The sequence below is a fragment of the Malus domestica genome, chromosome 11 (assembly GCF_042453785.1).
Source record: "Malus domestica chromosome 11, GDT2T_hap1".
NCBI lineage: Eukaryota > Viridiplantae > Streptophyta > Magnoliopsida > Rosales > Rosaceae > Malus > Malus domestica.
The window spans coordinates 23,658,603-23,721,863 of NC_091671.1; the positions used below are offsets into that span (position 1 = coordinate 23,658,603).

Consider the following 63,261-nt stretch of genomic DNA (forward strand, 5'->3'; position numbering starts at 1 on the left):
CCCCCACACTTAGCTTTTGCTAGTCCTCGAGCAAAATAAAACAAACAAAACATAACCTAACCTTCCAACATTTGCTACAGGGATTTCCAACGATACATAACATGCCAAAGATCATTATTCCCACAGATTTTAGTCATCCCTACTCTTGAGCATATACTTAATCATAGTTACCATTCACTAGCTCACATTTAATCGTTTAAAACAACATTATGGACGTAGTAACATGCCTTAGAGAATCCACTCAATTCCTTACTGGATACACTCTTATTTTCACACAGATTTTCTAACTACTCTCCCTATACTAAGTATATGTGAGAAGATTGATGTAAACATGGAAACGAACACTCACACATGTTATAAAAGAAGCAATTTTCTGGAATGATTAAGCATTTATAGATATGATCTCATGAATGGAACGCTACTACTTAGATGCGAGAACCAGGGACACCATATGCTCAAACCAATCCCAAACTCCACATATTGAAATACATAACACTCAAGATAGAAGTTAAGGGTTGTAACGGGGCTTGGGGAATGGTTAACAAAGAAAGGATAGGGAAAACAAACGTTCTTCAAGCATTAGTAAGCAAAGTAGTAAATTTGAGACTTAGAATTCACTTAGATTGCAGAAATTAACTTTAAAACACAAAGGGAAGATTTAAACAACTTCTTAGGGCCGAATTCATTGTTTTGGACCCTTTCTTCAACAAACAATATTTTGGAACTCTTTTTTTCTTTTTCTTTTTTGTTTTTTTTACTCGTGCCTATGGCACACAAACTCACATGATAAACACTTCCCCCACACTTATTTTCTGCCCACATTAATCAAAAGGAATTCAATTTGAATCATGCTTACTATACTTTAAGAACGAGGGTATGGATAGTCCTAATCTAGGCTAGGTGAGGATGATGTGGGTTAACAAAGAAAAGGCTAAACAAGGTTCAATGGGGTTAAATTTAAACACATAATGAAATAGGATACACGACAATTTGGCTTTGGTGGTGGTCACTACACAACTTCATCTTGAATATGTGTTATGCAAATCAATAGCATGCTTTGAATGAAATGGGCATGAGTTCTAGCATTTGGAACTACATGATAAAACGCCTTCTAAGTAGTGACCAATCAAAGAATAATGAGATCATGCAACGACTTTAGAAGACAACAAATGCACAGATTATTAACTCTCCAAAGAACGTTAAAAGCTCAAGTCTCTCAGGGTTGTAGCGTTAGTTTGAGTTTCTTCCTTCAAGCATGTTACAAAAACTAATTTTTCTTTTGACTACATGTGAATTCATGAACTATAATTACAACTAAGCATAAACCAAAGAGCATGTCAAACTTTCATCCATGTTTGTAACTTTCTTTAACGGTCATGCAATTAAAAACCAAATCCTCATCATTGTGTTGGAAGGTACTCTAAGACACAAACACACAAAAACAACTTTAAAACAACTCTTTTTGGGTTTTTTTTTTCAAAACTTTTTTAAATTTTTTCTTGAATTTTCGGATTTTCTGGTAAAGCCACATAAAAACACATGAAAACATTCTAAAAACACTTAAAAACAATGAAAAACAACCTTTGAAATGTTAGGTGGTAAAATCCTATGAATTTGACACAAAAACACTTTGTTTACCCCCCCCACACTTAAACCAAACATTGTCCTCAATGTTTCAAACATAGACTCACACAAAAACAAGCAAATAACAAAACTAGCAAATAAGACAAATATGGCAAAGTAAAAGCAAAAAAAAAAAAAAAAAAAAAAGAGTAGGGTTTAGGAACGCAAATCTGGTTGTGATGCCGGAGCTTCCTAGGTCATCTTTATTCGCATGGGTTGCCTCCCACGAAGCGCTTGCTTTAACGTCTTGCAGCTGGACGATGCTTCTCTTTACGCTCCCCTAGGTCCCATAGCATAAAATTGATCCTTGAATGGAAGGTGATACTTGAAATGATCCACCAAAGGTTTCAATTCTAAAGTGGGTGCCTGAATCATTAACAACATGTAAGTATAAAACGTAATGGAAATTGGAGAAGATAACTTACTTGCTTTGTCCGACAGGAACACCACTTCTTGGAAAGATTCAGGGATATTGGATTCGACTAGATTGAATGTGATGGTTGGGACTTGCCCCGTGTCATAAAATTCAACGTCTTTTGGCTTCGTTGTCTCAAATACGTCCTTTTTGATGAATTCTTGATATTCTCTAGCCACTACTGTCTCTTGAATCATTCTTCTTGGTGTACAAAGTCCCTTGAACAATTCAACACAATCTGGAACTTGCTTTGTTGCACCAAGAATTGGAATATCACTTTGCACCTTTGGAAGAGCTTCCACAATGTCTTTTTCACTCTCTTTGATATTTGGAATCAAAAACCTACAAGGAAAAATGACATTTGGTGGAATAATGTTAGAATGAAGTGGATTTAGAACTTCCTCACCTGAGTTGGATGACATAGGGATTTGAGGAGCTTGCAGCAAGAATTCTTCTAAACTGCCCAGGTCGTCCTCCTCCTCTTCTGCTTGCAGCAGCAATTCATCCATGTTCGGGCTGTGTTTGGATAGTTCTGGGACAGCTTCATCCTTCATGTCACCTTCCAAAGTGATAGCATCATGGATTTCAAAATCTTCCTTCGAATTTTCAACAGTTGAGCTGGATAGTTCACTTTGCTCTTGAATTTGTACCATGAATTCCATAATCTCTCCCATTTGACTCATCAATTTATCCACTTTCTTGTCTTGATTTTGTTGGTCATGCGTCAAAGAGGTTAGTACTTGAAGAATTTGATCACTATCCATGGACATACTTGAATTTGATTGGAATTGTTGTGGGGTATGCGGTGGTGGCTGCATAGGCGTTAAATAAAACTCCTCAGATTGCTGCCAATATCCATCATGTTGAACTTGTTGAGCTTCCCACCACATAGAGTTTGAATGATCACTCCAATCTTTTTGTGAACATTGATTGGCTTGATATCCTTGCCTATAATATGCACCAAATATAGGGACATTTTGCATTGTGGTCCTTTCGGCATACTGCGACATTTGAGAAGTAAGATTTTCCAATTGAGCTTGAATGCTAGCAAAATCCATGTCTTACTTCTCTAGTACCTAAAATCAAAGAAAGAAAACTAAATCAAATATCAAAAGTAAAATAAACAAAACAAAACAAAAACAGAAACTAAAAACAAAAGACAAGAAAAGAAACAAAGTCAGTAACTAAAACAAAAGACACGAAAAAGAAATAAAAAGAAACAATGGGGGATTAGCAAAGTTGCTAATCCCCGGCAACGGCGCCAAAAATTTGATGCGAAATATATAAGCACACAAATTTAACCCTCTTTTTGACAATTGTAGTATAGATGTAAGTAGGGATCGTTCTAAACCGGGGATTAGGAGGGATTGCTAAATCACTTGAAAACTAATTTTAAAACATAAAAACAAAGTAAAAAATGTAAACAAAAGATTTTAAAACAAGAAAGTAAAAGGGGGATTTGAGTTTGGTGAAGTTGAAAGTAAAAACGAATAAACTAAAAACTTAAATAGATTTTAAACAAATTTGGGTTGAATGGATAATGGAAGGCTAGCTAAGGGGTTCTTCTCCACACATGTCTTGCTTGCATACAAAATGATTTCCAATTGCATTTCAATAACTTATTAATTCTCAACGCCCCAAATTAACCGTGAATTGCACTAATTAACCCTCAGTTTTTCCACAAGTTATTGGGTTGGATGATTGCATACGACAACCCAAAACATTCCCTACAAGTTCCCTACATGAATTGCATAATAGAGATACAAGCAAGAATCATTAAGTTCTATGAAAAACATAAGCATTGACGAGGCACTCGTTACTATGATTTGCATGAAACTTATGCCAATGATTTACTTAACACAATCGTGACTAGCGACTTTTACTACTCATGAATATAAGTTCATAACGATTAGGTGAAATTCCCTTATACTCTAGCATCATATTTATGCATGCAAACTAAGTATGCATCCCTAATCAACATACATAAACATGTTATCAATCAAATAGATAAGTAAATCGAATTCATAACTTATGAAACGCAATTAAAAGTAATCAAATCATATTGCAAGCATTAACATGGTTTCGAATCCCCCCCTAGCCAAGGGGGGTTTAGTTCCTCATTATTACAAAACAAAGATAAACAAATTTAAATATTGAAAAACAAAGGAAAGAAAGCACCTAAACGTTCCAACGATCCATGTTGGATAGCAAGTGCGTCTAAGGACTTTTCTCCTTCTCTTTGCCGCAACAACAAGGTTGGAATGATGTTGAAGGGTTGGTTATTTGGAGGAATGGATGGGAAGGGGTTTAGATATGTAGGAGAGGCAAGGAAAGGCTTGGAGAATGGTTAATTTCTGGATGATTTGAATGAGGTTGATGCCATGGTATTTATAGGAAGAGGATGGACTTGTTTAACACAAAATGTTGGTGGAATTGAGTAGGTGAGCATGGCAAAGAGTGGGAATTGTTGGTGGGTTAGGTATTGAGTCATCCACTCACATGTCATGGTTAGCTAAGCATTGCATCATCCACTCACATGTCATGGTGAGCTAAGCATTGCATCATCCACTCACATGTCATGGTGAGTTAAGAATTGCATCATTACTCAAATTTCTGGTGGAGGTGGAAGTAAAAGCCACGGCATTGATGTGTTTTGAGTGAAGTTTTGGCCAATCCTTCTAGAAATTTATCCCTTCTTGCAACTTGTATTTGTTTCACCAGATTTTTAGCATGTTCTTAGCCTCTTTTGTCTTCAAATTCGTCCATCCATCTTGCTCATATCATATGTAATCCATTCCAAGCTCAAAACTGCTCCAAAATGCACCAAAATGCACTTTCTTGCTACCTTAGCCCTTTGGACCTACAAACACACGAAAATGGCTTAAAGTACTAAAATAACTAAGAACTAATAACGTAAATGCAAGAAAACTAGTTAACTAAGTCGCATAAATATGCGTCTATCAAATTCCCCCACACTTAGCTTTTGCTAGTCCTCGAGCAAAATAAAACAAACAAAACATAACCTAACCTTCCAACATTTGCTACAGGGATTTCCAACGATACATAACATGCCAAAGATCATTATTCCCACAGATTTTAGTCATCCCTACTCTTGAGCATATACTTAATCATAGTTACCATTCACTAGCTCACATTTAATCGTTTAAAACAACATTATGGACGTAGTAACATGCCTTAGAGAATCCACTCAATTCCTTACTGGATACACTCTTATTTTCACACAGATTTTCTAACTACTCTCCCTATACTAAGTATATGTGAGAAGATTGATGTAAACATGGAAACGAACACTCACACATGTTATAAAAGAAGCAATTTTCTGGAATGATTAAGCATTTATAGATATGATCTCATGAATGGAACGCTACTACTTAGATGCGAGAACCAGGGACACCATATGCTCAAACCAATCCCAAACTCCACATATTGAAATACATAACACTCAAGATAGAAGTTAAGGGTTGTAACGGGGCTTGGGGAATGGTTAACAAAGAAAGGATAGGGAAAACAAACGTTCTTCAAGCATTAGTAAGCAAAGTAGTAAATTTGAGACTTAGAATTCACTTAGATTGCAGAAATTAACTTTAAAACACAAAGGGAAGATTTAAACAACTTCTTAGGGCCGAATTCATTGTTTTGGACCCTTTCTTCAACAAACAATATTTTGGAACTCTTTTTTTCTTTTTCTTTTTTGTTTTTTTTACTCGTGCCTATGGCACACAAACTCACATGATAAACACTTCCCCCACACTTATTTTCTGCCCACATTAATCAAAAGGAATTCAATTTGAATCATGCTTACTATACTTTAAGAACGAGGGTATGGATAGTCCTAATCTAGGCTAGGTGAGGATGATGTGGGTTAACAAAGAAAAGGCTAAACAAGGTTCAATGGGGTTAAATTTAAACACATAATGAAATAGGATACACGACAATTTGGCTTTGGTGGTGGTCACTACACAACTTCATCTTGAATATGTGTTATGCAAATCAATAGCATGCTTTGAATGAAATGGGCATGAGTTCTAGCATTTGGAACTACATGATAAAACGCCTTCTAAGTAGTGACCAATCAAAGAATAATGAGATCATGCAACGACTTTAGAAGACAACAAATGCACAGATTATTAACTCTCCAAAGAACGTTAAAAGCTCAAGTCTCTCAGGGTTGTAGCGTTAGTTTGAGTTTCTTCCTTCAAGCATGTTACAAAAACTAATTTTTCTTTTGACTACATGTGAATTCATGAACTATAATTACAACTAAGCATAAACCAAAGAGCATGTCAAACTTTCATCCATGTTTGTAACTTTCTTTAACGGTCATGCAATTAAAAACCAAATCCTCATCATTGTGTTGGAAGGTACTCTAAGACACAAACACACAAAAACAACTTTAAAACAACTCTTTTTGGGTTTTTTTTTTCAAAACTTTTTTAAATTTTTTCTTGAATTTTCGGATTTTCTGGTAAAGCCACATAAAAACACATGAAAACATTCTAAAAACACTTAAAAACAATGAAAAACAACCTTTGAAATGTTAGGTGGTAAAATCCTATGAATTTGACACAAAAACACTTTGTTTACCCCCCCCACACTTAAACCAAACATTGTCCTCAATGTTTCAAACATAGACTCACACAAAAACAAGCAAATAACAAAACTAGCAAATAAGACAAATATGGCAAAGTAAAAGCAAAAAAAAAAAAAAAAAAAAAAGAGTAGGGTTTAGGAACGCAAATCTGGTTGTGATGCCGGAGCTTCCTAGGTCATCTTTATTCGCATGGGTTGCCTCCCACGAAGCGCTTGCTTTAACGTCTTGCAGCTGGACGATGCTTCTCTTTACGCTCCCCTAGGTCCCATAGCATAAAATTGATCCTTGAATGGAAGGTGATACTTGAAATGATCCACCAAAGGTTTCAATTCTAAAGTGGGTGCCTGAATCATTAACAACATGTAAGTATAAAACGTAATGGAAATTGGAGAAGATAACTTACTTGCTTTGTCCGACAGGAACACCACTTCTTGGAAAGATTCAGGGATATTGGATTCGACTAGATTGAATGTGATGGTTGGGACTTGCCCCGTGTCATAAAATTCAACGTCTTTTGGCTTCGTTGTCTCAAATACGTCCTTTTTGATGAATTCTTGATATTCTCTAGCCACTACTGTCTCTTGAATCATTCTTCTTGGTGTACAAAGTCCCTTGAACAATTCAACACAATCTGGAACTTGCTTTGTTGCACCAAGAATTGGAATATCACTTTGCACCTTTGGAAGAGCTTCCACAATGTCTTTTTCACTCTCTTTGATATTTGGAATCAAAAACCTACAAGGAAAAATGACATTTGGTGGAATAATGTTAGAATGAAGTGGATTTAGAACTTCCTCACCTGAGTTGGATGACATAGGGATTTGAGGAGCTTGCAGCAAGAATTCTTCTAAACTGCCCAGGTCGTCCTCCTCCTCTTCTGCTTGCAGCAGCAATTCATCCATGTTCGGGCTGTGTTTGGATAGTTCTGGGACAGCTTCATCCTTCATGTCACCTTCCAAAGTGATAGCATCATGGATTTCAAAATCTTCCTTCGAATTTTCAACAGTTGAGCTGGATAGTTCACTTTGCTCTTGAATTTGTACCATGAATTCCATAATCTCTCCCATTTGACTCATCAATTTATCCACTTTCTTGTCTTGATTTTGTTGGTCATGCGTCAAAGAGGTTAGTACTTGAAGAATTTGATCACTATCCATGGACATACTTGAATTTGATTGGAATTGTTGTGGGGTATGCGGTGGTGGCTGCATAGGCGTTAAATAAAACTCCTCAGATTGCTGCCAATATCCATCATGTTGAACTTGTTGAGCTTCCCACCACATAGAGTTTGAATGATCACTCCAATCTTTTTGTGAACATTGATTGGCTTGATATCCTTGCCTATAATATGCACCAAATATAGGGACATTTTGCATTGTGGTCCTTTCGGCATACTGCGACATTTGAGAAGTAAGATTTTCCAATTGAGCTTGAATGCTAGCAAAATCCATGTCTTACTTCTCTAGTACCTAAAATCAAAGAAAGAAAACTAAATCAAATATCAAAAGTAAAATAAACAAAACAAAACAAAAACAGAAACTAAAAACAAAAGACAAGAAAAGAAACAAAGTCAGTAACTAAAACAAAAGACACGAAAAAGAAATAAAAAGAAACAATGGGGGATTAGCAAAGTTGCTAATCCCCGGCAACGGCGCCAAAAATTTGATGCGAAATATATAAGCACACAAATTTAACCCTCTTTTTGACAATTGTAGTATAGATGTAAGTAGGGATCGTTCTAAACCGGGGATTAGGAGGGATTGCTAAATCACTTGAAAACTAATTTTAAAACATAAAAACAAAGTAAAAAATGTAAACAAAAGATTTTAAAACAAGAAAGTAAAAGGGGGATTTGAGTTTGGTGAAGTTGAAAGTAAAAACGAATAAACTAAAAACTTAAATAGATTTTAAACAAATTTGGGTTGAATGGATAATGGAAGGCTAGCTAAGGGGTTCTTCTCCACACATGTCTTGCTTGCATACAAAATGATTTCCAATTGCATTTCAATAACTTATTAATTCTCAACGCCCCAAATTAACCGTGAATTGCACTAATTAACCCTCAGTTTTTCCACAAGTTATTGGGTTGGATGATTGCATACGACAACCCAAAACATTCCCTACAAGTTCCCTACATGAATTGCATAATAGAGATACAAGCAAGAATCATTAAGTTCTATGAAAAACATAAGCATTGACGAGGCACTCGTTACTATGATTTGCATGAAACTTATGCCAAGGATTTACTTAACACAATCGTGACTAGCGACTTTTACTACTCATGAATATAAGTTCATAACGATTAGGTGAAATTCCCTTATACTCTAGCATCATATTTATGCATGCAAACTAAGTATGCATCCCTAATCAACATACATAAACATGTTATCAATCAAATAGATAAGTAAATCGAATTCATAACTTATGAAACGCAATTAAAAGTAATCAAATCATATTGCAAGCATTAACATGGTTTCGAATCCCCCCCTAGCCAAGGGGGGTTTAGTTCCTCATTATTACAAAACAAAGATAAACAAATTTAAACATTGAAAAACAAAGGAAAGAAAGCACCTAAACGTTCCAACGATCCATGTTGGATAGCAAGTGCGTCTAAGGACTTTTCTCCTTCTCTTTGCCGCAACAACAAGGTTGGAATGATGTTGAAGGGTTGGTTATTTGGAGGAATGGATGGGAAGGGGTTTAGATATGTAGGAGAGGCAAGGAAAGGCTTGGAGAATGGTTAATTTCTGGATGATTTGAATGAGGTTGATGCCATGGTATTTATAGGAAGAGGATGGACTTGTTTAACACAAAATGTTGGTGGAATTGAGTAGGTGAGCATGGCAAAGAGTGGGAATTGTTGGTGGGTTAGGTATTGAGTCATCCACTCACATGTCATGGTTAGCTAAGCATTGCATCATCCACTCACATGTCATGGTGAGCTAAGCATTGCATCATCCACTCACATGTCATGGTGAGTTAAGCATTGCATCATTACTCAAATTTCTGGTGGAGGTGGAAGTAAAAGCCACGGCATTGATGTGTTTTGAGTGAAGTTTTGGCCAATCCTTCTAGAAATTTATCCCTTCTTGCAACTTGTATTTGTTTCACCAGATTTTTAGCATGTTCTTAGCCTCTTTTGTCTTCAAATTCGTCCATCCATCTTGCTCATATCATATGTAATCCATTCCAAGCTCAAAACTGCTCCAAAATGCACCAAAATGCACTTTCTTGCTACCTTAGCCCTTTGGACCTACAAACACACGAAAATGGCTTAAAGTACTAAAATAACTAAGAACTAATAACGTAAATGCAAGAAAACTAGTTAACTAAGTCACATAAATATGCGTCTATCAACAACCCGTACTCTCCTTCATGCCACCAACCAGGTGATCAAAAGTACGTCCAGTACTCCAAATTGTACATGAGCATTACTCATGTCATTCATACATAAACATTCATGAGCATCACTCATAACAATCATACATAAACATTCATGTCAACATTCATGAGCATCACTCATGTCAACATTTATGAGCATCACTCATGTCAACATCCATGAACATCACTCATGTCAATTAACATAAACATTCATGAACATCACTCATGTCAATTAGCTTCAAAAGCTTCATTTACAGAGCTCTAGCTTTAAAAAGCTTCATTTATAGAGCTCTAACTTCAAAAAGCTTGAATTACAGAGCTCTAGCTTCAAAAACTTCATTTACAGAGTTCTAGCTTCAAAAAACTTCATTTACAGAGCTCTAGCTTCAAAAAAGCTTCAATTACAGAGCTCTAGCTTCAAAACTTCACTTGCAAAGCTTCATCTACAAAGCTTCAGTGCAGGGTATACAAATACCGCCTCCGAACAACTACCATTTTGGCCCATACATGGATTCAATTTGAAGTCTCCAGCCAACAAACTCTATTGACCGAAGACTTGGGGGACTACATTATACACCATATATTGGGCCTCAACTGGGCCTCATGAAAAATACTTGGAGGACTTAACCCATTATTTATGTACTGAGGAGCGAGCCCTTATTCTATAAAAGGGACTCCCTCACTTTCATTAGAGATGACCCATTATTCATGTACTGAGGAACGAGCACTTATTTTATAAAAGGGACACCCTCACCTTCATTAGAGAGCATCGCCGCCTGCTGAGCAACCGCCTCGCCGCGAGCCTTAACTTTAACCCATCACTTATGTATTGAGGAGCGAGCCCTTATTCTATAAAAGGGACTCATTCACCACCATTAGAGAGCATCGCCGCCTACTGAGCAACCGCCTCGCGGCGAGCATCAACTCTAACCCATCACTTATGTATTGAGGAGCGAGCCCTTATTCTATAAAAGGGACTCCCTCACCATCATTAGAGAGCATCAACTCTAGCCCATCATTCATGTATTGAGGAGCGAGCCCTTATTCTATAAAAGGGACTTCCTTAACTTCAACGCCACGAGTCGAGCTAACCAAGGCAACATAAACCACGAGCCGAGTAGCCTCGTAGCATGTCCTACTTCTAGTTGAGCATCATTTCAGATTGAGCACTGTCTCATATCGAGCATTAGTTCAAGACAGCATCTAGTTACTTCGGCCCACACATGGATTGAATTTCAAGTCTTCAGCCAAAAGACTCTCTTGACTGAAGACTTAGGGGACTACTGTTTATACCATATTTAGGGCCTCGTATTTAGATTTCGTACAAATACTCGAGGGACTTAAATGTAATTATGTGATAAAGGAAGGGGCAAATATGTAATAAGTGAGGAGTTTTTATTCTATAAAAGGGACTCCCTTACCTTCAACGCCACAAGCCTAGCCAACTAAGGCAACATAACCCACGAGCCGAGCAGCCGAGCAGCATGTGCTACTTCTAGTTGAGCATCATTTCAGATTGAGCACCGCCTCATATCGAGCATTAGTTCAAGACAACATCTAGTTACTTCAGTCCACACATGGACTGAATTTCAAGTCTCCAGCCAAAAGTCTCTCTTAACTGAAGACTTAGGGGACTACTGTTTATATCATATTTAGGGCATCATATTTAAATCTCGTACAAATACTCGAGGGATTTAAATGTAATTATGTGATAAAGGAAGGGGAAAATATGTAATAAGTGAGGATTCCTTATTCTATAAAGGGACCCATCACCCTCATAATTAAAGGAGGCCAATTCCTAAGGCTCCTCACCCCCTCAAGCCCTCACTCTCAGAGCTCTCTCTCTCCCTCAGATAAATACATAACCAATGTGGATGTAGCCCAAACCTTGGGGTGAACCATGATACATCTTGTGTTATTTACATTTCATGCAGCTTCACGGTCGGATTTACGTTGTTCCAAGACCTCCGGTTTTGTGCATCAATAGATATGTATATTTAAGCCAATCCAATGGTCACCAATTTTTAATATTTAATTTAATATATATATATATATATAATTATTATTGTTAATGTACAAAACCTGAGGGGTCTTGGAATAACGTAAATCCGACCGTAAATCTGCAAGAAAGTAAAAAACACATGATGTATCATGTTTCACCCCAATGTTTGGGCTACGTCCACACTGATGTTGATTGTATTTCTCTTCTCTGTATGAATGTATGGATTACAAGTGTGAGGGGAGTCCCCCAGAAAAAGAGAGTTTGAGAGAGCTCTCTGATGAAAGTGATGGGATTGTGAGGGTCAGAGAGCTTTCTTTGGGGATCTGAGGCTTGAGGATTGTGAGGGTGATGAGTCCCTTTTATAGACTAAGGGCTCCTCCCCTTTTACATAGATTATGGGCTCAATGTCTGGAAGCCCAAGTAACGAGACCCAATATAATATGGTACTAATAGTAGTCCCCCAAGTCTTCAGTCAAGAGAGTCTTTTGGCTGGAGACTTGAAATTCAGTCCATGTGTGGGCCGAAGTAACTAGATGTCGTCTAGAACTGATACTCGATATGAGGTGGTGCCCAATATAAAATGATGCTCAACTAGAAATAACATATGTTGCGAGGTTACTCGGCTTATGGCTTATGTTGCCTTGGTTGGCTCGGCTTGTGGCGTTAAAGGTGAAGGAAGGTCCCTTTTATAGAATAAGGGCTCCCTCCTCAATACATAAATGATGAGCTAGAGTTGATGCTCGCGGCGAGGCGGTTGCTCAGCAGGCGGCGATGCTCTCTAATGATTGTGAGGGAGTCCCTTTTATAGAATAAGGGATCGATTCTCAATACATAAGTGATGGGTTAAGAGTCTCTATCTAATAAAGGTAAGGGAGTCCCTTTTATAGAATAAGGGTTCGCTCCTCAATACATGAATGAAGGGTTATGAGTCTCTCTTTAATGAAGGTGAGAGAGTCCATTTTATAGAATAAATGTTCGCTCCTCAATAGATGAATGATGGGTGCTCTATATATGGTACACTGTAAATAATGGGCTAAGTCCCCCAAGTATTTTTCATAAGGCCCAGTTGCGGAAGCCCAATATATAGTACATAGTGTAGTCCCCCAAGTCTTCAGTCAATAGAGTATGTTGGCTGGAGACTTCAAATTGAATCCATGTATGGGCCGAAGTGGAGGTTGTTCGGAGGCGGTCTTTGTATACTATGCACTGAAGCTTTGTAGGTGAAACTTTGAAGTCAGAACTTTGTAAATGAAGCTTTAGAAGCTGGAGCTCTCGAAGCTGGAGCTCTGTAAATGAAGCTTTCGAAGCTGATTGACATGAGTGATGTTCATGAATATTTATGTTGATTGACATGAGTGATGCTCATAGATGTTGACATGAGTAAAGCTCATGAATGTTGGCATGAGTGATGCTCATGAATGTTGACATGAATGATGCTCATGAATGTTTATGTATGATTGACATGAGTGATGCTTATGAATGTTTATGTATGATTGACATGAGTGATGCTCATATATAATTTTGAAGTACTAGACGTACTTTTGATCATCTAGTTGGTGATAATAGCAGCAGGATGCCGAATAATTTTGTAGTACTGGACGTACTTTTGATCACCTGGTTGGTGATAAAAGCGGCATGCTGCTGAATAATTTTGGAGTACTGGACATATTTTTGATCACCTGGTTGGTAATAATAGCGGCAAGCTGCCGAATAATTTTGGAGTAGTGGAGGTACTTTTTTTTTTTTTGCCTTCTTTACACATCAGTATAACTATACAATAATTGTTCCAGTTTGCAGAATACAACTTAATAAAATATTCATCAATGACAGTGGGTATGGGTGTGCCATGCTTTCCATTTCCTCGGCTTTTCTCCATCTCTAGACATCTTTTCCTTTTTCATTATTTTCCTCCCTTTATTCCTTGCTTTTGTGGTGTGGGTGTTCATTCCTTACTTTTATTTTCTGCTTTTTCTCGGTTTTTTTTCTGCTTTACTTTTGCTTTTGTTTCCCATTCCATTTTCTGCATGTTCTCCTGTAAAAAGTGACCCATTTGTACTCTCAGAAAGTAGGCATCTTTTTATCTTATTCATGAGTGCTTCTCGTGTAGTGTAAGTGAATACCGCCTGTATCTTGAATCCATGGGTGAGACAATCCATCCATTTAACTGGATAGGAGTTTGGTTGTAATTTGAAGCACCTAAGAGAGGAAGGATAAGCTTTGAAATGTTTCTTAAATCAAGCTCCGACGAAGCACCTCCCTGAGCAACTCCTGAGGTATCTGAGCCCAGCAGATCTGATTCAATGGCTCCCATCAAACACATTGACAAAACCACCATTCGATGCGTTTTTATTTCGCAAACCAGCTTCCAACTCACCTCAAGTTGGTTTTGAACATCACCACCATTTGAAGTGTTACTACTACTAGCTTCCTATCCCATCACAAACTCGTCCGAGCCACCTCCATAAACCCATCTCCCATCCTCAGAAATGATCACGGAGTTAAGTGAAACATCATTATGCCCCTGCAAAATACCTTTCGAACAGTGTGTACTCTTCTTCCTTAGGATCAGTTTTAGCATCTGGTTTGGCATTAGGAGCAAACTGAGCAAGACGAGCCTTCTTCTTTGCATCCTCATCACCCACCACAGTAGGGCCAGAAAGCCCAAACCTCTATGCTCTAGCCGTCCTCTTCAAGTCCTCTGATTTTTTAGATGTTTCGGATCCGTGTGATGTAGTAACAGTACCAAACCTCTCAGCGCGAGAGTTGCGCTTCTCTTTTTCTGTGACCTGCACGGATATCCTAAACGGCGCATCTTATTCTCAATGGCAGTAGCTGGAGCAGCCGCGTCACCAGTGGTAGAGTCAGTTTTGGGATCCTTACACAAGTGCTGTACTCTAGTGTCGCAGGTGGTGAAGCAGCGGCGGAAGCAATCGAAAACTATGTCCATGTTGGGGAGGTGGCGGGCTTCAACGATTGTGAGGTCGAGGTCACCGTGCAGGTAGGTCACCCGCTTAACCGTATTTTTGGCCATTTCCGGAAGTCAGTGTACAAACCCGTAATTTCATATACCAGATTTGATGGGTTTGCGGTGGGTGTGAATAGTGACAAAAGCTGGGTTTATGGGGGTTTGGCGTTGCTTATAGGCAGAGAAGGTGGGAGTTCTTTGCCAATTGGGAATTAGGGACCGGGTTGGGGTGTTTGGGATTTTTGATTTGTTTGCGTTTTTTAGAGATGGGTTTTGCAGTGAATCTGCAAGTGATTGGTTCTTGGGTTTCTGCAGATTCACGGTGGAGAGTGTGGTGAGGTCTCATGGTGGTGAGATGAAAAAATGAAAAAGAACCGACATAGCTTTTCGTGTCGATTCCCACAGACGGCGGCAAATGTTAATGCACAAAACCGGAGAGGTCTTGGAACAACGTAAATCCGACTGTGAATTTGCAAGAAAGTAAAGAACACAAGATGTATCGTGGTTCACCCCAATGTTTGGGCTACGTCCACACTAATGTTGATTGTATTTCTCTTCTCTGTATGAATGTATGGATTACAAGTGTGAGGGGAGTCTCCCTAGAGAAAGAGAGAGTTTGAAAGAGCTCTCTGATGAAAGTGAGGGGATTGTGAGGGTCAGAGAGCTTTCTTTGGGGATCTGAGGCTTGAGGATTGTGAGGGTGAGGAGTCCCTTTTATAGACTAAAGGCTCCTCCCATTTTACATAGATCATGGGCTTAATATCTGGAAGCCCAAGTAACGAGGCCCAATATAATATGGTACTAACAATTATAGTTTTTGTTAAATTAATATATATAATTATTATAGTATTTTTTTAGGGTTATAAAATTATAAAATTAATATTTTGCTTATCGTGTATCGTGTTACCCACGTGAATACCTGAACCAACCCGTTATCTTAATAGGTGCTTATCGAGTTATCCGATAACGATCTGATTCGTTATCGTGTCGATCCGAATACTTGTTAATTTCGTATCGTGTTGTGTTGGATTATCGGGTTGTGTCAGGAATTGTCAGGCCTAATCGGTGCTCTCTACCTAAACCATTTATTATTATTTAATTTCTAATTAAATCTAACCCAACCAAAAAAAAAGAAATTAAAAAAAAAAAGAGATTCAGAGCCACTTAATAATATGGTATTATTCTACACTTATAAGTGAGAAATTTTAAATTTTATATTATCGTTGTCAAAAATAAATTTAAACCACGTTATTACTAATTTGTTGTGCACACTCTCAGCCCTAGAGATAATAGCGTTAGTTTAAAAAACAAAAAAAAAATTTATGGCTGTTGCTCCTACTTGGTTGCTTTCCTTGTCATTCTCCTCCCTGTTTTTACATCTTAGCCGCGGGGCACACAGAGAGCGCAGTAACTATGGCTGTTGCTCCTCTTTCTTTCTAAACTCCAACCATCTCTCTCTCTCTCTCTCTCTCTCTCTCTCTCTAAATCTTAAACCCTAGAAAAGCCTCTCTCTCTCAATCTCTCTATTTCTGTGCAGAGTTGCCAACACTAGAGAGAGAGAAAGGGCTTTTGGTTTCAGATCGCGTTGATATCTCAGCTCAGCTCGCTCGCCGATCTACGCCGTCTCGCCCGAGTTCGCTCAATGGGCGGCTCGGACTATTGAAATGCTGGCTGCTGCTCTCCGCGATTTCGATGTTAATCGCCCAAAATGTCCGCTTCTTTAGCTGCTTTTGAGCGCCCCCTTCGACCTGCTGCTTCTAACACGGTACTCTTTCCTCCTCCCCTCTCCTTTTCTTGCTTAAATTAGTAGAGTCGATTTATTTATTTTATTTTTGAATATTTGTTTAAATTCGTTTTAGCTGCCTTTCGTGGGAAGCCGCCAAACTGATGTTGTGAAATGCGATTTTTCAATTTATTTTTTTTTAGATTTTGGTTTTCGTTAAATCACGGGTGGTGGAATGTTCGTCGCAAGTGTTGTGAAATTCGATTGCATTAGATTGATTTTGTTTCCATGTTCTGTTCTGATTGCTGGAGCAAAGTGTACAAGAAAGGAAATTAAAAGGCAAGTAAATTCGACGCAATGGTTCCCATACTTGTTGGTGTGGCAATGCACTTGTCGAAATTAATGAAGTTGCGCTTAGCCCGAGTTTAATCGCCTATTTTATTTTTGACTGCTGTTGATTTGGATTTAGAATGTTTCTTTTCTGTTATGGAACAACCGAACAAGAATTTCATTAAGATGATACCAATCGTGTACAAAACAGGATGTACAAGTTTGGAATGAAACTGCAGTGCAATTTCCCTTCATCCGAACAAACCCAAACGTGCCCAAGTTTTGAGGGAATTGATGGAAACTTCGATATTTTAATGTGAAATCAATGTCTTTATATTTGAATGTGTTCTTAACTTTCAGATTCTCGAAATTGCAGTCTGTCAGTTATCAATGTAACCTGATCATGTTTTGGTGTTCCTTGGCATCCCTTGTGCTTAATTTTGCAAAGTAGTTTCACATTGTGCTTGGTGGGTGGGAAATATTTTCATGCCTTCTAACATATCAGATGATCCAGCAGGTGTTCAAGAGTGGCCCACTTTTCATATCTTCTAAAGGTTGGTATACATCTCTTGTTCTCCTGTTCCGTTTCCACCCAATGATAGTTTTGGTCGCATCGCATTTCCAATTTATTCGTTATAACGCTCATTTGACTTCGACGTGATTCATTAATCTTAGAAGGAAAAAAATTGTAAATCTGAAATTTGATAATTGGCCTTTATAATGTTATCTTAACTTGGAAAATAATTCTTTACTAGACTTATCAGCATATCAATTCGTTGAATCCATTAATTGCTCTGATCATTGCCCAAGTGTTTATTTGTTAGACCAATGGATGTGGTACTAGGAACTAAGTTCCTTGGAAATTTCATAAGATTTAGACTTAAAAGATGATTAATGGGGGAGATAACAGAAGAAAAAAAAAAAACACATCCGAATGAAAGAGAGAAACAGAGATAACACTCCGAAAAGAAACACCCAAGGCATATAATTCTTAAACAAACCATTTAATTTCCAGAGATATTGATATCCTATTTATTTATCTGATTTGTACATTGATAAGTTTCTTTAACCTTATCCTATATCCGTGCAGCGTCTGACGTAATTCAAATAAACCATATCATAGGTGTTAAGAGTAATTTTTCTGAAAACTCTGTGCTTGTTGATTTTTACTTTTTCAAGAGAAATAACTATTTTTGCTTGGTCTAATTATGAACAGCTATTAATATATTTTAACAGCGTAACCATTTTTCCTGTTAGGCATTGGATTTGAACCAGTTTAGTATATTCCTTTTATTTATTATGAAATTTGTGTTAAATTGTTGTGCTATTTCTTTCTTTACCCATCTTTGCTCGGTTTGCTGCACTCCTCTTTTATTAATTATGTATGATGGTTACTTTCAATCAGCATTTCCATGTCTTTGCGGAAGAAGTCACCTTATCGTTTGGTTAGAGATTACTTCTCATATGGTCTCAGGCATTGTTGCTGTAGTGTTTGTCTGTGTTTCGGCTAAGATTTGTGAAATCAAGTTACTATTTGTAAACTTTGTTTGGAAGAAATCCTATAAGAAAAAAGTGTTGATGTGCTGACTGTTGGTTTTTTGCTTTCTCAAGTGCAGAAATGTTGTTTCTTAAATGCTTTCTTCTGGCGGGAAATTCTGATGCCATCTCCAGAGTCTTCAGAATGTAATGCACTCTATCGACCGTGCAACCTGAATGTAATGTTACGCCTGGTTCAAAATCTTGTTCGAAGAAGCTCACCTACAACCCCTGCACTCTCACCCTCACCCCCCTATCTCGATTTTTCAGTGCATTTGTTGCTCCAGAACACTTGCTTGCAACGTTATTTCTCTGGGGGGTCAAAGGCGTCGGCGTCACGCCCTAGTCTCTCCATATGGAGGCGCAAGAAAGAGATGGGGAAGGAAGGTCTCATGGTGGCTAAGGAGCTCAAGAGGCTCCGCTCTCAGCCTCTCCGCCTTGACCACTTCATTCGCTCCCATGTCTCCCGCTTGCTCAAGTCCGATCTCCTCGCTGTTCTCGCCGAGTTCCAGAGACAAGACCAGGTCTTTCTCTCTATCAAGGTTTGTTTTCTTTACTTCTTCTCTCTTAAATTTTTGTCCGAATTTTTGTTGTCATTATCATTATATTATGGTAGGTCTGGGAGAGGTCGCACTTGGTGCGATGGCAAGTGCCTTCGCCCATGAGCGGTAGGTCTCGGGTTCGAGACTTGGGAGCAGCCTCTCCATAAATGGGGGTAAGGCTAGCCGACATTCACCTCTCCCAGACCCTGCGTAAAGCGGGAGCCTTGTGCACTGGGTACGACCTTTTTTTTATCATTATATTATGGTTCTGCATGTTGGGGTTTTAAAAAAAAAAGTTGCTTTGTTTGATTTTCTAGAAAATTCAAGATGGAAATGTTAAATTTATGAATGTAGAATGATGAATTGTTTGGGCTCTTATTTGTTGGAGCCTTGGAGGCCAATGCATATTGAGAAACAATTCACAGTTACCTAACCATCATGGAGGTATGAATTCTCTTTTGGCATAGGATAGCCTGGCTAATGTGCACCGCTACACGTACAAATTCTTAGTTTTCCATCTTCAGGAGCAGAATTTTGTGATTTCTTTCACTGTGATTCATCTGCAGTATTGCTAATCTGCTACTATCTAAAGTAGTGCTTGGTTCAGTTGAATAAAAATTGAAATGGAATATACCTTGTCGAGAACACTTTTATTGGTTAATTAGAAATTTACAAGTTTGCACTATCTTCTAAGTGTAAAAAGGTCGTACCCAGTGCACAAGGCTCCCGCTTTACGCAGGGTCTGGGAGAGGTGAATGTCGGCTAGCCTAATTATTTATTCTGGTCAATTACAACATTGTGGTAGGGTGTGACTGTAACTAATCAAGTCTTAGCTAGACCATGAGATGATACTGGAAAGGCTAAATGATATCAGTAAAGAAACAGAAAACTTCCTCTGTAAGTGTTCAATTGTATTGACTGAATGATAACTTTACAGTGTGTAGATATATATAGCCTTTGGCTATTTACATAGATACCCCTGACTACTTTTATAGCTGTCCTAACTAATCTCAACAGATACTACAACTAATTACATTCAGTTATTTAATAGTAATAGATTGTTAACAGTAACAGAATTGGATGACTTGTCATTCTCCCTAATACACCCCCTCAAGCTAGAAGGGGAATCCGAAATGAGTCCAATTGGAAGCTTGGAACACAGATAGGTGAATCTGTTTTTAGACAGGGACTTGGTATGAAGATCAGCCAATTGGTCTTCACTGCAAATAAACCGTACTTGAAGGAGTTTTGCCAGAACCAATTCTCTAATATAGTGCTAATCAATTCTCTAATATATAGTGGTACTTGGGTTCGCACAATCCTCTTCAGATGCTTCTTTATTTGTTCTCAATGGTCCTCAGTTGGTGATTGTTCTTGTCTATGTTAATGATATTCTTGTCACTGGACCCCATCCTCAACTTTGCCAACACTTTATCAAGCAACTCGGTGCCCAATTTCCAGTGAAAGACCTTGGTCCTTTACACTATTTCTTGGGTTTAGAGGTACACAGATCTTCACAAGGCATATTTCTCCACCAAACAAAGTACTTATTGGATCTTCTTAAGAAAACCAACGTGGAGGGTGCAAAACCTTGTTGCACTCCTCTTGGATCTAAGAAACTAGATCATAGTGGGCCTCTCTTGTCCAATCCTACTGAATATCGTTCCATTGTTGGTGGTTTACAATATCTAACTTAGACTAGACCGGATCTTGCCTTTGCTGTGAACCAAATCTGCCAATTTGTGCATGATCCCCGAAAGCAACATCTTCAGGTAGCAAAAAGGGTTCTCAGATTTCTCAAAGGTTCTTTTTCCCATGGTTTGTGGTTCACTAAAGGTCCTGTCCATCTTTCAGCATACTTTGATGCTGATTGGGCTGGCTGCACATTTGACAGGTGATCAACTGGCTATTCTGTCTTCTTGGGTTCTAATCTTATTAGCTGGAGTGCCAAGAAACAAAGCACTGTTGCACGGTCATCTACAGAGGCTGAATATCGCTCCTTAGCTCACACAGCTGCTGAAATCACTTGGGTTTGCAAAATTCTCAAAGATTTACACTATCCTCTATCTACATTGCCTACTCTTTGGTATATCCCAAAAAAATACAACTTTTGCTCTTGGGATCCAATTTGGTATGAATATAGGGTTTGAGCCAAGGGAAGCATTGACAACCAAACACTTTTAGTTTAGAGTAGTCTGGATGGCGGTGAAACAACAACTCCCAAGGTGACTGTGAAACACCAGAGATGGGAAGGATTAATAAGGTAGATGGCAGTGGAGAAAGCTTCTACCCAGAAAAGATGAGGGACATGAGAGGCAACAAGTAGAGTTCTAGCTGTCTCAACAAGGTGCCGGTGCTTTCGTTTTGCATAACCGTTTTGCTCAGGAGTGTGGGGACAGCTGAAATGATGAAGAATGCCATGTTTGCTAAGATATGATGCAAAAGAATGACTTGTAAGAACTTTTATTTTATTTCCAAGTAAATTTTCTACATATGATTTGAAGACAACAAATGTAGAGAATACATCGGACTTGGATTTCAAAGGAAAGAACCAACTATATTTGCTATAGTCATCAACAATAAACAAATAATATTGAAAACCACTATTGGATTTGACCAAGGCAGGTCCCCACAGATCACAGTGCAGTAGCTGAAGACTTTGAGTTGTTGATGAAGTAGCTGCTTTAAATGGGAGCTTATGATTCTTAGCCAGTGCACAATATGAGCAGAAAAAATCCACAGTAGTCTTGCCTTGTAAAGCAAGATTATTAGTTGAAATTACCCATCTGAAAATGGAGGAGGAAGGATGACCCAAGCGCCTGTGCCAATCTTTAACAGGAGCTTTAATACTGAGTAAGGCTGTAGGTGAAGAAGAATGAGAGTTGCTTGAACTTTGAAGAGGATAGAAACCATCTTTAACCGGTCCCCGTAAAAGCATCTTCCCTGAAATACAATCCTTGACATAGGATCCATAAGGGTCAAGTGTCAACGAACAATTATTATCATGAACAAACTGATAAGCAGATAAGAGATTATGTTTTATGTGAGGAACATGTGAAACATTTCTTAGGTGAAAGGAGGTATGAGGAGTGTGCAGAGAAAAGAAGATGAACCAACATTAAGAATAGACAAACCTTTACTGTCTCCAACATACACTTTATCCTCGCCAGTGTAGTAGGAGAGGTAACGTTAGCAACATCACTAATGATGTGAGAGGTTGCGCCGGAATCAATTAACCAAGGTTGAGATGGTTTAGCAGAATAATGAGCACACATGGCAGTGAGTTTAGCTGGAGGAATACGACCACTGATATACGAATTCATATGATCGAAACAGTCAATAGCCTCATGACTGGTAGAACCACATATTTGACAAGGAACTTTGAAGTGAGAAGAACCTTGATTGTTGTGAGAGCCTTGATAACCTCGATTGCCACGATTGTTGGTAAAGGTACCATGATTTCCTCGATTACCTCAATTGGAAAAGAACTGCCCCTTAGTGTTCCTACCACGATTGGAGTTAAACCGAGATGCAAAGTGAAGAGGTTGATGCTGAGCAGCAAATGCAGATGGATTAGGAAGTAGGGAAGGCTGAGATTGCACCGAGAAGGCCTAGAAAAGTTCACTAACAGAAGATGAACTAACAGTTTTGCGCCTTGCCATAGACAATTCCTTTGTAAGAAGGTCATGAAGTTCATCAAGAGAGGTAGAGGACAATCGAAGCATGATAGAATCTATGAAAGACTCAAATTCATAAGGCAAGCCATGTAGTGTGGCTGCAATAAGATCTCGATCAGACACAGAAGCATCAGCGACTTGCAAGGAATCTGAAATTTCCTTGAGATCTTGAAGATATTCAAAGATGGAACGAGATCCTTTCTGAATAGATTGAAGGCGCGATCGCAGTTGATGGATATGAGCCTTTGAAATGCCAGCAAAACGCTGTTCAAGCTTCACCCAAAGCTCTTGAGATGACGAAACCCCAATCGTGAAAGGGATGATTTCCTCAGAAAGTGTGGAATTCAACCAAATCAAAAGATTTTGATCTTTTTCATACCATTCCTCAAAAGCAGGATTGATGCGACGATCAGGGAGAAATGGCGATGGACAGACTTCGATACCATCAATGATGCCAAGAAGCTTATATCGCCGGAAAATCGGGCCAAATAGTGCCGCCATGGTAGATAATTTGATCTTTTCAACTTGATCGGCACCATGCTACCGATGTTGTGAATTGTAAGAGAAGTGTAGGAATTCATAGGATTGGGATTACAAGAGGAATTAGGGTTTGGGCTCGAGGGGGAGATGACCGGAGAAGACGATCCAGTCGACGGAGCCGCCATTACTGACAGAAATCAAGATCGTAGAAGACAAATCGAAGAATCAGAGAAAAAAAATAACAAGAATCGATCACAAATCGATCGATGTAGCGAGCGGAAAGGGAGATCGAAGCGGTGAAGCAAAATGGCGAGATACCATAAAGGAAGTTTTCAATTGTATTGACTGAATGATAACTTTACACACTGTGTAGATATATATAGCCTTTGGCTATTTACATAGATACCCCTGACTACTTTTATAGATGTCTTAACTAATCTCAACAGATACCACAACTAATTACATTCAGTTATTTAATAGTAATAGAATTGTTAACAATACCAGAATTGGATGACTTGTCATTCTCCCTAATAATCAGATCCTCCTTTAGGGCCTATAAATTAGATGCACATTAGTTGGACTCATTAGAGCCTATAAATTTTGGTGGGTTTTTTTTTTGGGGAGGGGGGGGGGATCTCCCATATTTTTACTTTTCTTCTTTCTTCCTTAGACTCAATAGAATAGTTGGACTCATTAGGGCCTATAAATTTTGGTTGGTTGGTTGGGGGGGGGGGGGTGATCTCCCATACTTTTACTTTTCTTCTTTCTTCCTTAGACTCAATAGAATAGGAGGAATAAGGAAAAGGAAAGTGTGGCTAGGGTCTTATATCAGGGCCCCACCTTTTCTAAATCAGTAGAGCCGCACCATTTGTTGGAGAACAAGAGGGTGATGGTTCTAAACCCTCACACCCTTGTAAGGGTACAGCAAAGGAAAATTAAATCCTTTATCTACCTTCTCAAAAAGGAAGTCACAGTAAGAGCTCCAGTGCAAGAAGCTCCCTGCTCTCCCCCTTTTTTTATTGCTTGCAGAAAATTAAGAGTTTTCATGAGGTGTGGGGTTTCTCAGTTTCTATTGTAGCGTGTATTGTCTTGCATTTTAAGTTTCTAATATGTTCATATGCACAGAAACCTGCTAGTTTATCGTGCAACTTTGGCTGGTTGTACTAGGCTTTGTTCTTAGTCATCCAAAAATAAATTAACAGCTTCTCACAAGCATGCATTTTGTATCTAGATTTGCCCACGTGAAAGGTAGGACAAAATAAAATGAAAATAAGGTGAGCTCGAAAGGACCTGCAACTATGAGCAGGGATTGTAAATTTGTGTAAGTTCAGGCTACAAAGGGATTGGAGAAAAAGTAAAGTTGCCATACAAAAACAAAGCTTTGATAGCGACTTCAAAGATACTGGAAAATTTTGTGGATCTTTGCTGATTCCTCTCAATGAAATTTGCCGTGTTGCACTAAGTTACTTACGGATGTATGCATGCAATCCGGGAACCCTTTGGGGTCGATCAACCATAGGACCTGTTTAGAGTTATTTGGTCCTTTATTTTCCGTTTAGTTGAGTTTCTTATATTGCATCAACAAGTGCACATGCATATTTCTTCTGAAAGGAAAGGAGCATTTTACTCTTTTTGGTTGGGGTGGGTGAGGAAGGAAATATGCATGTTGATTGGCTTGGTGAGGAAGGAAATATGCATGTTGATTGGCTATCCTGCAATGTTTTCTTTTACTAATACATAATGTTTTTATTTTTCCAGATATATGATGTGGTTCGTAAAGAGATTTGGTATAGACCGGACATGTTCTTTTATAGGGACATGCTTATGATGCTTGCAAGAAACAAAAAGGTGGATGAAGCAAAGAAGGTTTGGGGAGATCTGAAGAGAGAGGAAGTTTTATTTGATCAGCATACTTTCGGGGACATCATGAGGGCTTTCCTAGATAGTGGTTTGCCCTTGGAGGCAATGGAGATATATGGTGAAATGAGACAATCACCTGATCCTCCAATCTCATTGCCGTTTAGGGTAATATTGAAGGGCCTCCTCCCGTACCCAGAACTGAGGGAGAAGGTGAAAGATGACTTCTTGGAGCTATTTCCTGATATGATCGTCTATGACCCACCTGAAGACTTATTTGAAGACAAAGAATGGAAAAGAGAGAGTGAAGATGATGACTAATAGTGCTGCAAGGCATGATGCAATCCGTTGTGTGTGGTGTTTAAGTAGGTCTTTTACTAGTAGATGGTTGATCTGCTGCATGCTACAACAATTAATCCAGCACTTAAGTTTGTGTTGCAACGAGTAAGTAACCCTGATTCTATTAACAAAGTATTGTCTTGTAAATGCTTTTGGGAAGTCTTATTCAAATAGTTAGGCAGACTTAGGTATGCGATCCTAGTTTTGGTTTTAGTTATCGTTCTCATGTTTGGGTTGAAACAATTTTTGTTTCCGAGTTTCAAATTACTACTATCCTACTGCCCTACCTATGCCCCAAATGTCTTATGTAAATGAAATAATTTTCCGTTGGCGGGCTTTCATCGCCATTTAGGGTTTTGATGCCAAAAAATGGACCAACTCCGTTGGTGAAAACACTAGATTATTCATTCCAATTCAAATGAGGTCATGAAAGAGAATATTGATCCCTTTTTATTTACATCAATTTCCTTTTAAATAAATAAATATATATATATATATATATATATATATCATAAGTCTATATCTATATAGATATAGCCTCACAGTGATATAGCCTCACAGTGGGACTAACTAATGTATTTGGGGGCAGTTTTTGTCCAATGCCAAGTGAACGCCATCGCGAACAGTTAAGTACTCTTCCAAGGCAGGATCTGAAACCTCGAGTGTAGCTACCGGCTTTGTCACGGAATATGACACCAGCTCCCCTTGACCGGTAGCAGCGTGAAAGTCTCGGTCTATATGAATTTGTAACCATTGGTTAGGACTTGGAGGGAGCCACCGAGAAGGAGAAGAGATTGGTTTTGCAATCGAGTCGGGCTGAGCATTCAAATAGTCTAACAAATTCGAATCAGCTAGACGGCCCACAACTGCCGGATCTTTTACGAGCACGTCGAATAAAATACGAACCTGATAGCTGCCAAGTACAAGCAATGTGGTATAACCTTGCTTAGAAGTGAGGACGAGAACAAACTGCCTTGGCGAATGGACAACCTTTTGGCCACATGCAGCGGCAGCGCCGACTCCAAAAAGAAACTACAAAATAGACATATCTAGTTTAGTTACCAAATTCGATCTAGTAGGGAGAATGTCATTGCATAATTTCCATAAGTAAATTTTAATTGGATTTGGAACCTTAGAATTCCATAGAGCTTTCCAAAGTGTAGAAAAAGCTGCAGAGGAACTAGAGGATGGCCTCTCATAATTCAAATCAAAACCCACTCTTCACAGAGACTGAACCCTTATACCTACTTCAACCTTTGGAGTAAAACTTTAATTTTAGGTTATAAACTTACCTCAACTTGCTCCAACCCTTTGGACAAATGATGTGGTAGAAACTAACACACAAATTAAACCCTATAAATTATGCAATCGTAATATGAGTAAGTATGGATCGTTCTATTCAGGGGATTAGAATGGATGCTAATCAACACAAATTAAACTTATAAAACTGAAAACTAAGTTAAACTAACAATAGAACAATGACTGGGGGGATTTTGGACGAGTTTGATTAAAACAAAAGTAAATGGCAGCAAGTAAATTAAGTTGTGAATGAAATATGGATGAAATGATAGCTAAATGATTCTTCTCCACACATGAAACATATGCATACAAATCGATTTCCAGTTATTCTTCTTATAAACCATGAATGACAATGCCCCAAATTAACTGTGAACATCACCAATTAACTCTCAGATTTTCCTCAGTTCATTGAATTGGACTAAGCGACGCAACCAAATTATTTTTCTCAAGTTCCCTAACTATGAAAAGCATGATAGAGATACATCTTAAAGATCATTTAGTTCTGTGAAAATCATAAGCATTGACAAAACATTCGTAACTATGAAAAACATGATACTCCTACCAAGAATTTACTTAACTCAATCATGACTAGTTACTACTTACAAATATAAGTTCATAACTATTAGGTGAAATTCCCTTATATTCTAGCATCAAATCCCTGCATGCAAACTAAGTATGCATCTTTAATAAACATACAAGAATAAGTTCTCTATAAAGCAAATAAATAAATCACATTCATGCTTTATGAAACAATAACTTAATGGAATCAATTTATATAAAACATATGATCATGGCTTCGAATTCATCTCTAGCTAAAAAGAAACTTAGTTACACATATTCGTCATAACTAAAAAGCAATTTAAAATAAACATTGAAACTTAAAACAAAGATAGAAAGAACTCTGAAAATTCTAGCAACTTCAATGGATGAATGTTAGGCGCGGCACACCCAAAATCGTTGCAGGAATTTCATATATATAGGGGAAACAACTGAATCCAAGGAGGTTTTGGCGTTTTAAATTATTTTAGAACTCTAAGAATCAGGAAGAGTGTTGGAATGTGATTAGGATTTCTCTTTGCAGCTGGAGATAAGATAAGATAATGTTGGATAAGATAGGATAAGATAATATTCCTCTTCAACTAGGATTCCTCTTTCTTGTGTAATTCCTTACCTTACAAGCCTCAACTTTAATTTATCCAGATTTTAGCATATGTTTAACACCATTTAAACACCAAAAATGTCCAGCCTATATGCTATCCAATCGAAGTCCAAAACTGCTCCAAATTGCTCCATTTGGCTATCTATTGTCATCTTTACCAACTGGACATACAATAATAAGAAAATAACTTAAATTACTACAATAAATGGAAATTAACTAAGAAAATACAAAGAAATAAGATAACAAAGTTGAATAAATATGCTTCTATCAACAAATATGAGTTTTAACTCAAAACTCATTTATGAGGCAAATTTAGGCTAGCATTTTCCCTGGGTTAGTAGGGCTGGCCCATCATATACGTGTATTTTTTTTTTCAATTTTATATTTATAAATTCATTGAATCCAATGGCTAAGATCTAATATGATCAAATCCAACAGTTAAAAAAAGATCTAACAATCCAAATTTAAATCGAATGGCTAAAGTAATTAAGAAAAATTCTTTTATTTGTTTCATATTCTTTAATAGCGTTCCACGAGTTTTTGTCGAAGTTCCTTTTGAGTGCAAATATAAGGATAGTATAGTGGCACAAGTAAGGGTGTCGAACCACAGGGAATGAGAAACAACTTAGTAAAACCTTTTACAAATTAGTATTAGTTAAAGACTCCTATGATTTAGTAAAACCTTTTACAAATTAGCATTAGTTAAAGACTCCTATGACTTAAAATGGGGGGTTTGAGTAATTTTGGAAAAGAAATAAAGGCAAAAAGAAAAGGGAAAAATTAGAACTATCTAAAAACAAACCTAAGACATGGAATAGATTAGAAACGTTTTTAGGACATAAATTTGACTTCAAATGAACACAGGTCTACTAAACATTCATGAATCAGTGATATGATCTTTTAACTTATCCTTTTCAAATGCACAACTAAGATGTTCACATATCTAGCATGGCATATAACTAGATTGTATGAATCCTCTCTTACTTTGCATGTTAGATGCATGTCATATACATAAAACTTATATTTGTAAGTGCAACCTAGCATGACATATACTCAGATTTAGTACCTAGAAACTCATTAAGAACGAAGAAGATCATGAACCCTAGAACATGTCATTTATCCTAGAACTTCATGGAATCAATTTACATGATTAGTTTTAAACCTAACCACATGTTGCTAATGAATGAAAGAAGATATGGCAGTAATCCTTATCATTCTCAACAGAAAGCAAACATAAACAAGGTAGCTAAGCTTGAAAATATGTGCTTGAAATGATTGAAACAGAAAACCGATTCTAGCTTGCAAATGAAATTGATAAACTAAAAACTGCATCATAACATTAATGCAATCATGTCTAGGATTTCAAAGTAGCCCTAAGTATCCATAAAAACAAAATACATAAAAAGTCAGGAAAGCTAGAACCTAGAAAACAGCTCAAGGCTGAAGACTCTTGCTCTCTCCCTAGATTCTCCTCCTTCTGTTGAGTATTTGTCTCCTATTAAAAGGCTTAGGACTTATCTAAAATCTGACACATATACATCCTTGAATTTACTCTCATTTATAACTCATAACAACCAGCTTTTAGTATTGGAGTAACTAAAATCTAGTTGTTATCAGAATTTGTAACTGAACAGCTCCTCTTTATTCTGTTATAACTTCTTGTCGAAACTTCCAAATCACAAGTTGTAAAGGCCATCAGAAAGAAGACTTCCAGGGCTTTCCAACCATATATGGCCTATTTTCTAATTCGTTCTGAGCACTTCGGGACAAAGCTCACAAGTTGGCTGTTTTGAAAAGACCTTTTTTGACGAATCTTAGGCCAATATTCAAAATAAGATGATTTCTCCAAGCCTTTACTTTCATCCTGAAATACAATACAAATAACAAAATACCTTGTGATTAGGGATGGGTAAATACCCATTGGTTATGGGTAACCGCGGTTACCCGCCCATTTAAATTAAACGGTTACGGTTATGGGTAACCGTTTACCCATTTATTTTATATATGTAAAACTAACACAAACCATGTTCTTGATCCAATAATACTTAGCACCCAATAAATTAGCAAGGAATTCATCGGTCCTTCTCTCAATAACACTGCTACAGGAATGATGATTCTCATCATCAAGGAATTCGCCAAATTAATTTAAATTCTTTGCGGGTAACCGTGAAATTGACAGAAATGATTTGACAGAAATGTCTTCTAAACAATTTTTGTAACCCAATAATACTTAGCAAATATTATATTTACCTTCATTGGTAACAGTTAAAAATATCGTCTGTAAACTATTATTTCAATTATTGGAATGGTATAAAAACTTAAAAAATTAAAATACGGAAATGTATGATGAATGTACCTATAACGGTGTTTAATTGTAAAAAAAAAAATTATGACAATTTTTTTTTAATTTTCAAGTTGTTAAAAAAACATGTAGACGTAGGGGTGGGTTCGGTACGGTTACCGTACCAAAACCCTCGTACCAATTACGGTATCAAACTTTCGGTTTGGTAAAATCTATTACCAATACCATACCAAACTTTCGGTATACCGAAGTTCGGTATTGCCAAATGTTCGGTTGGCATGGTATGGCAATGGTAATTGCCACTTTGTTTTGGGACAAAATTTGTTTTGGCTTTTTTAACCCAATTCAAGTGCAAAACTTTTTTATTGTACCTTTATCTAATACTTTGTAGCCTAAATTCATCTATTATTCATCATTCACAATTCACACACACAATAATTCAAATGATGCATCAAGATTCATGATGAAAATTAAGTTTACAATCCAAATAGAAGCTACGACCCAAAACAAATAGAAGTTTCCCCCATGCTAAAGATCGTCTCTATCCTCCATTGGTTCAAACACACTTCTAGAACTTTCCCAATGTCTTCTCCCTTATGACCTGTGATCTTTATGAAGTTTATAATCCGTTTGTGCAACTTTCATTCCCTATCCATGAAGTGAGCGGTAACTACCATGTAGTTAATGTTTTGTACCGATGTCCAAGTATCGGTTGTGATACTTACCATTTGATTATGCATTGCTTCAAATAACTTAGACTTCTCCAACACATATAAATCACACACACTAGCCGCAATCTTCTTCCTATTTGGAATCTTGAACTGAGGTTGAGCCTCTTTCATCATATCAAATTATTAGAATATTATAAATATGTGTTATATAATTATATATTATATAATTTATAAATTATATATTATATTATATGTTCGGTACGGTAAGGTAATACCGTGGTAATGATATCCATTACCAATACCGTACCATGAAATTTCGGTACGGTACAATACCGTACCATTACCGATTGGCACAAAAAATTTGGCACAAAATCGGTATGGTACGGTTGGTAATTCGGTTGGCACGGCAATTTCGCAAAAAAATCCACCCCTATGTAGACGGGTGAAAAAGGGGTAATGGTAAAAAAAAAAAAAAGATAAACGGGTTAAAAAGGGTAAATGGGTAAACGGGTATTAAACGGTTACGGTTAAATGGGTATGCGGTTATGGGTATGGTTAACCATTTATAAACGGTTATAGGTATGGATATAACCGTTTAGACAATTACCCAACGAGTAAACGGTTATGCGGGTATGAGCATAAACGGTTATGGGTAAATAACCGCGGTTACCCGTCCGCCATAACCGTTGCCCATCCCTACTTGTGATGCATAGAGATTTTAAGTAAAAAAACCTAAGTAAAAGAGCGCATATAAATATAACTTTATGCACTCAACAGTTTCATGGTGTTGATTTAGTGATTTTTCAATATTTATCGGAATCTAAATATTTTTAGGTTAAAATGTTCATAAAATAAATCCAGATAGTCTACATAATTTTTTTTTTTTAAAAGGAGTTACTATAAGAAAAAAAAATCATATAGTCTACATATTTATCAAAATCTAAATATTTTTAAGTAAAAAATTTTAGGTTTTAACCCGAAAGTTCGAGATAATGGAGGAATGAGCCAAACGGTAAGAAATGTGCTATTATTTATAACTGAACTTGTGGGCGCTGGATGAGGATGAGATCATATTTGTTGATAAAAATTTCTTACCTGGTACAATGTTTTATCTCTCATCCATATTATTGACATTATACTTAAAGTTAGCAATTTTTCTTCAATGATAGTTAATATTGATAGTATAGAAAATGAATACATAAAATGAATAGTTTAGATTGAAAATAAAAAGTTTAACAATTATGAAAATCAAATTTAACGATTAAAACACCTATAAAAATGAGTGTTAAATAGCATTGAAGCTACTTCCTAAAGTTAAACTTATTGGACACATGATTAAATATAAAATATATATTTTTTAATTATTTTTCTAAATCAAGGCACAACCTTACTTGCAAGCACGAGAACCGACCATATTGAGTCAATGACCACTCCACTCACTCTCTATGCACATTCTTTCTTCCACTCCTTACAAATTTAGAAATCTCCCACCTCTATATTTAATTACTTTATACAAACAAAATTAAGAAAAAGAAGGGGTCAAGATAACGGACGTGGATCCCCTCTTGATCCATTATGTGGGGATCCTAGGGATCCTCACATCTGAGCCGTACATTGTAAATAGTGCGGTCAGAAATCATTTTACTTTTATTATTTTAAATTAAACACAAATAGTGTCTAATGAAAACTGACCACACGATATACGATGAATGGTTGAGATGTACCGGAGGGATTCAAGATAACCATACTTTCTATAGAGCTCACAACCGAGCAATTTTTTGGTATACTTAGAATATGGTCAGGGTGAGTTATTATTTAATTCAAATTGCAATACGTTAATTTACGTACAAAGTTATTTTTGACACTTAAAAAAAATCATTTGATACTCTTTCTTCATGTTTTTATCTCTTATAAAGGTGCATACTGACTATTTTAGAGAGTTAATAATAACAGGATTTTATTTTATTTTATTAATTTACTGTAGATGTGAAACGTGCCAATCAGTTGCCAACATTTATTATAACACGTAAAATGATACACTATGTAAGTTGTGTTTTCAGTACCTGAAAATTTTTACAAGTAATAAATTACTAAGTGCCCAATTTCAACACTACATGTGACAGCCTGTCCCTAAAAATTATGCTTTTTGTAATTTCAAAAATGTGAATTTGCAAAAATGCCCTAGAGGTGAAGGTGTTGACTTTCATTGACCAATGTGTAGTGGGATGTACTAAATATTCTTTTAACGTATTCCTGAGGTACTCGACGATATGAACGAGTAAGCGCAAACAGAATTGAATTTGGAATTACGAACCGAAAGTATTTTGAATAAATAACTATTCTATTTATATTATATTAATGTATGTTAAATTAGGAGGACATGTGTGTGTGAGTGTGTGTGTGTATGTGACGGAAAGGGGGAAGAAAAAGAAGAGGAATGGGGGGAGAAGAAGCAAGGAGGAGAAAGAAGGGAGAAAAGAAAAAGGGGAAACCGGGTTTCCCTTAACCCGTGACCCGACCTGGTGGATTCTCCCATCTCTGGCCACCTTGGACGACAAGCTTAGTGTCAAAATGACCTTTACCATGAGGCCAACGGATCCCTCTTCCATTTACATGTGAAAATTGGGTGGAAATTGGTGAATTTTGGGTAAAATCGTGCAAAAAGGGGGCGCACGGGTTGGTTTCATTCCGCCATGATTGGAAGTTACCTCCTCCAATTAACACTACAAATAAACTCCCCTCAACCTCAGGAACAAAGCCCAAGCACTTGTGGAGGCATTGGAGTGAGCATGGAGGTTGAATTGAAGCACACCATTTTCTAGGGTTCTGGCGGGTTTGAGCAAAATTGGAGCTTTTTTCGGCCAAATTGGAATTGGTCACAGGTATAAAAGTTACTCTACTCATTGAGATATTCATTCTTGTAAATTTTGGTAATTTTTGGAAATAGTTGGATTTTCGGGCGAGTCGGGGCGACCGACCACCACTTGTCGCGGCACGTGCGGCGGTGCGTGGCCAGGAGATTTTCGATGCTACTTTTAAGCTAAATTAAATGCCCTGAATTCAGTTTTGATATCTGAATGTCATAGGTTGATCGTTTGAATCAAATTTTGTTACGATACTTGGTTTGGTCAAAATATGAATCGACGATCCGACCGTTGGATCGTCACCAAACTTGGATACATTATAATACGTAATATTTATGGATCATAGGAATTTACGGATCGGGAATCCGAAGTACTGATCTTCCCGAATTGGATTTGTAAATTTGTAAAATAAATGTTAACTGCCACTTGGTTTTGGGCAATTGGCGGAGATCCGACCGTTGGATAGTAATGAAATTTTAAGATGTTGTTCTAGAAGCATAATGTGTATCTTTGGAAGTAATGGATCAGAAATCCTTAATGCAGATCTTCCAGATCAAATCTTAAGGGTGTGTTTTATGTTAATTATGTATTTTTATCGATCAGTAGAAGAAGGCCTTTGACTCGTGACTCCAAACCCAAACCCTTAACCCTTTTAATTCTTTTGTTTTTTTTGTTATTTGTTAAATTGAAGGCCTAAACCCAAACCCAATCCCTAAAACCTTAAACCCTTTTAGTTTAGGCCTTTGGGCCTAGAACCTTTAAATCCAACCTATTAAACTAACCTAACCTAATAACCCTTAACCCAGATGAAATATTCTGTTAGGGAATATCCCATCCGTCTGAGAATATTCCGTCCTTCAGGGAATATTCATCCTGTTGACTTTTGTTGACTTTTCGGAAATTTAAGCGGGACTCTTCTTAGGGTAATTCGACGTCCTGAATTCGTTTTTGACGTTTGTTTTCCCAAATTCAATTGTTATGATATAGTTTTATTAATTGTACCTTTATGTGCTTAGAGGCAATTATTAGTGGCGTTTCCATCTTCGCTAGGTTGCGTGGCTCGTCAGCGGCGAAGTATCTGTGAATGGGCAGTTTATTTTATACCTATACATATTGATAGTTTCCCTAAATGCGTAGTTACTTCACTTTTACGCTTATATTGCCAAGTATTCGATATTGTGATATGAAATGTGATAAATGCTGCTATATGGTTGAGATATTATTGTCATGACATTCATAGATATGTGTACATGCTCATCTTGCTGCACCCCGGTGTTAGTACTCCACCCAGGGCCAGGGCCAGTCCTTCACGTGTATGTTCACATCTGTACCATTCGCTCGCCTTGGATCCAAGTTAGGTGCCAATCTTTTTGAGTAGATTGCATTAGGCAATCCGACTTGTACGTGACCATGCTTTTGCACCAGTCTTCGCGTAATCGTAGTACTAGAGCGCCTTGATTACACCCAGTTCGGTCGGGTAGAATTGCCTTAGGCAGTTCCGACTTGTGTGCTAGCTTAGATGATGAGCAAACTACTTATAATTGATTATCACATGATTATATTACTTTGGCATTTGATATATCATGACTTGGCATATTTTTGGTTATATTGTTGTTATATTTGATTACATACTTACGTAGTATGTTTTAAGGAAACTATACTTGTTTTACGGCAAGGGGTTAGTATATTAAAAAATTAAGGTTTTCGTATAAGTATTGTTTTACTGACCCACTCAACTATGTTTTTCGCCCCTCCAGGTTTAGTAGCTGTGTTTACGCGTATACGAGGATTCTGGCAAATCTCAGGAGATGGTTATCTTCAGTGGTATAACCCTCATCCTAATTACTGTATTGTCTTATACTCTGACATTACGTGTGAAAAGGGTTCAATCCCGTTCACCCGCGCACTCTTTTGATTAGGCATTTTCAGGTTTAATTTATTCACTTTTTCCACATCACTACACTTTATGGCTTCGTCACCTTCTAGGTGTCGGCTATCACAACTCGATTTGGAGTTCTGGTAAACATTCCGGGTCGGGGTGTGTCATATGCCCCACACTTTGTCTGTGAAATTTTTATTTTAAAATGGAAAGGAGAAAGGGGAAAAAAGAAATGTGGATTAGAGAGAAAGTTTTTTCTTTTCTTTTTTTTTAATATTTTATTTTTCAAATTTAGAGGATGTACAAGAGAATTTAATTTGTGTAAATTTACTTTACTACTCATGATTTTATTTTATAGTAAAAGATAAAATTGTCTTTTTATTCTCTTTTTGTTAAGATTAGGATGAAAGAGAATTTCTCTACCTAGATTCCCTCCGTCTCCGCTGCCAGCTCGTTCCCTCCCCTCCCATTGGTTCGATTTCTCCATTGAGACTTAACCTCGACTGCAGACGACCACTCCCTCTCCCTCCTCCTCCTCGTCCAACATTAGCTTCAAGCAAGTAGGTGAAAAAGCAAACACAATCCTCCCTCCCCAATAAAAATACTACCACAGACACTGCTGCTCTCTACCTAATCTATTTATTATTATTTAATTACTAATTAAATCTAACCCAACCAAAAATAAGAAATTTAAAAAAAAAATAGAGATTCAGAGCCACTTAATAATATGGCGTTATTCTACACTTATAAGTGAGAAATTTTAAATTTTATATTATCGTTGTCAAAAATAAATTTAAACCACATTATTACTAATTTGTTGTGCATGCTCTCAGCCCTAGAGATAATAGCGTTAGTTTAATAAAAAAAAAAAAAATTATGGCTGTTGCTCCTACTTGGTTGCTTTCCTTGTCATTCTCCTCCCTGTTTTTACATCTTAGCCGCGGGGCACACAGAGAGCGCAGTAACTATGGCTGTTGCTCCTCTTTCTTTCTAAACTCCAACCATCTCTCTCTCTCTCTCTCTCTCTCTCTCTCTCTCTCTCTCTAAATCTTAAACCCTAGAAAAGCCTCTCTCTCTCAATCTCTCTATTTCTGTGCAGAGTTGCCAACACTAGAGAGAGAGAAAGGGCTTTTGGTTTCAGATCGCGTTGATATCTCAGCTCAGCTCGCTCGCCGATCTACGCCGTCTCGCCCGAGTTCGCTCAATGGGCGGCTCGGACTATTGAAATGCTGGCTGCTGCTCTCCGCGATTTCGATGTTAATCGCCCAAAATGTCCGCTTCTTTAGCTGCTTTTGAGCGCCCCCTTCGACCTGCTGCTTCTAACACGGTACTCTTTCCTCCTCCCCTCTCCTTTTCTTGCTTAAATTAGTAGAGTCGATTTATTTATTTTATTTTTGAATATTTGTTTAAATTCGTTTTAGCTGCCTTTCGTGGGAAGCCGCCAAACTGATGTTGTGAAATGCGATTTTTCAATTTTTTTTTTTTTAGATTTTGGTTTTCGTTAAATCACGGGTGGTGGAATGTTCGTCGCAAATGTTGTGAAATTCGATTGCATTAGATTGATTTTGTTTCCATGTTCTGTTCTGATTGCTGGAGCAAAGTGTACAAGAAAGGAAATTAAAAGGCAAGTAAATTCGACGCAATGGTTCCCATACTTGTTGGTGTGGCAATGCACTTGTCGAAATTAATGAAGTTGCGCTTAGCCCGAGTTTAATCGCCTATTTTATTTTTGACTGCTGTTGATTTGGATTTAGAATGTTTCTTTTCTGTTATGGAACAACCGAACAAGAATTTCATTAAGATGATACCAATCGTGTACAAAACAGGATGTACAAGTTTGGAATGAAACTGCAGTGCAATTTCCCTTCATCCGAACAAACCCAAACGTGCCCAAGTTTTGAGGGAATTGATGGAAACTTCGATATTTTAATGTGAAATCAATATCTTTATATTTGAATGTGTTCTTAACTTTCAGATTCTCGAAATCGCAGTCTGTCAGTTATCAATGTAACCTGATCATGTTTCGGTGTTCCTTGGCATCCCTTGTGCTTAATTTTGCAAAGTAGTTTCACATTGTGCTTGGTGGGTGGGAAATATTTTCATGCCTTCTAACATATCAGATGATCCAGCAGGTGTTCAAGAGTGGCCCACTTTTCATATCTTCTAAAGGTTGGTCTACATCTCTTGTTCTCCTGTTCTGTTTCCACCCAATGATAGTTTTGGTTGCATCGCATTTCCAATTTATTCGTTATAACGCTCATTTGACTTCGACGTGATTCATTAATCTTAGAAGGAAAAAAATTGTAAATCTGAAATTTGTTAATTGACCTTTATAATGTTATTTTTACTTGGAAAATAATTCTTTACTAGACTTATCAGCATATCAATTCGTTGAATCCATTAATTGCTTTGATCATTGCCCAAGTGTTTATTTGTTAGACCAATGGATGTGGTACTAGGAACTAAGTTCTTTGGAAATTTCATAAGATTTAGACCTAAAAGATGATTAATGGGGGAGATAACAAAAGAAAAAAAAAACACATCCGAATGAAAGAGAGAAACAGAGATAACACTCCGAAAAGAAACACCCAAGGCATATAATTCTTAAACAGACCATTTAATTTCCAGAGATATTGATATCCTATTTATTTATCTGATTTGTACATTGATAAGTTTCTTTAACCTTATCCTATATCCGTGCAGCGTCTGATGTAATTCAAATAAACCATCTCATAGGTGTTAAGAGTATTTTTTCTGAAAACTGTGTGCTTGTGGATTTTTACTTTTTCAAGAGAAATAACTATTTTTGCTTGGTCTAATTATGAACAGCTATTAATATGTTTTAAATAATTAAAAGAGAGGAAAAGGAGTTTTTCCAAGGAGTTTTTATTTTGTTTAATTTGAATAATGAAAACCTTCCAAACCAGTTTATGTTGCAGCCTCTGAGTTAGAGATCTTGGGGACAACTGAAGATTTTGCTTCATTCCTCTCAAACTGATATGTTAAGAGTATCTTGGTATTCGTGTTTGGTTTTGTCAACTAGAATTCGAACTTAAAAATTTTTCAATCATGCATTTCATAGTTTTTTCAGAATCATGTCTTCTGCACTCATTATTTATATATTCAGTTCTTATGTATTAACTTTGCAGGAATAGGCTGGAAGTCTTGGAAGAAGCGGTGGTTTATCCTCACACGGACATCTTTGGTTTTCTTTAAAAATGATCCTGTTAGTATTCATCAGTAATCTTTACCCCTTTTTTGGTTATACCATTATATTTTGTCTTCCTTTTAATTTCCTTTTCTTTTTCTATGATTGGCCTCGTTATTTTGCATGAATTCAATGTTGTTATCGGAAAAAATTTGTTGGTCACTGAATTGACGTGTAAGTTGTATTGGTGCTAAAAATGGTGGACTTGAGACATGTAGTTTTGATGGTTTATTTGTCGGAAAGGGTTCACACCTAGCTTCCCTGTATGTTTGAAAGACACTAATATTCTACTATGTCAAGAGCTATTGAAACTTCTTCTATTGCCTTATGAAATGGGATGAATCCCTGTTTAGTCCTTCATATTGTGATCTTGATGATATGTGAAATTATTGTAGCTGCTTCTCTTCCTTTAATGTATATGTTATTAAGGAAACCAACGAAAATGCATGGTTTCCCATCATTCCTCCTTCCTCAATTAAAATGTCACATTGTGAATACAATTTCAATATATAAGGGTCTGTATTTCAAGTGTTTGCTGGTTGGTTATGTGTTGGAGTTCCCAGAACAACCTGCTAATTGCTAGCTTATTTGCTGAGCAGAACTCTTGAAAACTGAGGCAGGACTTTATTGATTTTGTGTGTGTGTGTGTTTGTCTCTGTCTCTGTCTCTGTCTCTCATACATACCTGACAGTTGAACAACTGCGAAGTGCATGTTATTTTTTATTTCATTTTTAGTAATGAATGTTGTTTTAAATCTTTGTACAGAGTGCACTTCCACAAAGAGGTGGTGAAGTAAATTTGACTTTGGGGGGCATTGACTTGAACAATTCTGGGAGGTATGCATGACCATGCTGATTGTTTGTTTTATTATTATCTGCAATCTGACTAATAAATGCAACTGGTTTCATGTAGTGTTGTTGTAAGAGAAGATAAAAAGCTGCTGACCGTTTTATTTCCTGATGGACGTGATGGGCGGGCCTTCACTCTTAAGGTGACTTTTTTTGTGATATTTTTGTTCAAGACTTATTCGAATATATAGTATAATTGCATAGCTTCTGTTGATGTTATGTACATTGCATAGCTTCTGCTGATATTTATGTACATAATAATTCGATTAATTTTTGTAATCATAGGCTGAGACATCAGAAGACCTGTATGAGTGGAAGACAGCCCTTGAACTTGCCCTTGCACAAGCTCCAAGTGCTGCCCTTGTCATGGGACACAATGGGATTTTCCGTAATGACACAAATGATACGCTTGAAGGGTCCTTCCATCAATGTTTGTACTTTTTCGTCATTACACATTCAATGTCTCATGATTTCATCTATCTTGAGCTAGTATATTTATATATAATTTTGGGCTTTCAGGGAGGGATAAACGGCCTGTTAAATCTTTGGTTGTTGGAAGACCAATTCTGCTTGCGCTAGAAGATATTGATGGAGGTCCTTCCTTCCTCGAGAAAGCTCTTCGGTTCCTGGAAAAGTTTGGTAAGTTGTGATCCTGTTAATATTGACAAGAGCTCAAACTGTACGGAAAAATTCCTTGCAAATGTGTGTAACCCTTGTTAATCCAGTTAATATTTACCTTAGAACCCCTATGTTTTCTAGTTAAGATTTACCGTAGAACCCCTACATTTTTGTTAATCCAATTAATATTTACCGTAGAACCCTTATGTTTTCTAGACAAACATACGGAACAACCCTTGTTCATCCATTGTGTTTCTCTTGTTCATGTATCTTGTATCCAATATCAGATTTTCCAAAAAGTCAACTATGTATTTTGAGTATCAGATGTGTTTGTAATTCTTTTGTGGGCGCATAATTGGATACTTCATACCCGTGCTTTACAGATACAATTTGTAAAGATAGATATAAATAAAAAGGTGGACCAGAGTTGCATAAATCACAGGTTTTATGTTTGAACCATGATTGGGTTCGCATGTAGTGGCGGAGCCTTATGTAGAATGCACAGTACCATCACCCCCCTCTCTCCCTTTCTTTTATGTTTTCTTAAAAGCTAATGACCATTTCAAAAACAGATGCATATGTTGCCTTGTTGGCAAGGAAGTGAATTTCTTGCTTAGGCTTTTAGCACATATTTGTGTTTTTCTTTAATAAATCTATTAACTATTTAAAAAATAGTTAATGAGTATGGACTTTTAATTGTATTTTTAGCACAAATGAGTATACATTTGGTATGCAAATAAATTCTTTATTCGCAATAATGGGCGACCCAATCTCCTACTTCTGTTTTAGCTTTTAATCTCTCTTAGGCAAAATATTATTTAATGTTTTGGAGTTGCAGGAACTCTGAAAACTCAAAGAAGACGAAGAGGAACAGTATTGTGGAATCCTCTCCTTTTTTGCTTTTACCAATACCAAGAAATAATATGAAAAAAGTTTAGAGAAAATAATGTATTAAATCTGAACTATTAACTGTGGCTTCAGCTTGGAAAAATAATGTATAAAGTTTAATAAATCCATTTATAATTAGAATAAATATCGGTTTATATAAGTAAAAAATATGCAAAATTATTTACCATAAGGAAAACAATCTAGATTGAACTTTAAAATGAACCCATAATACCGTACCAACTGAGTATGACCGTAGCTTACTCTGTCTCCATAAACTATCGTACGTCGTACCCTTTCCCATTTTATTTACTGACTGGACGCTTTGTCTCTTTGTCAGTGCATTACACTCATATCTGAGTATGATTAGAATACAATTGTTGTGATATTGGCTATGCAGAAGTCAAGATACTCCTTCACATACCAGTGTGGAGACATCATTAGTACAAACTGTTAATCCTAATTGCCTATGAAACTATTTGGAAGCACAAGTCTGGGAATTTACTCATTAAGTCATTATATTGGGAGATATACCAAAAGAAAGATAGTGTAAAAACATATTTTTGAGCATTATACTATACAGTTTTATAATCTGTAATTTATTTGTCTAATAGGTACGAAAGCTGAAGGAATTTTGCGACAGTCTGCAGATGTTGAAGAGGTAGAACGTAGAGTACAAGATTATGAGCAAGGTATCCATTTTATTCAAGTTGAAAATATCTGCTTCATTCAATTTGGTGATTGCTTTGAATGGCTTTAGTGGATCTTAAAATACATAATAGATCCCGTTGTGCCAATAGCTCATGCCCTCAATTTTCTTGGAAGTATACATTGATTTCCAGCTTAGTGTCCTAACTGTTTTTGATGTTTGAAGGCAAGACTGAATTTGATCCGGACGAGGACGCTCATGTTGTTGGTGATTGTGTCAAGGTACTTTCCCAAAATTTGTTTGGTGTCATTTGCTGTCCGGTATGAATAATGCTTTATTTCAATATTTACTCAATCTGTTTGATCTACAGCATGTTCTGAGAGAACTGCCTTCATCTCCAGTACCAGCATCTTGCTGCACTGCATTGCTAGAGGCTTATAGTAAGTTTATCTTTATGTTATGCCTTGTGAATTCATAAATTAATTAATGGGCTCTTTGTTTATCTGGGGAGTTAAGTAACTGGAAAATTTGTGAGATTGTACAACCACATACTGCATAGAAAAGATTGACCATCAGTCTCCTGCGCAGTTATCCGTTTGGACATATTAAATAATACTTTTATGCACGATTCAGAGATTTGTACCAAGTCTCCATGTCAAATTTTCTGTCAACTGATAGTTTCCTCAAGTTTCTGGATTTATTTGCACAAATTGATCAATTTATATTATTGTAATGGAATAAAAAAATTTACCGTTTGCTTTGTGTTCTCTTTAACTAGAAATTGATCGAAAGGAAGCTCGGATTAATGCAATACGCTCTTCAATATTGGAGACATTTCCCGAGCCAAACCGCCGTTTATTACAGAGGTAACCTTCTCGTACATGATGTGAGATGTCTTCTTCCATTCTACGTTCTGAGTCCTACTCATAATGTTTGAGACACCTACTTCTGTAGTGCGCTTGTACTTAATGCATGAGTTTTAAGGGAACGAGATATCTCATATGTTGGCAAGGAAGGCATGCACAATAGTTTGAAAGGTGATGCATAAAACAATATCTGAAGCAAGGATGAAGATGTTAGGGTCAGTTGAAATATCCATAGTGATATTGAGGATTCAAGGATATATTCATTGAAATATGGTTAAAAATTATGAATACAACGGATACTTGTTTTAGAAGTTGGAAATGAAACATTAGGAAATGTTAATCTAATTAGTAGAACGTCATTTAAACATGTATATTGTATAGCATACTGTTCATAAATTATATGACATGTAAAATCAAAAGCGTTCGCATTCTGAGCATGAATTTGTACAATTTTTTTGCTATCTATTTTATTTTAGATTTATTTCAAGTTGTCTTTGGTATGTCTGAAATGTATTAACTTCAATAATTTTAATAATAGTTCTGTGTTGAATTGCCAAAATAGTCCTAGTCTGTAGAATATTATAAATAAGATCTGGCTATAATGTGGACCTGAGGACCCTGAAAAATAGGCTTAAATGTTAAAATGGTCCTTGTCTTTTAGTCATCGGGTCAATTTAGGCCCTGTGTTTTCAACTTGGCCAATTTGGTCCTTGTGTTTATCTCCGTTAGCCAATTAAGGACATTTCCATCTAATTTCTGTAAATTTTTTTTTATAAATTATTATAAACATTTATAAAATTATAATTTAGTTGATTTAAAAATTAAAAAATGAAATAAAATAAAAAATTAAAAGAAAAATTATTCTCCTTCCAACTCTCCAACCTCCTCCCTAACATTACCCCCTCTTTTCTATGTCACAACCTTAATCATTTTTCAGATTGGAAGTTTTATTTCTTATATGTGTTATTTCTCATTGATTTGCATTTTTTTGTAAAGAGAAAGGGTAATTATTGCTCATATGATTTTTCTTATGAATTTTTTTAAAAGAGATTGAATGAAATGCCCTTAATTGGCTCACAGAGACAAACACAAGGACTAAATTAGCCAAATCGAAAACATGGGGACTAAATTGGCCATATGACTATAACACATGGACCATTTTGACATTTAAGCCTGAAAAATATGTTACAAAGAAGTTTGACATGATGTGATTGAAAATATATTAAACAATGTTATGGCCCTAGTTACTGATGTTTCAGTAGTGGAAGTAATATGGGCATGTAGATTGCAACAAAGTCCATCCCAATATTAAAATCTTATTCCCTTCTATTTCAGTATCTGGTGCTTCAAATCTTGGCATATTGGTGAAATGTTGGACTGATGTTTCGACATATTTATCCATATAAAAGTTAATGTTTTCTTACTAGACAGTTTATGCAAGAGCCTCTGTTGAATGTTAGGTTGTTACTTTGGGAAACAAAATTTTAGCCACTTTGAGTATATCATATTGTAGAGACCACTCTTTCCCATGGACATGCATTCTATTAACGATTATGCTAAACAATCATATTGGTCTATAACTTGCTTTTCTCCTTTTCTTTTTGCAGAATTTTGAAGATGATGCATACCATATCTTCTCACTCTCATGAGAATCGGATGACTCCATCTGCAGTTGCTGCATGCATGGCACCCTTGCTCTTACGCCCTCTATTAGCTGGTGAATGTGAGCTGGATGATGACTTTGATATTAATGGTGATAATTCAACCCAACTTATTGCTGCTGCAAATGCTGCTAATAATGCTCAAGCTATCATCACAACTCTTTTGGAGGAGTATGAAAACGTTTTTCATGTAAGACACTGCATAGTTGGTTTATACATTGTGTTCTTGCTATTTCATAAGGTGGATCCTGGATTTATAATTCTCATTCTTTCAAACTGTATAACTTCACTTATTCCAATCAACTATAGTATTCAGCGCAACGTGTTAGGATATCTACTCTCCTTTTAACATCTCTTTTGCTGTGGAATGGGGGTACCATGGGCTTAGTGAAGATTGGTTGAACTAATGAAGGAGATAAGTTTGGTACTGGTACAAGTCATAGGTGCACAGTCATAACAACCCTGACTTCGTTTTTCCTCGGAACTATATCTTGAATAAGTTGATAGAATCATTGTAGTAAGTTTGTGTGGTGTTAGGTTGATAATCTTGTTTGATGTTAAATCCATTTATATATCCAAGTGTGTTCTAGGGAGCACTAGAGAAACTTAAGCTATTCAGTGGTGGTTTAGGCTGGGGTGGGGGTTGTGTAGAGTGATTAGGAGCACGGAAGATTTTATGTTAAGCCTCCACCAGATTGGACATACTAGTATTTTGGATGGGACTTAATGATATGGTAAATGCATTGGCTCATCTTTGCTTGATCTAGAACAAGATCCAGTCTTTATGAGTAATGGATTACCTGCTTATTGACATGTTAGTACTATATCATAGGTAAGGTCTGATATGTTGTATCCATGACATGGTGAGAGTGCCTGCTTGAGATGACATCCAACTCTAAAGTGTCTTTATGAATGATAGAAAAAATTGGATGCAGTTCTAGTTGTTGAAGAATTGGTTTGAGGTGTATCAGCTGAAGAAGAACAAAGGTTTTGTAGTTAAATTTGCCTTCCTCCTTGTCTAATGTTATGTGTCTAGTCGGAGATAAATGCTTATGGGGGTTCAACTGCAATTCTTGCATTTCGCAGTATAAGATAGGAGTTTCATTATTGGGATTAGTGGGTGCCATGCTATTTTATCCTTTGAGAGAGATATCAATATCTATTTTTGTAGGATCCTTTTACACCTCACTCTGAAAAGCACTCAAATAATTTACTTCATTTTACTTTAACTGTTTGAACGTTTTGTTTGTTTGGATGTTTCTCTGGGCTGCATGGCTAGTTGTCAATTCGATGACATCTCTAGTAAGTTTAATACGAACTACATGATATATTGTTCAAACACGAATTGAGATGAAACGCATCATTCATGAATGATGAAACTTTTGCTGACACTGATTCTTATGGTCTTCCTTTACATGCTATTTACAAAGTCTCGAAATCTTAAGTTCATGTTAGATTTTTCAATTATGCAAAGTGGTCTTTACTTGTTGGGCTCTTGTTTCAGGATGAAAATCTTCTAAGGTGTTCCATCTCTGCTGATTCTCGAATTGAGAATAGTGGGAGTGAAGATTCATCTGATGATGAAAATCTTGATCTGAAAGACAATGGTTACCATGACGCAGAAAATGAAGTTGATCTAGAAACAGATGATGATCCGGATAGAGTCCATAGTGGAAAGTTGAGTGAAAGCAGTGGTTATGCTGGCAGTGACCTCTATGATTATAAGGTTCTCTCCCTCTGTTTCTCTCTCACTCACTCACTCCACAGTGCTTGTGTTATGCTCTGATTTGTGTATGGTTTTAAGAATTTTTTATGTGTGTGTGTATATATATACTAATGAAGGGATTAGAGTCTTTCTCCTGTACGACATTAGTAGGTTATGCCTTCCTATGCCACTGATTGCATTGACTTTCACGTAATTGACTCCAGCAATTGCTGTGGGGTCCTCTATGAGTTATATGATGTCGTACAAAAAGTTATATTTCATTAGTTTGATACAAACACCTGGAAGATTTTTGTAACATTACGTTGGTTCCAACATGATACTGCTAATAGATCTGTGTCACTGTTACCCCTTTTGTTTATTTATTTATTTATATTTTTTTTCCCATAACCTTGGTCTTTGATTAGCTCTTGGGTCTTTAGGAGTCGAAGGGACGTACCAAGTCAATTAACTTATATGCAAGTTCCTGATTTTGCCTATTTGATCTGATTTTCTTCTCTGTTGAAATGTTCAACTGCGTGAGTTATAATATTTCTGATTGACTTGTAAATTGGTGTCCTCAAACAGGCGTTCGGGGTTGATGATTCAGATGTTGGATCACCTAAAGGAAATCATGCGTCAGCTCAGAGTTCAAGTTCATATGTTCCTCAACCCATCAGAGATCCAAATGTTGGAGTCGTGGAAAGAGGAAGCAAACCAAAAAAAGAAAATGAAAATTTAATTAGTGAGACAGAAACACCAAGTGCGTCACCTGCTGGAGATTCTTACAGATCAATGGGAGAGATTCTGTCAGTAGTGGATCCAGGGCATCATTTACTGGTTCCTGGACTTGATTCAGGAACTGCGAAGACAGCGGCTAAAGTTACAGGCTCCAATCATAATGCAAAGCGATCGGCATTTTGGGGAAGAAGCAATGTGAGTTGTCATTTTTTGTTATCTTTTATTATCTTAAGTTGATTTTCGGGTTAACCCAGTTAACAAGCAGCAGATAAATTATATGTTAATCAGTGAAGAAGCGGTTTCATTTAGCTGACGTTCAATAATCAAACTTGATAGCTCTTTCTTTATTTTAAAGTCAAATTAACTCTGCATGAGAGAGAGATGTGGATCCCCTAATGTTTTAGACAAAAAAGAGAGATGGATCCTTTTCTATTGGGTTTAATTCTTTGCATTGAGTACAGACAATGATTTATTGGATACCTCCTGAAACTGTATGGCTTCATTATCATGAAGCTTGTGCATATTTATTAGTTTGTTGATTTTTAATGTCCTCTTCTTTTCTTATTTTCAAGGTGAATTTGCAGTCTAGATATTATTTTTAGGTTTTAGTCAGTATTTGACGTGATAGCCTTATATTTGAGCATACCCTTTGTTTTAGGAGATAATAGCTTAGCCGGCATTTACAGTTTTGTTTTAAAATCCAGTGACATCTGATATTCTTCATTAATTGTTGTACAGGCAAGAAAGACACCGTCAATGGAATCAGTTGATTCTTCTGGAGAGGAAGAGTAAGTTACTCATAATATGCATTTGTAGTTTTGTACTTTGTTTTAGCAACAGGCTTAATGCTCATGAAATATATGGACGTGCTACCTTTTGTTTAAAGCTTTACAACTTTCATGTAGCTGTTAAGAAATCTGATATGTGCTGTAAGTTATATGGTACTTTTAGTAAGTGAAATAATTTGGTTGTTTTTTTAGGCTTTCAATTCAGAGGCTTGAGATTGCGAAAAACGACTTGCAGCACAGGATTGCGAAAGAGGTAGCTATGCTTCTGCTTGACTTATTGTAATGTCAAATCATAGAAACTGGTACTTATACTAACCGGATTAGACACTCATGTTATAGGCAAGAGGAAATGCAATATTACAAGCTAGTTTGGAGAGAAGGAAGCAAGCTTTACATGAGCGCCGCTTGGCACTGGAACAAGATGTATGTTCATGAAAAAAATTCCAGATTAATTTTCTTCCTCCGTCCCCGTTTATTTAAGGACCTGACTAGATAATAGAAGGAAGGGAACAACAAAAGAATGTGTGAATATATTTTTGCCTGCATTCGGTGATGTTGTGGGGTTTACTCCTGTTTGACACTGGGAGGGTTTGCTTCTGAATTTCCTTTACATGAGTGCAAATGAAAGACAACCCTTTTTTGACTTTTTAAACTGATACACTTTTGTAGTGGTAATGATAGCTCATAACTACACCCTCTGTTCTGTGGCTTACAAAGGCAATTAGACAGAGCAAAATTGCTGGTTCTGTTCAGTTGCATAGGCGACTGGCTAACATTCGTGTACAACATTTTTTATTTTATTTTTTGACAAGTAACATAATAAATTACAGGTTTTGTGTTTTCATTTTCTCAATCATTTTATATTTGATAAGTAAGGGTGCCACTTGATTGAGTTACACAATTATACTTGATGTTAAAACCTCCTCACTGTTTTTTCAGTGGAAAACCTGCTTACTGTTGATCAAAGGAAAATAAAATCTCCTTACTACTCTATTATTAGTTTCTAGATTGTCAATGTGGGAGCTAGATCTTAAGGTGTGAACGTGTATAGTATTTAATGACATCTATTGGTAGTACTTTGTATCTTACAAGTAATTTTCCTCTTTGCTTTTTGGCTGCGTATAAGATCTTCGATTAACTATCTGGAAATGATAATATAGGTTTCAAGATTGCAAGAGCAGCTACAAGCTGAACGAGATCTTAGAGCAGCATTAGAGGTTGGTTTGAGCATGTCTTCTGGACAGTTGGCCAGTTCACGTGGCATGGATTCTAAGGTTTGTATAGATTGTAAAGGATTAGTTTTATTTTAATTCTTTTTCATATCATTTATCCAAGCCAGATTCTTATGATTAAATTCTGGTTTGAAGACACGGGCTGAGCTTGAGGAGATAGCTCTTGCTGAAGCAGATGTGGCCAGGTTGAAGCAGAAAGTTGCAGAACTTCACCATCAACTTAATCAACAGCGACAGCATCATTATGGTTCTCTCTCTGATGCTTGTGACCGTTATCAAAATGGCCAAAATCATAATTCCCAACAGTGAGTGTGCAGAACCCACCTCTTTCTCAAAAGAATAAAAAAAAAAAAAAAAAAGACGTAATCATCTTCTATGATTGAATTTTTCTCTAAAAAAGTAAAAATTGGGAAATGATTTTTTCACACCCATTTGAGTCTTTGACCTGCACTCTGCTAAATTCTGTCCCCTGATTCTCTTGATTTATCCAATCCAGAAAGAGGACGAGGTGTAGAAATCAGTCCCCAAAAAATCGGGGGTTGAAAAGGGGAGTGCAGAAATCAGTCCCCTAAAATTCGGGTTGCAATCCCCTAAAATTCGGGTTGCTTTAGTTAACCCAAGGCTTCTTAACATTGCAGAGTACATTGCTATATGATTGAGGGATTCATCAATGCAATTTGCAGAGCTTTAATACTACTAGGAATTTGTTTGGTTCAGGTCAAGAAGTTCTTATGATTTTAAATTGTTTACTTTCTGCAGGAGGTTTCTTCAGCAAGATTTTGATGCAACCCTTGCCTTCTGTAATCATGAAAGGAAACAAAGGAATGAGGTGAGGTGTTATGTTTTTCTATCTTCGATAGTTCATGCTTCATATTGGGAAGCATTCCTACTTGGATATTTTCCAGTGATTTGCAAAATGTTGTTTACTTGGCGTTGCTCTTCCTTGATATTGTTACTCTACCTATGTCCCTCACATTTTTATTTCAATTCTGTCCTTAACAATCCAGTACTCCTTGACTATTTTGCTACAGGAGAGTTTGCTGGGGGAAGATTGGAGGACTATCAAGGGCCAAATTTTAGCATCTGGCAGCAGTGTAAGGCAGCCTTCTAGGAAGCAATTCATGGATCCGGCTAGCATAAGTGAATCAAAAAGTACTGATGCATCGAAAAGTTTGTCTGTTGATGAGCTTTCTGCTGTTGATTCTGTGTCCATGCCATCAACTTCAAGAGCACCAGAGGCAAGCGTTTCTATTTTTCTGCGACTGTCATTTCTAGTTTGTGGTTGAGCTTCTCTCTAAAAATTAAAATTTTGCTATTTAGTATCTTTGAAACCTTATCTTGTATTAACTCTGGAATGGTTCCCGCCAAATTCAAACAATTGTAACGTATTGAAGTTGTGACTATGGTTCCAGGTGGTGGATTATCCAAGGCATCCATCAACAGCATCTTCTGCCTTGGTAGAATTAACAACTCGTCTTGATTTCTTCAAGGAAAGACGTTCTCAGCTGATGGAACAGCTTCATAATCTTGATTTAAATTATGGCACGACATCTTTGCAAGACTCTGTTTATAGACCATCGTCCCCACCGTGGAATTGACTGGCGGAGGAAATTGAGTTGGAAGAAGAATGCCGGATGCCTTCTTGTATATTCTTTGATAATGTTTGCATATAAATAGTCATGTGGTGCTCTTGTTCGATATTGAAAGTTGCTCGTTTTTCATTTCTTAGTGAGAGGAAGTGAACGGAATTTCGGTGAGAAGTGTTTTCTCTGTGTTATATGTATTGATGATTCCTTTTGTTGTTGACAAGGACCCTGTAACTGTAAACAAATCTGTCTTCTGTTGTTGTGTCCATAGGTGGGGTAATGTTATTGAACGATAATATTTTTAGTCAGCTACTTTTTGAGGTCACTTCACATATTTCTTACTGCATTACTTGTTTTTAATCTTAGTTTTCTATTACAAATCCAAGGGTCTTTCTATATGGCAGTACTTTCTCCTGACTCATTTGATCGACAGACCACTGCTGCGATTTATCTCGGATCGGTTATGAAATCGGAAAGCTTGTTAGGTGGCTGTTTGGGCGGGGTTAGGCGGGACTAGGCGAGGTTAGGAGAGACTAGGAGGAGCAAGGCGGGCTGCGCGGGGCTGGGAGAGGCCATGTGAAGGAGAGCCGGAATCTGAAAATTTTTAGTGCACAGTTGACGGACGGGCACAAAGTCGTGGAGAAAATGATGAGTTGGCTCTTTAATATAATGCTTGACGTCGTCGTTTTATACTTCTTTCTTTTGCTGACTTTTTTTTTTCATTATTTAATTTTTTTTTTCTCACTTATAAGGCCCACCATCTTTCTCTGTAACTTTTTTTTTATTATCCCATTCTTATCCTTTTAGTGCCTCGCCCGTTTTCCACTAGATTATTAACCTAAAACTCCCACCTCATGTAATATATACTAGCATTTGACTACATATTTTGTGTATGAATACATTTTTTTAGAAAATGAGGAGAGAGGGAGAGAGAGAGAGAACGTGGGGGAGTGAGAGGTTTTTGTTTTTGGTTTTTTATTTTTTTTACTTTTTTATTTTTATAGAAATATTAGAAGTATTTTAATATTGCTTGTAGGTGAGGCTTTAATAAAAAACGGTAAAATTTGGACCTATGAAATTACATTATTGCCCATCATTTTGTTTGTTTGATAGAAGACTAATTTGTCTTTTCATCCTCTTTTGGTTGACAAATAGGGTTTTTATTAATTAGTAGAGATAAAAATGATTTTTTTTTTCAAGATTTATTATATATAAGTATATGTTGTTATTTATTTTGTGCCATATTACTGTATTGGTATATATAATGTAGTAATTTAATTAATTTATATGAAAATTATTCAAATTCGCTTAGTTCGCCTAGCCCACTGCCCAATTAGCGCCTAGCATCTTTTAGAACCATGGTCATGTCTGCTGGAGATAGTTTAGTTCACAATGTTGCTAACATCTCGAGCTGAAACAATTCGCTTCCTAATGCCTCTGCTAACCCATACACAAACAATCAAGTCCCTGATGCTTCAATCGTCCCAGGGAACAATAACGCTCTAATTGTTGGATCCCCTCCCACCATGGATCAAATATAGGTGATTTTCTAACATTAGCTTCTTTGTTGATGAACTACAGGGGACCAATAAGGCTTCTCAGACGGAGAACCACTCAAACTTTGTTGACATCGAGAGGCGAATAAAGCCTTTGGAGAACTCTAGCAGGACTACTTTACAAACCCAAGTCCTTGTATTTGGATTTGGGAACTTGAGTACTATAACTCCAGATGGACATCTAATCGCGTCAACATCCATTCAGGCTCTAGCTGGGATTATTGATCCGAACGCGTGCGCATAACAACGTGATGGCCAGATTATCAACCATACCTCTGTAGGCGTGACCCAAACCCGACGCACCTCTGATCCCTTGGACATTACAAGAGCCCCACCATCTTAACTTCGATGATCCAGATTCGTCAGAAGAGCAAGAGTGGCACAAATTACTAAATCGAGATGTTTTTAGGAATGCTCCGAGGGACACTCAAAATCACCTCCCCAGCAAGGCTGTTGATAGGAGCATATTTATGCGACTTAGTTAGCTTGTTTTCTTGCATATATGTTGTTAGTTCTTACTTATTATAATGTTTTAAGCTATTTTTGTGTGTTTGTAGGTCCAAATGACAAAGTTGGTAAGAAAGTGCATTTTGGAGCATTTTAGAGTAGTTTTGGGTTGGAATGGATAGCTTACATATGGAGCACAAGGAATAGACGAATTTGAAGACCAAGATGTCAAGGAATGTGCTAAAGAGTTGAAGAAATAAATCCAAGACAAAGAAGATAAGGAATCAACTCAAAAGAAGGAGATATTATCCAAACTGCCTTATCTTATCCAAAACCTTATCCAACCTTATCTTATCCAAACTAACCTTATCTTATCTTATTCTTTCCTAATCTAGCCTTATCTTATCCTATTCAAATCAGTTTGTGCCTTGATTCTAGACATTTATAAGGGATAATTATGCATTTAAAATACATATTTCAGATTCTAGAACCCTTATCCCTTATGTGCCGCATATATGCCCTCTCCTTGGTGATTTAGGAATTGTAATCCTTCTCTGAACCCATGTCGTATATCCTTGTCCCTTTAGGTTCAGAAATTTGTGCTGAAACATCCTTTCTAGAAGCTTTAAAACCTGCCGCACCTTTCTAGCCTAATCCCCCTTGGTTTCTGATTGTTTTAACCCATTCCACTTGGGTTTTGGTTACACAATCCTATTCCTACTCAACCTTATGCCGTGCCTAGCCTATAAATACATCATTCTGTGCATAAATCAGATCACCACCCTCTACCATATATTTCTACACCACGCACCCATATATTCAGATACAATTCACAGAGATTCATCAAGTGCTTGCAAGGAAGGAAGGAAGGAGCTTTGTGCCGTGGCTTGCAATCCAAGGAGGGTTCGAAATCTGCCATTGGAGTTGCTGGGACGTTCCTAGTTCTTTTTATCCCTAGATTTGTTTCAATGTTTGTTTTAATTTGGTTTTATGTTTTCAATGACATGAGGAACTAATTTCTTTTTAGTTGGAGGTGAATTCGAAGCCATGATTATATGCTTTATATGAATTGATTACATCCAGTTATTGTTTCTTGAGTCTTGAATGTGATTTGCTTATCTGAGTTATTAAAACTTGTTTATGTATGTTGATTGAGGGTGCATACTTAATTTGCATGCATGAACTTGATGCTAGAGTATAAGGGAGTTTCACCTAATCGTTATGAACTTATATTCACAAGTAGTAAAAGTCACTAGTCATGATTGTGTTAAGTAAGTCCTAGGCAAGAGTATCATGCTTTTCATAGTTACGAATGTCTCATCAATGCTTATGGTTTTCAAGGAACTTAATGACCTTTGATATGTCTTTCTATCATGCTTTTCACAGTTAGGGGACTTGAGGAGGATAGTTTGGTTGCAATGTGTATTCCATCCAATTCAATGAATTAAGGAAAATTTGATGGTTAATTTGTGCTATCACGGTTAACTTGGGGTGTTGTCATTCATGGTTTAAAGGAATAATAACTGGAAATTGGTTTGTTTGCATATTTCATGTGTGGAGAAGGACCCTCTAACTAGCCCTTCACCCTTTTCAATTCACCAAATTCATTTTTATAAAGTGTTTTATGCAAAGTTTCTGTTTTAAGTTTTAAATTCGTCAAAAACAATCCCCCATTCGTTAAGTCTTGTTAGTTGAGTCATAATCTGTTTTCTTTTAGTCTTTTGAGTCAAGTTAAATCTTATTTTCGTCAAAATCACTTGTTAGGTCTAGAATTGAGTCTTTTTGTATTGTTTGTTGCTGTTTTGAGTGTTTTGAGTCTATAGAGTCTAGTTTAGTGTTTTTGAGTCTTATTTGTGTTGATTAGCAGCCCTAGTTAATCCCTGGTCTAGAACGATCCCTACTAGCTTAATACTACAATTACATGTTTAATAGGGTTTAATTTGTGTGTCGAGTTAATTTTCACATCAGTTGTCGCTAAAGATAGAGATCCTATTTCTTCAACAATCGAATTTGCACCTTCTCTAGAGAAGTTCACTCAACCCATGTTTAAGTACTTCAACAATGATTCTGGCCCGAACTACCATGTCATTTATTGTTAGAATGTTATGGCTCTATACAACAATAAGAACGCATGGATGTGCAAGATGTTCCCATCTACCTTAGAGGGACATGCTATAAGATAGTTCTCAAAATTGTCAGCCCGCATAGTTCTTATAATTGCCAGCCTACTTCCTTGATAGTTACGACCTTACTAACATCTTCCCTATTACTTACTATGTCTATTGTGATGTCCGCAATGTCATGAGGCCATTTTTCAGCATGAGCACTCAAACTATGAATGAGATTTTTAGAGCATACCTAAAACGATCTTGTACGGAATTGGTTGAGATCGAAAAGTTGGATGACAGACTCGCTACAATGGATTTCAAGCAAGGGCTTTATGTCTACTTGCCTCTCTCCTAGAAGAATAAGAAAAAGTACGATTACGACACCCTAGTAGAATGCTTTGATATTGTTGATGGTATCACCGACTAGGACGATAGAGCTTGGAAGAAAAACTCTGACACAATTCATGAAAGAAGGTCAGTTCAAAGAAGAGATGACCGAGACACCCCACCTCATTTCCTCTTCAGAATGACAAGAGAGGACGCAAGGATAAGCCAGCTATTCCCAAGCTAAAATAGTACATTGCTTTAAACATTACCATCAACAACGCCCTTCATAGCATCAAGGATAAACTCTTCCTAAAAAAGTCCAAACTTAATTGACTAGTATGTCCAACTAATCAGAGTCTACGCATATCAGTCTCACAACAACAATCCCCAAACTTGAACACATTCACATATCAGTTCATTGTGCAAACAATAATGACAAAGCAATTATGAATTAAAGTATGTTGGATTGACTAGTCAAACTCACCAGTCAACTATGTACATATTCGTTAGTTAACTAAACACAAACCTATCAATCAAACTTAGTTTACTACAAGTTATCCTAGTCAATAACAATTCAATTCATTACCCATAATATGTAGTGTAAACTTAGTCGCAGACACATATCAAATAGCAACCCATAGGATGCATGTAACAAATGCTAATAAACAAGATACATGGACAAGTTCAAGTAACAAAGAACATAAGAAGTTTTTGACCTGAAAAACCCACCTCTGAGTTTAAAAAATTGGGGACTCCATCGAGTCTAATCCACTAGTGCAAATAAGAGTCATACAAGGTCAAGCTCATTTTCTAGATCTAATCTATAAAGAAGCTTTACCTTTGTATAAACTTACTTTGCAAGAGATGGAGACATCTTTAATCTTCATAAGAGGGCAACTACATCCCTTGAGCTCATCTTCTTATGGCACCGAGACCAAAATGATTCATGTAGAATGATATGATGATGATGATATGAGATGTCGATTCAAATGACAAGTCAGTTTCTCCAGTCAAACAGTTGAAGCAAGAAAACTGATGTGAATCCAACCTAGGTCTATATGAAGATTTGAAACTTAAAAATCTAGACTATGAACATTGCAAACCTTTTTCAGAGATAATGTGAGTGAGTTAGCATAAGATTAAAGACATGAAAAAAGATATGCAAATTGGATTTCTAGTAAAGGACAAGAGAGGAAACTTCAAGCTTTTACACCACTCTCTAAAATCTAAACCCTCTAACCAACCACGAACTATGTAAATGATATGTAGCCGGGGATTAAAAAAAAAATCAATTTCTTCAACCAAGCATTAAGGATTGAAGAAATTAACTGAGAATCCTCCCTATAAAGGTCTATTAAAAATGATTTTGAAATAAGATTGAGATCAAAGATCGGAGCAAGCATTTTTATGAATAATTTTAAGAATATTCAATGAAGAACTTTTATCTAGAAAATGATTTGCTCCTTCTACGGTTTCTAGGCTAGAGAGGAAAAAGAAAGACACTATCACTTTGAAGATGAAGTTGGAAATCCCAAAAAAATGAAATCCCAAAAAACAAAAGACCACCACACAAGGCTTTTATCAAATTTTTTTTTTTGTTTTGGTTCAGTTGGAGTACCACAAGGACATGTGTCAAATGAAAAGCAATCTAAAAAGATCAATGGTGAAAAACTTACACTCGGGTAAAAGGTGTCAGTCAACCCGTCTACCTTAAATTGTGTGCCCAACTCACATGAAAACAATGAGCAATTTTGATAGGACAACTTCACTAGTCAAAATGTTTAAGAAATTTAAACGTAAAATGCATATGCATGTACAAACCTTACTTGAGTTGAGGCAACACCATTTGCACTTTGATCTTTCATAACCCAGACTTTAGACTCAAGTATCCTAAGGTCTCATATAAGGAAAATAGATCTAAAGAGCATGTGTGGTACATAATTACAGGATTTACAAGGAAAGCCAAAAACAACTAACTCTAGATACTTCACAAAGTATAATTATATTCTCAATGATAGATTGAGAACCCCGAGTCATTAACTAGTATTTGAAACAAAATAAAACAAAACAAAATCAGAAACAAAATAAAAGAAACAAACGGCAACAAAGGGGAATATAAGCAATTTTGCTTATCCCCAACAACAACTCCAAAATTTGATGTAACTAATGCTAGGGGTGGGTTGGAAAAACTGAAAACCGAAAACAACTGGACCGAAAACCGAACTGAGGCCTAAAAAACTGAACCGAACCAAAGTTCTATTATTTTATTAATTAATAATTCTATCTAAGAACGATGTCGTTTACCTCTCGAAGTGCAACCCTACGCATCCTGATTCCTCTCTCCCATTTTCCCAATTCGACTTCGCGCAGTCCTCTGAGCCTCATCTTTTAGACTCTCTCTCAGTCTTCAATCACTTTCTCAAAGACTCAAATTCTTTGTCTCTCATTCCTAGCGGCGACCTGCGACGGCGCGGCCCTTCTCAGTTCTCACTCTCAAACTCTCAGCAAAAGGTTAGTCTCACACTCTCACTTCTTATAATTTAGATTAATGCATGCAGAATCGGAGAATACCCATGTTTCAGAATTTGTAATATTTGATTAATTATTCTTTGTCTTGATTGAAGATTTTGATGGTTTTCTAGGATTTTGAGAACTTGTTTGTGGGTATTGCTTTGATTTTAGATGTATATATACACAATAAAACTATTGGTGGTTACTGTTATCTGATTTCATGCTCTGCACTCTTGTTTTAAGTTCATCCAAATCATTCCTCGAAATTTATACTCACGGGAGAGGTTTACAATTTACACTATGTATTTTGGAATCTTATAGGAATCTATAACTGGTCTTTTATTATGCAATTATGTGGACCAATATGCAGAAGCATAATTACAATAAAAATATATTCCTTCGATCACAATATCACCCATCAACAACAATTTTATCTTATTTTTAGCATATTTGATCTTCCAAGAGAGAATTAAGATATAAAATGAATGACGGTTTGTATTGAGGGCATTAAGCGTGAAGTAATCACAAAGATATGAAATGTAGAGAGGTGTGAACAGATGAGGGTTTTCTTTTATGTTCTTTCCTTGTTGGTTATACATGTTGATTTTTATTTGATGTTAAAGTTATTAACTGCATCAGAATGAATGGTTGGTTTGACATAAACCAAGTCATTAATTGCATCAGAATGAGTGGAAAATCGGAGATACGGTCATGACTGGTTGGTTTTTCCTCTTCATGTAAAACGATACTTGTTGTGTCTGTCTGGTAGATATGTTAAACCAGAGTGCCTTCAAGTCAGATTTTGTTGGGGGGGGGGGTTTAGTGTTAAGTGGAATTTACATATCATTTGATATATGCTTGATTTCATTTGGTTTATCACGGTATACACCTCATAGGTATGTTCTGTCTTATTCTTGCTGCATTTTTGTATTATTGGCCTTGAAAAATGATCACATTTTTTAAATCATAATTTTTTAACTTTTATACCAATAACCGAATATGCACCAATTGGTATCTGTATAAGTTTGTAGTACTAACTACTATCCTCTTATTATTTTGTGTGAATTAGATGAAGTGAAATGCTTCAAAGGTCTCAAGGGCCTCAAGCTCAAGTTCAAACTCAATGAGATCAAAATCAAATAGCCCTCAGGATCAAACGAACTTTGAATGTTTATTTTAATTGTCTTTGATTCTATTAGAAATTTGGAATGCTTATTTTATCTATGTTGAAATGTGACTTTGATTTTATTTATACTCCTCCAGATGTATTACAAAATGGCTGCAAATTGTTTTCTTTCAATTTTTTTTTGCTATGGGAAAAGAAAAAAAAAACTGAACTGGCCCGAAACTGAATCGAGAAAAATCGAACCGAATACAGATCGAACCGAATACAAATCGACAGAAAACCGAACCGAACAGTAATTTTGGTTCGGTTTCCAGTTTTGGCAAAAAATGGAACGGAACAGAACGGAATGTACCCCTAACTAATGCACAAATTAAACCCTACAAAAGATGTGATTGTAGTACGATCAAGTAAGGATCGTTCTATTTCGAGTATTAGAAGGGATGCTTATCAACACAAACTAAACAAAAAATAAAAAACTAAGTTAAACTAACAACAAAACAATGAATGAGAGATTTTGAACGAATTTAATTGAACTAAACTGAAATGAAAATAAATGGCAGCAAGTAAATTAAGTTGTGAGCGAGACATGGATGAAATGCTAGCTAAAGGATTATTCTCCACACATGAAACATATGCACACAAATTAATTTCCAGTTATTCTTTCTATAAACTGTGAATGACAATGCACCAAATTAACCGTGAACAACACTAATTAACTCTCAGATTTTCCTAAGCTCATTGAATTTGATTGTCGCACAACTCAAATTGTTCTTCTCAAATTTTGTAACTATGAACAGACGATAGAAATACATCTCAAAAATCATTAAGTTATGTTAAAATCATAAGCATTAATGACAAAGTATTCGTAACTATGAACATCGTGATATTCTTTCAAAATATTTACTTAACTCAATTATGACTAGTGACTTTTACTACTTATGAATATAAGTCCATAACAATCAAGTGAAATTCCCCTATATTCTAGAATCAAATCCCTGCGTGCAAACTAGTGACTTTTACTACTTGCGAATACAAGTTCATAACGATTAGGTGAAATTCACTTAATAAACATACAAGAATGAGTTATCTACAAACTTGTTAAGTAAATCTCATTCATATTTTTTATGAAACAATAACTGGATGCAATCAATTCATATAAAACTTATGCTCATGGCTTCGAATTTACCTTTAGCTAAAAAGAAACTTAATTACACATGTTCATCATAATTGAAAAACAATCTATGAGAAACATTGAAACTTAAAACAAAGATAGAAAAAAATCTAAATTTCCAGCAACTTTAATGGATGAATAAATAATGGGTGTGGCAGACTTGTGAAATAGGTTGCATGACACTTTATAAAGCACGACATAATCCAAGGAAGAAAGGGATGAGGGCGTTTAAATTATTTAGACTCTAAGCAAACAGTTGGAGATTGTTTAAATTTGATTTAAACTCTTCTTAGAAGTTGGAGATAAGATAAGATAAAATACACATCAATTGCCTTATCTCTTGATAGTGTTTCACTCCAACTAGGACTTCTCTTCCTTGTGCAATTCCTTGTCTTCCAAGCCTTAACTTTAAATCCTCCAGATTTTAGTACTTGTTAAACACCATTTAAACTCCAAAATAGTCCAGCTCTTGTACAATCCAGCATATCCAATCTAAGTCCAAAACTGCTCATATTCCCTGAACTATTTATTGTCAACTTTGTCCACTAGACCTAAAATAAAATGAAAATAACTTAAATCAATATAACAAATGGACATTAACTAAGTAAATGTAAAGAAATAAGATAAAAAAGTCGCATAAATATGCTTCTATCGAGATCCAATATTGACACACCCCACCCGGAATGTCCATTAGGACTTCGAATTGAGCTGTGTTGGCCGACACCTGGAAAGTGACGAAGCTATAAAGGGCAATGATATGGAAAATGTGAGTAAATCTAAACCTAAAAGTGCCTAAATACAAGAGTGCGCTGGTGAGATGTTATACACCCACTTCACACGTGTCGTCAAAGCATAAGTAAGGTACAGTAGTGTGGGTAAAGATCATACCCTTAAAGGTAGCCACTTATACTAAGATTCTCCAAGAATCCTATCGATACAAACTTTCAGCAGCTAAAACCTGGAGGGGCGCAAACAGAAAATGTGAGTGGGCAAAAACAAAGTTTTTGAAAACATCTTTCTCTTTAGAAATATAATTACCCCTAACGTGACCTATACGGTTGAACCTATAGTGGAGTCACCTAACGTGACCTATAAAGTTGAACCTATAGCTCATAATTTATTCCTGCACATGAGTCAGAACCACCTAATGTGGTATGTACGACAGTGCTAGGTGTAAATATGTACGCTTAAGTGTTACGATCACGTGAAGGCTGTGCGAATAATCGCGGGTCATCTACGAGTCGGAACCACCTAATGTGGTATGTATGACATGACTGTGCACCAAACTTGGATCTAAAGTGAGTGTGCAGTGCAGGAGGTGAACATCACGTGAATGACTGTGCCCTGGCCACGGGTAGGAGCACTAACACCGGGGTGCAGGATAATGAACACTAAATGTGTCCAGGCATAACCATACACATCACAACCACTAACATCATAATGTACTCACCTGTAGCTTACTTGGGCCTCCGCATAATCATGCAACATTATGCATAACTACACTAATGCATATACTAAAATATAACGCAAGTATGACATGGCATTTCAATCACATTTCATTTAAAACAATTTCTAGGAAAAACGTAAAGCATACATATGTATATAGAAAACCAAGAGCCCATTCACCTGGAGTCTGCGCTACAACTCCCTAGCATGAATATCTAGATGTCTCGAACGATCGTCGCCTAGAGCAAATATCAAATCACATCTCAGAATCCTTACTGATAGAACACTTAATTTACATAAAACACATCCCTAAGGACGATCTAGAATGATTTGAGACCTATTGAATCGAACTTCCCTTGAGGCCTAGAACAATGCCCAGTTAGTGGTTGGAGCGTCGGAGTGGATTTGAGGACGAATTAAGAACACCCAAATTCTAGGGTTCTGACGGGTTTTAGCTAAATTGGAGCTCTTCCTGACCAAATTGGTCTTAGTCTCAGGTATAAAACTTACTCTACTCATTGAGATCTTCATTTCTGTAAAATTTGAGAATTTTTTGGAAATGGTTGGATTTTCAGGTGAGTCGGGGTGGCCAACCGCCACCTGCGGCAGCACGCGGGGTGGCGCGTGGGCCGAGGTGTCCCCTGACCTTCCTAGCCTAAATTTGAATACCCTGATTTATTGTAACATCCCACATCGCCCAGGGGACTGGATCTTCTAAGCCTTATATGTATATTCCCATCTTTACCTACCACGAGACCTTTTGGGAGTTCACCATCGGAACTCCGAAGTTAAGCGAGTTCACGTGAGAGCAATCCCATGATGGGTGACCCACTAGGAAGTTCTCGTGTGAGTTCCCAGAAACAAAATCGTGAGGGCGTGGTCGGGGCCCAAAGCGGATAATATCATGCTACAGTGGAGTCGAGGCTTGGAAGTGGTGGGGGCCCGGGTTGGGATGTGATAAATATGATCAAATCTAACGATAAAAAAAAAAGAAGAAGATCTAACTGCCCAAAATGAAACTCAATGTTTAAAACAATTAAAAAAATTATTTAAATAAAAATTCATCCAAAAACTCTATAAATACATATGTATTTGTTCAAACATCCCCACAATATTCACTTTTCTCATACAATTGGCCTATTGAGCTTCTAGGATCCCGAACGCTCTCTCCACCTTTCCTATACGACTCTTGTTTTTGCAAAAATAATTTCTTCATTGCACTATCGGGATGAGAATAACTTTTGAAAAATGTAAGCCAACTAGGATAAATAACGTAGTAACCTAGCTCATGTCTATTACCATTTATCTTGTACCTCTATTCAGGTGTCCATCCATTGACGACGTCCTCGAATAGATGAGAAGACCAAAGAACATTGATATCATTGTTTGATCCAAGAACATTGACACATGTTTCATGGAGTCGATTTAGTGATTTTTTAATATTAATTAGAATCTATTTTTTTTGGGTTAAAATGTTCATAAAAATAAATTATTGGTGTATATATATGTCACAGCCCGTCTCAAAAGATTTCTCTGATGGTGTGAATGTCTAATTTACCCTTAAACGTTTGTGGTGTTGTGTGGTTTAAGTTGTGTTGTGGACCAATTATTTTCTTTCCTAAATACTTGGACCCAATTAGAACTTAAGGTTTTAGTTGTTTTTGGTTTGGTTGGCCAAACTTGGACCACATACAAACACACCCTCACTATCACCCTCTCGTTGACTCTCTCTCTCTCATCCCTTTCTTGGATTTTATCCATTTTCTGTACGACGTACGGACAACCTTCAAACCTTCACTTCTAGTCACGGATCGAGGTTGTAGTTGGCACCTTTGAACTCCTAGTAAGCTCATGAGTTGTTCTATACCATTTTTGGTATGTGAAACCCTCGAAAACCTGAGAACCCAAGAACCCCGATTTGGAGTACTGTTTATGCACTTGTGATTGTGAAGTTTTCAAGGAGTTTTAAGGTTATAGGAAGCCTTAAAACACCTTCATAAAGTTCGGGGACGAAAGTTGGAGTGTTTTGGACATCGGGAAGTCCCAGTTTGCGAGTTTCAAATTTTGGCCGGATTATCAAGGTTTTTTCGACGAGATTACGTGGATTTTAGGGCTTTAAATTGGTAAGG

General features: G+C 36.7%; 2 protein-coding genes across 14 annotated transcripts; both read left to right on the forward strand.

The window, feature by feature from the left end:
• Positions 1-16,329: 16,329 nt before the first annotated feature.
• On the forward strand, positions 16,330-25,629 carry LOC103410568 (pentatricopeptide repeat-containing protein At1g62350-like). Of its 11 annotated transcripts, none has more exons than XM_070808668.1 (5): positions 16,399-16,763; positions 17,569-17,605; positions 18,668-18,766; positions 18,858-19,129; positions 25,045-25,629. In XM_070808668.1, exons 4-5 carry the CDS (start codon positions 18,962-18,964, stop codon positions 25,462-25,464), a joined length of 588 nt encoding a protein of 195 aa, XP_070664769.1. In that variant the 5' UTR covers positions 16,399-16,763; positions 17,569-17,605; positions 18,668-18,766; positions 18,858-18,961; the 3' UTR covers positions 25,465-25,629. The 11 variants fall into 11 exon arrangements, with proteins under 11 accessions (XP_028944601.1, XP_028944602.1, XP_070664766.1 ...); XM_070808666.1 differs by having other exon boundaries at positions 16,406-16,763; positions 18,663-18,766; XM_029088768.2 differs by having other exon boundaries at positions 16,330-16,763; positions 18,663-19,129.
• A 10,918-nt stretch (positions 25,630-36,547) lies between these two features.
• Positions 36,548-50,765, forward strand: LOC103440617 (rho GTPase-activating protein 7). 3 transcript variants are annotated; one of them, XM_008379318.4, is made up of 22 exons: positions 36,548-36,983; positions 37,789-37,825; positions 38,806-38,882; positions 39,630-39,700; positions 39,777-39,855; positions 39,998-40,142; positions 40,232-40,351; positions 41,830-41,907; positions 42,090-42,145; positions 42,235-42,304; positions 42,643-42,730; positions 44,338-44,581; positions 45,896-46,117; positions 46,682-47,029; positions 47,573-47,622; positions 47,815-47,875; positions 47,962-48,045; positions 48,783-48,896; positions 48,990-49,159; positions 49,614-49,683; positions 49,886-50,092; positions 50,267-50,765. In XM_008379318.4, the coding sequence occupies exons 1-22, from the start codon at positions 36,927-36,929 to the stop codon at positions 50,450-50,452; spliced, it is 2,634 nt and encodes an 877-aa protein (XP_008377540.2). In that variant the 5' UTR covers positions 36,548-36,926; the 3' UTR covers positions 50,453-50,765. The 3 variants fall into 3 exon arrangements, with proteins under 3 accessions (XP_008377540.2, XP_008377539.2, XP_070664771.1); XM_008379317.4 differs by having other exon boundaries at positions 36,556-36,983; positions 37,786-37,825; XM_070808670.1 differs by having other exon boundaries at positions 36,578-36,983; positions 37,632-37,825.
• Positions 50,766-63,261: the final 12,496 nt, after the last annotated feature.

What these genes read in the sequence shown, in the direction of transcription:
- LOC103410568 (XM_029088767.2), top strand. Translation starts at nt 16,707, where the DNA reads ATGTCCGCTTCTTTAGCTGCTTTTGAGCGCCCCCTTCGACCTGCTGCT. An exon ending in GACCTGCTGCTTCTAACACG is followed by an intron (nt 16,764 to 17,565) that starts GTACTCTTTCCT and finishes CAGATGATCCAG; the next exon opens with CAGGTGTTCAAGAGTGGCCC. An exon ending in AGGTCTTTCTCTCTATCAAG is followed by an intron (nt 19,130 to 25,044) that starts GTTTGTTTTCTT and finishes TTATTTTTCCAG; the next exon opens with ATATATGATGTGGTTCGTAA.
- LOC103440617 (XM_008379317.4), top strand. Translation starts at nt 36,927, where the DNA reads ATGTCCGCTTCTTTAGCTGCTTTTGAGCGCCCCCTTCGACCTGCTGCT. An exon ending in GTGACCTCTATGATTATAAG is followed by an intron (nt 46,118 to 46,681) that starts GTTCTCTCCCTC and finishes GTCCTCAAACAG; the next exon opens with GCGTTCGGGGTTGATGATTC. An exon ending in CAAAATCATAATTCCCAACA is followed by an intron (nt 49,160 to 49,613) that starts GTGAGTGTGCAG and finishes TACTTTCTGCAG; the next exon opens with GAGGTTTCTTCAGCAAGATT.